Source organism: Ursus maritimus, unplaced genomic scaffold (assembly GCF_017311325.1).
Source record: "Ursus maritimus isolate PB19 unplaced genomic scaffold, ASM1731132v1 scaffold_10, whole genome shotgun sequence".
NCBI classification, from domain to species: Eukaryota; Metazoa; Chordata; class Mammalia; order Carnivora; family Ursidae; genus Ursus; species Ursus maritimus.
Window position 1 is genome coordinate 18,195,801 of NW_024423344.1, and position 72,089 is coordinate 18,267,889.

At 40.5% G+C, this 72,089-nt stretch overlaps 1 long non-coding RNA gene across 1 annotated transcript; it reads right to left on the reverse strand.

Annotated features, from left to right (window-relative positions):
- Positions 1–10,731: 10,731 nt before the first annotated feature.
- LOC103677649 lies at positions 10,732–48,799 on the reverse strand. Its single transcript, XR_572493.2, has 3 exons — positions 47,939–48,799; positions 13,751–13,912; positions 10,732–12,041 (listed from the first exon to the last, which is right to left on the reverse strand). It is a non-coding gene; the product is annotated as an uncharacterized LOC103677649 (long non-coding RNA).
- Positions 48,800–72,089: the final 23,290 nt, after the last annotated feature.

A 72,089-nucleotide genomic window follows, 5' to 3' on the forward strand; every position in this document is an offset into this window, starting at 1 on the left:
ACTTGTTTTAATCTGGAAAAGCTTCATTTTGAAAGTTTTGAGCCTCTTGTATTTCTTTATCTTTTCTTTTTTTAAAGATCTTATTTATTTGAGAGAGAGAGCACCCACAAGTGGGGGGAGGGGCAGAGGGAGAAGGAGAAGCAGACTCCCAGCTGAGCAGAAAGCCCAACGCGGGGCTTGACCCCAGGACTCCAAAATCATGACCTGAACTGAAGGCAGATGCTTACCCAACAGAGTCACCCAGGCTCCCCAAGCTGCTTGTATTTCCTAAGTGATGAATTTACCTTAAAAAAAAAATTCTCCATATGTTCTGAGAGGGGGAGAAAAGGAAAATTAAGTATCGGCTTACCCTTCTAGAGAAACACCTAAATGCAAGAAGGTAAACAATGGTGAATCTCCAAGCTGAGAAGTTAGGAGCTATTTTTAGGAATATAAACTAGGTGTATGCTTTAAGAGAACTAAGTGATTTCTTTAAGTGGGGGGTTGGAATTCCTTAGATTATGTAGAGTTCTATGTGTCCTCCAATGAACATTTGTTTGCAAGAATATGGAGACACAGTAGAGGGAAAGGAATAAAGACATGCAGACATTTTGTTTTTTTTAATGTCATGTTGGAGAAAAAGACTGAAGTCATCCCAAATGAACAGGCTTGTTTGTTTGTTTGTTTTAAGATTTACATAGATTTTGGAAAAGTACATATGTAGGACTTTTATGGTGCTTAAAGAAGTAAACCACGTGTCGACGGGGGGTTTATTCTGAAGTAATAATTTTAACAATCAGTATACCTGAAAATAAATACACCTAACAAACAAACAAAAGATCTTCCTACTGCTAGCATTATAAGAAGAAGTCAATTGTGAAAAGCAGCCTTTATATGACGGTGAGGAGAAACCATGGCCTCTTCTCTCCAGAGCCAGGAAGGGGGAATTTGCTGTGGACTCTGAGACATAGGGATGCTTCAGTCAGTAATGAGATGGGCTGGGCAGAAAGTGGGGAGCAGCTGCGAATAGAGCCCTGCCTCTTCAAGGCAGGCTGGCAGAGATCCTGAAGTCCATTTGGGTCTGTGGGATCTAAAAGGAGACACTTTTAGTAGTAATTGAAAATTGCCTCTTTTTTCCTTGATAGTTTTTCCTCCTTTATCTGAGCACCGACCAAGTAAAATCTAACTAAAAGATATAACTGTGCTTCAGCTGTGCTGGGGACTTAGAAAGGGGTTGGCCTCGTATTTTGGACACTAGGCAAGAGAGAGGTCCCCTTCCTCCCAAGGCCAGGGTTTAACAATATCCTTGCTAGCTGGTGACAACATTGTTAGAAGAAACATGACATCTTGAGTGTCATGGGCATCAAAGCAAGAGTGAGGGGCTTGACCAAAAGTACAGAGAACAGGGTGTGAGACCTGAGCCTGATCACCCCCAAAACAGCTACCTGGGAATGCTCAGAAATGCTGAGGGGACACTTTGAAGGAAGATAATCTCTGGCTATGATAATTTGGGCATTGAAAAGAATTGTGACTTTGTAATGTTCTCACATGGTGCTAAGGCCTGGAATATTTATTGGGTGTTTATCCCAAAGCCTGCATATTGTACATAATTAAATCATCAAATGTCTGAAAAATAGGAATTCAAATCTTGATTTCACTTCTGCACAACAAAGCTTGACTCTTAAGGAATTTAAAAACACGCCTCCCTTACCTCCACGTCCAAATCTAAGAGATTTATGTCAAGTGAGATCTCGTCCTGGATGTAAAGGAATGTTGAGACAAATTTAGGGATTTACATGGGAGAATGGGTGTGACTTCTTAAATCAGTTCAAACTTTAAATATAATGTTTTATTTAATGGGTTCTTCCTGTGTGCCATTGTAACCCCTCCGCCGTAATGCCATACATGGAGTCCGGAAGTTTAATCCCCTAAAACACAGATGCCTCATTAAGGGGTTAGCAAAATGACTACCCCAATGCCCCAGGGGTCCAGATGCAGGTTTAAAATCCTCTGGCTCCAGCCTGGGGCTCTAGGTGGTGGTTTTTAATACAGATGAGAAGTTTCTATGTTCTGAAATGTCTGGGGATCCCAGGACAGTAACCATGATTCCAGGAATGTTTTATTAGTTGACATCCATTTCGTAGGCCCTGTCTGAGGATATTGGACATGAGAGTACAGGGGCCGCCCTTTTTTTCCCCCACTTCCTGAGATGAGGTGGCAGCCATTTCTCCTTCCCACCTTCCACTCCCCCGCACCTCTAGCTGTGTCCAGTCCTCTCACAGGAGAGCTGGGGGAAGCGGAGAGCCAGACTCATGTCTATGAAGTTCGATTTTATTTCAAAGGCTTAGTCCATTATTTTATTCAATATATTTAAATATAATGTAGTACATTGTTGAATGCAGTGTATTTTAAAATGTCTAGTTAGTCTTTTTGTGGTTTTAAATTGCTATAAAATATGTTTCTTTTCTGAGAGTGATGTTTAAAGGCCAGCAAGTCACTTACGTTTTTATTATTTTAATGATATTTTTCCTTAAACCATATGGCTCTGCTTTGTCATTAATTAGACATTAACCAAAGAACCCATCACATTCAAGCAAGAGCTATACTCAGCAAAAATCAATATTTTAAATCCTAGCCTCCAGCTCTTCATGCAGAAGGTCTTGGAATAGAAGCTCTCCATACTGGAAGGAAAATTAAAAAAAAAAAGGCAAAACAGATCAGCTATAAAACTGTTGTTGTACTTGTCAAAATCTAACTTGATAATAATTCCCTAAGCTGTCTCTATAACGCAGACCTCTAGAAAACTTTTAATATCTAGCTTAGACCCAGGTGGGCCTATCTTAGAAACATATTAAGCTTTTGTTGAATCAATGTAAAAAAAAAAATGAATTAACAAGGGGATATAGTCCAGCCTGCTGATTTTATAGATCACAGAAACCAGGTTCAGAGATGTCAAGTGTCTGCCCAAAGTCACACAGCCAGAGAGTGACTAAAATGGTAGTAGAATGTTATTTGGTTATCAAACCAAAATTGTTCCCTCTATTCTAAAACGTCTTGGACTTGGATTTTATTTTATTTATTTATTTATTTATTTATTTATTCAACAGAGATAGAGACAGCCAGCGAGAGAGGGAACACAAGCAGGGGGAGTGGGAGAGGAAGAAGCAGGCTCATAGCAGAGGAGCCTGATGTGGGGCTCGATCCCGTAACGCCGGGATCACGCCCTGAGCCGAAGGCAGACGCTTAACCGCTGTGCCACCCAGGCGCCCCTGGACTTGGATTTTAAAAACCTCAATTCAATTTTAAAACTTTATTTTTTTTTCCTAGAAACATTTTGCCCCGGTGGTGGTTAGTTTTATGTGTCAAATCGGCTAGACTAGGGTACCTAGTTGTTTGGTCAAACAGCAGTCTAGATGTTGTTCTGAAGGTATCTTTTTAGATGTGATTAAAATTTAAATCAGTAGATCTTTGGTAAAGAAAATTTCTCTCCATAGTGTGAATGGGGCTTATCCAATCAGTTGAAAATTTTAAGAGAAAAGACTTAAGGGCTCTCTGGAAGGAAGACATTCTCCCTCCAGACTGCCTTTGAACTCAAGAGTGCAGGATCAAAAGTGAAATAAGTCAGACAAAGAAAGACAAATGCTATCTGATATCACCCATGTGTGGAGCCTAAAAAAGTCAAACTTGGAAAAACAGAGAGTAGAGTGGAGGTTACCAAGAGTTGGGGTGGGAGAAATGAGGAGATATTGGTCAAAGGGTATAGCTTCTAGTTATACGATTAACAAGTTTGGGGATCTAATTTACAGCATAGTGATTATAGCTAATAATACCGTTTCATATACTTAAATAATGCCAAGAAGAGATCTTCATTGTTCTCACCAGAAAAAGGAAATGGTAACCATGTGACATGATGGACGTGTGAACTGCTGTGGCCATAACTGTTTTGCGATATATACATGAGTCGAATTAACACACTGTACACCTTACACAATATCATGTGTCAGTTATATCCCAATCAAGCTGAGGGCAGATTGCCAGCCTGCCAGCCTGCCCTACAAATTTGGGATTTTTTATCCCCAATTCCAATGAACCAATTCCTTAAAATAAATGAACCAGTTCCTTAAAATACTTGCCTATTTTTATCTATCTATCTATCTATCTATCTATCTATTCATCTATCTCCTACGGGCTCCATTTCTGTGGAAAACTCTAATATAGTCCCCAGTAAAAATCTACAGATGACCAGAATTAAAAAGATGTGTGTTGTTTGATAGGTCAAGCAGTATTCTGGGCTCTGGGCAATAAGAGAACTGTAGGGGTCATCTTAAAGAGTTCTGAGATGGAAAAGGGACCATGAAGTTGCCTCATCTTGGGGTAGATTGCTATGAAATTTTGTACATTCTGAAGAATGAGATCATCCATCCAGTTGCCTGGGTCAGCAGCCCCCACTGTTAGACTCATTCTTGTTGGGGGTCCTATAATCCTCATCTCTCAATAGACATTCTTCAGCCATCTTCTTGGAAATCTGGGCTCCCTGTTTCTTGATAGAAAGTTTCTATACTTTTCTCCAGGAACCATCTCAGCTCGAAATTATACCTAAACATTTCCACTGAAATCTTTCAGTGAAAATCATTATATATAATTATATATATCATTACATTAATCATTATATTATATTATGCAGGTAAAACTCAAGCTATATTTATCCACTTTGGTTAATACAAATAAATTCCTATTTAAAGATTTTCACAAGCAAGATTCCATATACATGAACTAAATTTTCACAGCACTCTAAATGAGGGGTAAAGTTATGATATAACACAAGGGCCGTAAAAGAGGAGCCTCTGAAGAATGAGGGGTCCCCTCCAATTCCTCATTATTACAACATAGCAACTTCTCAACATAAGGAGAACCCTACCCATTGGCATAAACTAAGATTGTCCGCATTCAGTTGGTTGTTGGGTTAGAACTCTGTGAGTTCTGTCAAGTCCCTAGCAAAACTAACTTTCCCCAAACCTCAGACTTAAAGACTCTTTTACTCATCTCAAAGACTATCTGCTGTAAATTCTTGAAGAAAATCTATTGTCGTTCTCCACACCATGACTACCCCTATCTCAGGAGACCACCTATGAAAGTGCCCTCAGCCTGGCAAGCCTGGGTTAGGGCTGAATGAGGAAAATGGTAGAAAAAGGATTCCCCTGAGAGAAGTAGCTTCCACTCCTCACTAGTCTGAGGACTGACAGCTGCTCAGTCCTAATCAGCAAGTTCATTTACAGCAATCTTGACGCAGCCAGCAGCTTGGATGACAGGGTTCATTCCCAGAGAGCAATCTTTTCCCTTGATCACACTTCTGCTATGTTCCGCAGACCTGCCACAGCTCACAGAGATCCGAGGTGTGATAGCTCACAGAACTTCACCAGAATGAGAGACAAAGCCTGCGCTCCTGCGCGGAGGAAGGATGACAACGCACCAAGAGCTCCCCATTCCTGCTGGTCTGCAATTCCCGTCCGGTTTGTGCTCTGCTAACTCAGCCCGAGCTCACTCACAGTGCACGCACGGGGCCGCAAGTTGAGGCACATATGTTTTTAGGCGTGTGTGAGTGCCAACTTCTAACACTGACAGCAGATGATTTTACTTCAAGATGAAATTGGTTTTTTAAAAAAATCTGCCTGGACTTTCTTCTGAAACAAGCCAGTATTTATTTATAATTGTTTATGCGGTGTACTGCGCACGCGGCTCAGCAGGGGAAATAGAATGGACTAGAAAGTTTAGCGGTTATGCTGCAGAGAAGCCAGACAGCTTATGTTCTTATAGACACTCAAACAATATTAGGGTCATTTGTTACACAGGGTTGAAAATCGAGTTTTATTATTCTGGTTCATAAAACAGGGTTACTGTCGCAGAAAAATGGTCGATGGGCTGTCGCCAAATAACTGCCTCACCTCTGGTACCAGTCAGGGTTCAACTAGAGAAGCACAGCCATTAGGTGATCTATATTAAACAATTCATTGCAAAGAATTGACTCCTGTTGGCCGTCAGCAAGGCCAGGCTGGAAATCTCATCCACGCGGACGTGATTAAATCTGCTATCCTCAGGCAGAATTTCTTCTTCAGGGAGGCTTCCACTTTGCTCCCAAATCCTTTCAACTGATTGAACGAGGCCCACCCGAACTGTCTAGAATAACCTCCTTATTTTAAGATCACCTGATTAGAACCTTATTCCACCTACAACTTTAATTCTCCCTCGCCATATAACATAACATGTTGACAGACTGTGACATCTTTGGGGGTTATTTTTCTGCCTACACATCTCTCTAGTAATCTTTTTGTAGTTGTTGTTGAGGGAGAGAGAGAATCTTCCCACACAGGTCAAGAAATACTACCTTCTGCCCTAGCACCATTTCTCAAATTGTCCCCTACAAGGTATCTGCACTTGTTTTCTTTCTAAGGTCCCTACTGCAGGTGTCACAGAGAACTCACTACTTTCCTTGGCTGGTGGCACTTGGAGATGAAGGAATTTGTGGGAATTTTCTCCACCCATACTTTCTGTGTCCAGATGATTGCTTCCAATCCCCCAAGGAAGTATCTGAAATTGCCGTTCAATTTTAAAGGAAGACAACATCTAAGAAAAATGAATTGGATGTTGCTACAGGCTGGAGGAATCTATGTTGGGGTAGGAAGATGTTCGTGATATTTGTTTATTTGGACAGTAAGGGTTGTATCCTTCCATTCAGGCCTCAAAATAATAATTTGCCAAAGATAATGATTAAAGATTAGATTATATTTCATGCATAAAAACACTTTTAAAAGGTTACAATACTATCGCTACACCCCCCAAAAAAATAAATAAATAAAAAGAGTCAAATTCTAGAGCTTAAAATCAACTAGAGATCATCTAATTTCATTAAAGATATAATGCACTTGTTTTTTCTCTTCGATACTTTTTTTGATGCCTCTTCTGAAAGTTCAGAGGAAAGTTTTCTCTAGAGGTTTGGACTTCTCATGTTTCATATCGCAAGATATCAACCTCATTTTCAGGGCAGAACAACTTATATATAATTCATCTTTATATTTCTAATCTCATGAAAACAATTTTTGATTTCCAAAGAGTAGTAACACAAAGTAAGCATTGCACATTATTTTAACATGGGTGTCCTTCAATGTTCCTGCAAAAGTTTATCTCTTATCTTTTGGTTTAAGGAAGAGTTGGGGCATCAATGTAGCTTTTCTAGGTCCCGTTTCAGAATTCCCCTTTATACCATCAGTTTTTGTAAGGTATTTACCATTGCTCCTGTTATCTTCCTGATCCTTCAACACTGTGCTTGACAGTGGCCTTCAGATGGCCTTATACATTTCCGCTGAGCGATCTATGGTCATGCCTGTCACCTTTGTGAGCAGAAGCACCCTTTTCAAGGCAGTAAGCCACTTCTTCCTTCTTTGTTTAACTAACTTTTTATGCCTAAAACTGTAAGACATGGAAGAGAAACCCAGGAAAATCAGCATACTGCTTCCTCTCAGCTTTCCTACTCGGTCATGTTATTCCCTAGTAAAAACACTTTGTGACTCCCATTTCCCTCGAGTTAAATCCCAAACTCCTAGACTGCCCTACAAAGACTCAGATGCTCTGGCCCCTGCTGTACATTCCATTGTCATCGTCTTCTTCTTCTTTTTCTATCAGATTTATTTATTTATTTGAGAAAGAGAGAGAGAGCACGAGTAGGAGGAGAAGAGGCAGAGGAAGAGAGAATGTCAAGCAGAGTTCCTGCTGAGTGTGGAGCCTGACACAGGGCTTGATCTCACGACCCCTGAGATCATGACCTGAGCTGAAATCACAAGTGAGACATTTAACTGACTGAGCCACTCAGGCCCCCCACCCGTTGTCTGCTTTTGTGTTTGTTCCTCCCTCAACTCTGCCTTGTGCTATAGTCCCCGAGACCCACAGCCAAGCCTCTCTGTCCTGTTTCTCGGCTGTTGCATATCAGGCTTCAGTGCCTATGGCACCTTCTCTACCGCTTGACCACCTTGGATAATTGCCTCTTGTCTTTCAAACGGCAGCTTAAATATCTCCTCTTTCAGGAAGTCTTCCCTGACCACTCGCCAACTAGGTCAGCTTCATCTCCAATGTGATCCCGCTGCTCTGTACTCAGCCCTTATCCTGCCCTTAGCATAGTGTATGGGTCTTTCTGGATTCGTTCTCTGTCTTCTCCAGAAAGACTGTTGATCTTTCTATTGTCAATGCCCAGCAAAATGAAGGCCCTGAGGACATACTGTGGAATAAATGAGTGAATGAGGAACTGAAAGAAGGAACCATGTGGCCTCTCCCTCACCCAGGCCTGGGCACAGTGTCCACTACATTGTCACACCTCCATCCACCTCTCTCCTCCCTCTGAGGAATGCGTGGGAATCCTATGGTCATTGCAGACTCTCAGGATCCAAGAAGAACAGCGCCTCCGGAGGCCTGAATTGTATGTGCACCTGTTCTTCCAGGGGGACCTTGCCTTGGAATTTTGATATTAACCGTGACTCATAAGAGATGCTGAGCCCATGACGGGCTGAATTAGGCTCCACACACATGGAAGGCTGATCCAAGTCCGGGCAGCAGGTAGGGCACGAGATTTGACTGTCACCATCTATAGTCCTGTGAGAAATCGATTTACATAATGCTTTTAATAAGCTTCTATTGGGAGAGGACAAAACCAGAATTTGGATCATTATTTGAAGAAATGTTCAAGAGCACCTTAGAAATATCTTCTTTTGAGCGAGGTTCTGGCAAGAATTGACATGATTTGACATAGAATTGCAGCTCCGTATAGCATTGCCCTGAAAATCAGCATACTGCTTCCTCTCAGCTTTCCTACTCGGTCATGTTATTCCCTAGTAAAAACACTTTGTGACTCCTACTTTCCCTGAAAGTAGTCTTTTATTCTCTTCCGAGACACTGCTGGTCCTTGGTAGTTTTCCCCATCAATCATGCTCAGCCTGCCTGGTGGTGGGTCTAGTGAGACTCATGGGAAAGACATTCTTCCTTCCCTTTCTTTTCCTTCTTCCCTTGTGGGATAGAAGAGAGGGAAATGGAGGAGGAGGAAATAGATTTGTTTTAGTGATTAACATGAGAAAAAATCAACCACACCCTCACCTAATTTGACAGTTGACTTTTTCATCAGGAGCCCTGATTCCTGTTGTAAATACATGCAATTGTTTACAGCTTTTGTTCTTGATTTTGGCTTGCAGGTGACAGGAGAATCCAAATAACAATCCCAGCAAGGGAACTGGCTTTTTAAAGAAGACTATGGGGGCACCTGGGTGGCTCAGTCATTAAGCATCTGCCTTCGGCTCAGGGCGTGATCCCAGAGTCCTGGGATCGAGCCCCACATCAGGCTCCCTGCTCTGCTGGGAGCCTGCTTCTTCCTCTCCCACTCCCCCTGCCTGTGTTCCCTCTCTCGCTGGCTGTCTCCCTCTGTCGAATAAATAAATAAAATCTTAAAAAAAAAAAAAGATTATGCAAGTTTCGTTGCTTCCCATTCGACCACTTTAAGTTAAGAAATTTAATCTTCCTGTTTTATTTCTTCATTATTCATATATCTGCTCATGGAGGGGCCTCTAGTTCCTCTATGTTTTTTAAAAAAGTATTTATTGAGTGCCTGTTCTATATCAGACTCTGCTGGGGGATAGTGAGGCGATATCTTGGTTACTGTGCATATGCCGTAGTGCTGGGAAGATATGTTAATCATATCATAACCATAATAAATGTAAAATTACAGCTGTTGTAAAGACTCTAAAAGAGAAATTCATAGCCCCATAAGTTAGTAATTTCTGATAACAAGTACCAAAAAATATCTCAGCAACCATGAACAATAACCATTTCTTTAGCCCTATAGCTCAGCGAGGATCGCTGGGTCTGAGATGGGCTGAGGGGTAGCTCTGTTCACAGGGCTTTCATGCTCCCTCTTGGACCCGGCAGGCAGCCCGGGAGGGTTCTTCTCATGGCAAGGGCAGAGGCATGAGAAGACAAAACTAATGGTACATGAGATTTTCAAAATTCTTCCCTGTTGTCTACTTTCATGCCATTGGCCAAAGAAAACCAATAGCAAGCCCAACATCAATGGATGGGGAGCAATATTCCTCCCTTGGAAATGGAGAAGGGTATACTTTTTAAAAAAAAATTTTTTTATTATATTCTGTTAGTCACCATACAGTACATCCCTGGTTTTTGATGTAAAGTTCGATGATTCATTAGTTGCGTATAACACCCAGTGCACCATGCAACACGTGCCCTCCTTACTACCCATCACCAGCCTATCCCATACTTCTGAATAATAATCCAACTTCCTGCCCTGGCTCATGGAGAGTACTTTGTGGATGATTTGAGTAGGAATGAGCTAAGCGAGGCAGAAGAGGAACAATTTGACTGGAAGCTCTATGGCGAGAAGGAACATGGCGGGTTTGAGGTATTGAAAGAAGGTCAGTGAGGTTGGCGCTCAGAGGATGAGGGGCAACATGGAGCAAACTGCATCTAGAGAGATAAAGAGGGGCCAGACCACAGAGGGACTGGCAGACTGTGTGATAAGGACGTTGAATTTTTATCTTAAAGATTCAACTGTCGGTCTTGGAGAAGAATTTGTACATCATGCTATTCTCTTTCCCTCCTTCCTTTTCTTCTTTAGGAATTTGGAACAAAAAATAAAAATATAAAATTAAATAATATAGATATGGTTTTCAATATATACTTTCAAAAGTAATAACAAGCCAGGAATTCCTTTAGTGGTTTTTTTTTTTTCCATTTTGAAAGGTTTCATAAACTTAAGATAAGACACATGGTTAAATTTAAGCAGAAAATTGATGTTACAAAGTATCTTCAAATGGTCTGGCAAAATAAATAAAATAAAATGAAATAGTATGGTAATAGCATCTGAAATTACATCGTGCCTTACATTACCGTGAAAACTTTGTGCATTTTGCTCAAAAAGTAAAGGTTTTGCCTGATAGCATACCGAGTAAATCCGGATACTCTTTTTTTGCTTATCCGTATTTGGTAAGTGGACTGAAGCCTTGGCATAAGCCTTCTCCTGCCTCATTTTCTCTTTATAGAATATTCTAATTTCCACTCAAAGATACATTTTTTAAATTTCTTGGCAAAGAGTATTTTCATAATGTGACTACATCTAGGGTGATCGTATAGTTTTGATCCAGTCCAGCATAATTTTGAGAGTGAAAGCAAGACCCATTAAGAATAACATATAAACCAAGACTGTCCCGGGCACCCTGGAGGTCTGCTCACCCTAAATATATCCAGATAGCATGAAGCCCATTAAGACAAAACGTGGTTCTTCTTCCCCGTATGGTTAGGAACATGATCACCAGTACAGGGTCTTGTGCATGATACCGGGAGGTGTGTTTAACTTGGGAATTACAAAATCTGACACAAGATTGGTTGCTAATGACTGGAAAGATGAAACATGTTTTCTGTGGAGAACTGTGTGTGCAGAGAAGGGTACCGGCTCTTACGTCCAATAGCCCTGTGTTTGCCGTTCAAAGTGCACTGGGGACACACTGTATTACCGTTCCGTGCCTCAGTTTCCTCTTCAGCAATGCATAGACTTGTGAAAAGCTGATGAGATGATACCTAACACATAGCAAACACTCAACAAAGGTTATTATATGCTGGAAACTAAAAAGATATATAATGGATTATGGAACTGATGTCCAGTTCTTCCTTACTAAGAAACTGGTGATAACCCTTAATAAGGTGACTAAGAGACAATTTCCAGTATGGCCCCTTGGGTGCCCCGATTTCCTTGCTCCCTGAGCTCTCTGTTTTGGGATATCTGCTGCTTGTACCAGGGGCCTTATTATTCATTTTGGAAAGTGCCTGTTTTTTGTATTGCAGATGCTACAAGGAGACACTGTTCACTGAATCTTCATGGATTGCCATCTTGAAAGGACTCTTCTCCCCTCCTGCAGCTCTGTAGCATGCTGGCTCTCCATGCCGCCTGTGGATGGACACAGACGCGCTCTCTGCCGAGATCAGAAGTGAACACGGGTGGAAATGTAAAATCTTCAAAGCTATTTTGGAGATAAGAGATTTTAAGCTTAGAGCAACAGCTGAGAGTGGGTCTCTTGCACAGCTCCTCAACACTTCCTAATAACACGGTAAATATGCTCTAGTGACAACAGGTCAGGGATAGTGTTGCTTCATCATTTCCTGCTTCCGTCTTTAGGGCTAGATTTCACCAACACCTCGCGTAGTTAGCTAGTCAGTGTCAAGGTGCTATCCCATACCCAGATGCCTACCAGGATTTCAGCCAGATTTCTGTTGCTCTCTCTGGATCACAATATTCCAAATGTATTCAAGGGAGCACTTGTACAATGTACACACATATCCACTTTCAAGGTCAGATGCAGCTGGGAAATGCTGCGCACCTTGGCTCCTTCTTAGACATTGATAACTCATTAGCATATTAAAGACTGGTATGTCCTACAGACATCCGTTTAATGTTGACTCAGTATAACACAAACGTATTTGACCATGGAGCTCTTCGGTCATTAACAACTATTAACAATCATGGCGCTGGTAAGGAACAGCCATAGAAAATGCTGCTCTATAAAAGCTAATTCTATTCTTATTCATCTCAGATATTCCTTTAAAAACATCTGCTTTTGCAGGCATCATGCCGAGATGATCTGTGTTGGAAGGCACATCTGATCAGTAAATTCAGCTCCTAAGCGGTTTACGTGATTACATGATAAATCTGAAGCACATGCAAATTGTCCTGGAGTCTGTGCAGGATTAGACCTACTGGAGAGGAACTCAAGCTGTGGGTACACAATTAAGTACTCTAATAAAATATGAAAACAGAATGGATAACACAACTCATCTATTATGCCATCACTTCTATGCAACTGACAAGCATGGAATAAATCTGGGGTTAAAAATGATAAATCCAGTGCACTGATTTCTGATTTAAGAGACTGAAACTCTGAGGGGTTTGGGCTAGCCAAGCAGTGGGGTTAAGGTGGTCAAATCCTCTCCTTTGGTCAAATTCTCACCTTTGCATGTTCAGAAACTTAACTTCGTGAATCTCTCCAGGTGTAATTCAATTCTAAGGAACTGATCCAAGTCCATAACTCCTGGAGTCGCAAATCTGAGTATAAATTTAGTTATTCATAATCGGGTGCAGGACTCTATGCATCACTTCATTAAAATCCCTGCGCTCACTCTCATTCTGACTCCCTGGACCTTCGTGAAGACAGCTGCCTCTGGCTCCCCGAGAGTGAATTTCTTTTCCATAAAAGTTTGATGCCTGAGAAGTTCTGTGGTAGCCCCCTGTGCCCTCCTAACTTGAGAATCTTAGCCGTGTGGACAATCCATCAATGAATCCAATCCATCAGTGAATCACTGCCTGTCCCATGAGACTCATCCGTCCTCTCATAGATGGAGCCCCTCTCAACCCTCTGGTGGGTTGACACAGACCCGCCTATACATGTCTGACTTCATAGCACAGAGGCAGCTTAAGTTCTCACACGAGGACCCTGCATAAACTATTACAGAGATTTATATCCGTGAACACTCAGCTAGTGACGACCATTAATTAGGGCACTGATAGCATTGGGAAAAGCACTTGGACGTTACAGTGCTGTAGCTATCGCATACTGTTTCTTCCCCAGAAGCAGTCAATTGTACAGATATTCACATGGGGGATCGTCAATTTTCTAGATACATGCATAATAGCACGTGTGACATAGCTTTGAAAGTAAGTTTTGTGTTCACTTACCGTGCTGCAGGATCGAGATGAATTGAGCCACTTAGACCTGTCTTCGCTAATGGCTTTCAGCTTCGGAGTCTTTTCATCTTATTCTTTTCTCTTCCTTCTACTCCGTACATTTTGAATATGAAATTATGTGTTCCAAAGAAGTTCCTAACATAGACTGTGTGACTATGTGATAGTAAAAAAGCAAATGTCAGTATATGTTCTACTGCAAGACATTACCGAAAGCATGCAAATGCAACACAGGAAGGCAAGGGGGCAAGCCCTTCAGCGCAAAGTTGGAGCTCACACATGTGGATCCACGTGTGAAAGCTGAAGATTGTTATTCCTATCTTTCCAGAAAACGTATAAGGCATCCCCACGCAGGTGTCTTTGTTCATAGAGTAGCAAAGAACAGGACAGCAGAGTGCTGAAATGAGCCTCCAGGTCAGCCCCATACCAAGCCAGCCCCTCTGCTTCCCATTTCCATTTGGAAAAGGAACAGACCTTCTTAAGTATCCTCTTCGCCACGAGCAAGCACTACTACCTGGTGCTACAAGGGCTGATTGGCCACTTGAGGTCAATGATCAAAGGGTTATTTACTCTGTAAACTTTTTTAAAAAAGATTTTATTTATTTATTTGAGAGAGAGAAAGCATGAGAAAGGGGAGGGTTAGAGGGAGAAGCAGACTCTCCATTGATTGGGGAGCCTGATATGGGGCTCAATCCTGGGACTCCAGGATCATGACCTCAGCTGAAGACAGACACTTCACAAACTGAGCCACCCAGGAGCCCCTATTGTAACTTGTCAATAGTTCAGGCATAATTTGGAGAGGTAACCAGAATGAGCAGCCAGATATCATGCATAGGGCACCAGTCAGGAGACAGGGAAATCCAAGTGTCCTTACATTTCCAGTTTGTCAAAATTACTGAGTACCTTTTCCCTGATAGAGGGGGGTAAGCATACACAAGAAAGAAAACACAGATCGCACCTGTGTAGTTTTTCTAATAAAGTGAATTGATTGGTTGGAAAGACTTTAGGATCCTTTCAGCCACTTTTAACTAGACTAAGTACGCTGTTCTTAAAGTATCCAATTACTGTAATTGCAACAGAGGTGTTTTATAAAGCGGAAATGTACATTTCTGATATTCTTTTCCTGGGGGAGAAGGGTTGTGGTTGACTTTTTGAATCCAAAGTAAAATGTATTGACATACTTTTTTCTATTATATTCTATACACTTTACACACATTTACCTTTAGTCATGTTTTGCAAAGGTATGAAGGATAGGGTATTGCAACTGATTTGACAGATGAGTCAGTTAGGCCCACATATAGTAGATGTTGAATAAAATACTCATTTGGTAGAAGACCTCATGCATAGTTTGATGACACCAATTGCTAGTAAGGTTGTGGAGCGGTAGAAACTTGCATTCACTGTTGGCGAAATGCAACAACACAGTCACTTTGGAAGACCATTTGGCAATTTATTGTAAAGCTAAACACAGTCTTACCATATAATCTAACAATCATGCTCCTAGGTATTTATTCAATTGATTTGAAAATTCATGTCCACACAAAAATCTGCATGCAAATGTTTATAGCAGCTGCATTTATAATTGCCAGAACCTGAAGTAACAAGAAAGTCCTTAAATAGGTAAATAGATAAATTGTGGTACATTCATACAAGGTGATATTATTCAGTGATAAAAATATAAGCTATCAAGCCAGAAAACACCTGGTTGAATCTTAGATCCATATTGCCAAGTGAAAGACACTCATCCAAGAAGGCCATATACTATGTGATTCCAAATATGTGACATTCTGGAAAAGGCAAAATTAGAGATAGTATAAAAATCAGTGATTGCCAGGGATGTGGCAGGAGGAAAAGGGGATTGAATGGGTCAAATATAGATGATTTTTAGGGTGGCAGAATGATACAGTATGATACTGTAGAGATGGGTATATGACTCTGTGCATTTGTCAAAACCCACAGAACTTCACAGCAAAAGAATGAATGAATAAACACATAAAATTAAAAAAAATAATTTGGGAGGGCAGGGATTCCAGGATGAAATACAGAAAGTGCCAAAATTATCTAAATGCATTGCATATGTTTGAAACAACCTCACTTAAGGAGTTGGGGTAAAAGACTCTGACAGAGATAACTTTGAAAAAGAATAGAGTCTGTAAGAATAAAGGTAAAAGAGCTATACATAAGTACTAAGCTCCAGTTGATAAGGTTGTTTCCCACAGAGTTATGTTTAACATCATGGTCTGTCTACTATGCATGTGCGTTTGAAATAAACAATTAAGTAAATGGATGGCCGATGGTGGGAATCAGTTTTCTAACCGTTGAAGTAGGAGATCAGAGATCTATGTGCAAGGGGTGAAATGCCTAGAATGATCTGTAATGATCTAGTAATGGATTAGAGGGGAGACATTAACATGAACTCATGTTTACCTTAGTGTAGATACAGATTGTTAGGTATAGAAATGCTCATGGGTATGTGCACACACACACAGGTTAGTATCCACAGAAGCAATGACACTCCAGTAGAAATGAACACAGCAAGCACCCAGCGCTTGGTGTCTAATGCCATTCTCCGATGAAAGGAAGCAGGGTTCTTTGGAGAAATGACTGATTCTAAGACTTGGCAGGAAATATATAAGATGTCAAAGGGACATAGCCATCTAAAAAAGATCCCAAAGGCCTAAGCTGGAATAATTTGAGTAACAAAATAAATAAAATAGCATTAGATGACAATAAGTATCTATGAGCCCACATTGATATAAATAAATGATGGAATAAATAAATGGCTGAAAAGAATAATAAATAAATAAGAGACACATCTCCCGGGCAGAATAATTTCAAATCCTTTATGTAGATATTCTGCCCTCAAGGAGGTGGAACATAACTCCCCACTGCTTAAGTAAGTGACTTTCTTCCAAAGAGTATGGTATGGAAAGGAGAATAAAAATCAACTTTACATTTCAGTAACCTGACAAACACTACCTCAGTCTGGGAATTAAGGTCCACATCAACAGTGTATGTCGGTAGTATGTACGCTTGATATGATGTGATATGAATGGCACTTTACCTCCACGGCCTTCCTCTCCAAAACCCATAGCCCCAGTCTCACCACAAGGAAAGCATCAGAAAAATCCAAGTTCAGAGGCATTCTACAAAATACCTTAGCAGTACTCCTGAAATCTGTCAAGATCACCAACAACAAGGAGAGTATGATGAACTGTCATGGCCACGAGGAGCCGAAGGAAATATGACAACTAATGTAATGTGACATCCTAGATGGGATCCTAGAGAAGAAAAAGGTAATTACATAAAAACTAAAGAAATCTGAATAAAGTATGGACGTTGGTTAATAATAATATGCCCATATAGGCTCACTGTGGCAAATAGACCCTACTAAGATACAAATAGGGGAACCTGGGTGTGGTGTATATGGAAACTCTGTATCAACTTCAGAATTTTTCTGTTAATCTAAAACTGATATAAAATAACAAGTTTGTATTTAAAATACATCTGGATTTGATCTGGTGCTATGTGCAGTGTCAGAAAAAAAGCACCAGGTCCTTGAATATTCTTTAAGTAGGAAACTGAAATGGGGGGGGGGTGTTTCTTTCAAAATGAACATTAGTAGAAATTATGGAAATATTCTCATGGCTGGCAGGAGGAATGATATATACTGAGCGAAACATGCACACATACAGACTTGGAAACCAGATTCAAACATCGTATGAAATGAAGCAACATAGCAGAGGGAAGGGAGGCAGACCGCCGCACATCCCCCAGAGCACCACGTCCACAGCTGCTCCATGGGCTCCAGGACATCGCCAACATTGCCACAGAAGCAAATGACAAATCATCTCAATTACCCTAGAGCACTTTGGCAAAACCCAAAGGGCTCAGAGTAGCGCTATTTTTTTTTTTTTAGTTTATTCACTCAAATTCTTGTCATTAATCTCAGAGAAAAACTTGGATAATATTAATCCTCTCATAAAAATTAGAATATCCAACTCTGATTAGCAGAGATTTGATAAATCTCTCTCTCCCCAATTTCTGTAACTTTAAGAGAAAAAAAAAGCAGAAAAAAACAACTGCCTCAGATTGCTGTAAAAATTACAACCCTAATTAGAGCAGAACCGCATGTCACCACGTGGATGTAGGGTGTATTATTAATGCCTACATCTTTTCAGTGTCAGTGCCACGGAAGTGATGGGTTATCACTGCAAACGGCATCATCAAATTGTCCTGCTCCCTGAGGCGCGCCCTCAGGCCACTGTTCTCAAAACTGGAATCCCAATCAGAGAGAGCATTTCTGCTACATTTAAGTGAGTTTGAAAGAACACTATTTAACCCCACAAGCTCATTAATAAATATGCAGTAATGAAGACTAAGCCATCCATGAATTCAATTTAGTTCAGCAAACAGAAACCATCAAGGTATTTCTTGAGAGGTCTTGCTAAGCCACTGAATACTACTTCCGCCCAGTCTGTGTTGGCAATGTTTCAGGCAACGTCCTCTGTCGGAGGCTGGAAAGACAGTAAAAATTCTGGAGATGAGGTAGCAGAAATCCTGCGATCTGGCCCTGGATCTGCCACTAATTTGGCCTATTTGGACCTCAGAATCTTCAAATGTAAAATGAGGGGGTTGGTCTAGAGTAAATATCATTGTTTTACAAACTTCGCTACCTTAAAGGAACTTAAATCTTAAGCCCCAGGATTCTAGAGCTTGTTGCCAAAGAGACTTCTCAGAAAGAAGGTAAAGTGTTTGAATTCTTGGGTTTTATCTGAAAATTTCATGTGCCCTATATACTCCTCATAACATGTGTTCATATTTTTAGTATAAGAATGTTTTAATTAGTTACTATTAAATCACTGTCATTGTTACTTGCTGTTTTCCTTCTACTGGAAAGAATAAACTTCATGCTCATGGCAGAGCTATGCCACATTTATGCTCTGGCTCTTCAGAATCTCTTAGTATTCCTACTCCAATTTATGAATCAGCAAGACCAAGGTCCTGCCTCTATAAGAAGTTTCGATGCCTTGCTACGTTCTCAAACCATAGTGTATTTAGGCTTGCAAATGACACTGTACTAAAAGACCGATGACGATGTCTCACACTCCATCATCAGAGGAAGTGTTTGGTCTGAGTCTCATGGCCTCTAAGCCCCTCCCCTCTGTGAATGTAAACCAGTGGAACTTTCAATCAGCCCGTGGCCAGACGCATTACCAGTATGATGGTTTAAATGGAGTTGACCAATTTGTTTCAATCAGGTACAGGTTTGAATATTTCATGGTTATTGAAGGGTTGGAAAGCTAAGGAGCTTGATTTATTTGGTCAAAATATTCCATACAATCTTATTTAGACATGACGTGAAAATTTCAGGACTTATTATTCCAATTCAAACAATAGAAAAAGGGTGTCAATAAATAAGTGTTCAGACGTTGTGAGGGTGCTTCCCACAGAGACTAGACTATTGTGCAGACATCTCTTGGTCCTTTGAAGGGGTAGTAATGATAATGATAAAACAATCATAATAGCTTTTTGTAAAAATTTTAATTTGTTTAGCAATTTTATCTCCTCTAAATCTCACAGCAGTCAGAAGTCATAACATAGGTTGTGTTGTCTTTCTTTTTCATATTGATTTGTAGGAAGTCTTTATATATTTAGGATAAGAGTCCTTTGAAGGATATAGGTGTTGCAAGTGTGCTTTTCCGGTTTATAGCTTGCCTACCCATTGTCTTACTGGATCCGTTCTTTTTTTTTTTTTAAAGATTTTATTTATTTATTCGACAGAGAGACAGCCAGCGAGAGAGGGAACACAAGCAGGGGGAGTGGGAGAGGAAGAAGCAGGCTCATAGCGGAGGAGCCTGATGTGGGGCTCGATCCCAGAACGCCGGGATTGCGCCCTGAGCCGAAGGCAGATGCTTAACCGCTGTGCCACCCAGGTGCCCCTGGATCCGTTCTCTTAATGTTCTTTTGGTAAACAGAAGTTCTTAATGTTAATATAGTCTAAATGGCCTGTTCTTTCTTTTAGGATTACTGCCTTTTTCTGTTCTTTTAAAGAAATCCTCGTGTAGCCCAAATTCATAAGACTGTTCTATTTCTAGATTCATCTTCCAAAACCTTGACAGTTTTAACCTTTACATTGATGTCTCTGACCCATGTTGAAGTTTTGTGTATGATGTGAGATGCTGTCAATATTCATGTCTTTCTAGATGGACCTCCAATTGACCCGTCACCCTTTACGGAAGATATTATCTTTTTCCCCGTTAAATTTCAATGAAGCTTTAGTAATAAATCAGGTGACTGTATATGTGTGTGTATATGTATGGATTCCTCTTTCTGTTCTGCTATTTGTCTATCCTTATGTCAATACCATAAGTCTTATAGTAGATAATACAGTATATGAGTTATAGTACATAGATTTACAGTAATTTTTGATGTCTGAAGTTTTCTTTTCCTTTCCTCAACATTGTATTTCTGATTCTAGGTCCCTTGTTTTTCTAGAAACACTTGATAATCAGCTCGTCAGTTCTATAGAAGAGCCTACTGGGTTTGTTACTAGGATTGCATTGAATCTATGGGTCAGTTTGGGAAGAATTGACACCTTTAGCAGTATTGAGACTTTCAGCCACTGATTGTGGTATATTCTCTACATTTATTTATATTTTCTTGAATTTCTTTTGTTATTTTCTTTCTTTCTTTCTTTCTTTCTTTCTTTCTTTCTTTCTTTCTTTCTTTCTCTTTCTTTCATGATACATTCTTACATTTATCTATATTTTCTTGAATTGTAGTTTTCCATACAGAGGTCTTGCGCATCTTTAGTTAGATTTATTCTAGGTATCTGACATTTTCTGATGCTGGATACATAGATTTTTAATTTCTCTTCCATAATTTATTTTACCATCCTCATTATTTTAAAGCATTCAACCTGTTCCAAAATTTTCATTTTGTGGTTAATGCAGTGACGAGCATTTTTTAACTGGGGGGGCTGTAGAGAAGACATTTTTATGTTTCTGCACAGTTAGCGTTTTCTATACAAGTGTTACTAAAACTTGGGATTTCAGCTAAAAGCAAGCCTTGGAGGAATTATGAATGATTGAATAGTGAGAGAATTCTAGAGGTATTTTCCTTCTGGAGTTCTGTCTGTGCATTTCAAGGGAGGCTGAGAGCTGTGACAGTGGAAACATCCCTGGATACTAGCTTATCTTCTCATGGAGAAATTTATTTTCACTCCACAAAATCAGGGTAAGAACCCCAAATCTTTCCCATTGTGTGTCCAAAGAGATTCTCTCAGAAGGGAAGGAGGGACAGCTGCCCCTCCTAATCCAGAGCCAGACTATTTTGTTTAGGGTTTTTCACCTGTAACCCCTTCATGTACAGGTTGTGTCTGGTTCTCATCTCATGACTCTAGAGGCAAGAATGGAGGCGCAGGTGAACCCTGTAGCTGTTATTTGCTGTAAGTAAATAATAATAATCTGCTCTGTTCTCCAAACATTGTTTATGCATTCAGGATGATATTTATACATACGAATATTAAAATGTTAATCATAGTTTCTTTTCCCATGAGAACAATGTGTCTGGTTTTGATTGCCATGGTGTATTCCTTGGCATCTAGAACTGTCCTTAGCATTTAGGAGAAACTCAGTAAATATTGGTTGTATGATGTATTAATTATCTGCTGCTGAACTAAGTACCCCCAAATTCAAGATATTAAAACAACACACACTTAATACCTCATTGTGTCTGTGGGTCTGGAATCCAGGAGCAGCTTAGCTGGGTGGTTCAGGCTCAGATTCTCTCACAAAGAGAAAATGTCTCTTGGGCTGTACTTTGAGGGCTGACTGGCCTGGAGGATCTGTTTCCAAGTTCACTTGTGTGGCCATTGACCAAATGCTTCAGTTCCTTGCCATGTTGGCTTCTCCATAGGGTTACTCATGACAGAGCAGCTGGTTTTTCCAAGAAAAAGTAATGAGAAGGAGAAAGAGAGAGAGAGACAGAGAGAGAGAGAGAGAGAGAGAGAGAGAGAGGCGCTACACTGCCTTTCATGATTTAGTTTCAGAGTGATATTCCATCACTTCTGCTTTATTCTGTTTTTTAGAAGCACTTGACTAAGGCCTGCTCACATTCAACAGAAGGAGATTACATGATCATATAAAGGCTTTCACAGTACATGCATTGTGTGTGTGTGTGTGTGTGTGTGTGTGTGTGTTGGTGTGTGCTGGCACAAGTATGAAAGCATGCCTATAAGGTGACTTCTGCTTTTCACGGATATCATGTGCACAGATCCTGTGTTCAGTACTTCCTGTGAATCACTCTTCACGTTTTAAGCACGAAGGCAATGCCATCAACAAGTTTCATTTCCTATCATGGGATCACAACTCTGCTGGTTCCGTTCTTGAATGGTGAACATTTGCAAAGGCTGTAAGGAATCCAAGCATTTTTCAAAAGGAAAAGAAAAATGGAAAAAGTCGAGCAACACTGTGCCCACACAGAGTACTCTGAAGTCCAGGGCTGGATCACAGTATTTACTAAATGGCTGCTGTGCACTCGGCATGGTGCTAGATGCACGGAAAAGGTAGCATGTAGAACAGACAAGATGTCTTCCCTCAAGGAAAGTAAAGTCTCATAGGTGAGGGTAGCCATGAAAGAAAAAATCCTGCATGTAGATATGGAAAGTCAAATAACTATAAATAGTAAACAGTGTTCTCATTGGAATGCAGAGCTCTAAATGTTACTACAGTCTCTAAAAACACATAGAAATGACGTATGTACGCATAGGCACATGTGAGTGTGCATGCCCATTTCGTGTAATGTTGGGCCAAGAGAGACATATGTGACCCATGGATTCACTAAGAGGGTCTGGGGTCTGGTTTGTCCCTTTGTTACTTCTTTAATTGCTTCTTAGCAGTGTCAATAGGTAGGCTGGAACCCTAAGCTAAATCAGATTTTTTTCTTGGATGGGCCTGGCACAGCTTGGCATGATAGTGAATTTAAGATTAGAAGACATAGAAATATTTTTTTGTACTCCATCAATATAGACTTCCCAGTGCAAAAGCAATCATAAAGTCATTGCGAAGAAAGGTCATAATATAATTACTTTATTTTTAAAGATTTATTTATTTATGAGAGAGAGAGAGAGTGCATAAGCAGGGGGAAGGGCCAGAGGGAGAGGGAGAAGCAGACTTCCCACTGAGCGGGGAGCTGGACCTCTGGCTCAATCCCAGGACCACAGGATCATGATCTGAGCCAAAGGCAGACACTTAAAAAACTGAGCCATCCAGGCGCCCCATAATAAAATTACTTCTCAAAAAAGGTACATTTATAAATCATGGGGATGTAATGTACAGCATGGTATCTATAGTTAATAATACTATATTGCATATTTGAAAGTTGCTGAGAGTAGATCCTAAGAGTTTTCATCAAGAGAAAAAAAGTATCTCTGTAACTATGTATGGTGACAGATGTTAACTAGACATTGTGAGGATCAATTCACAGTGTGTGTATATACATAGATACATATATACATATACATATATGCATCATTATATTGTGTGGGTGAAACTAACATAATCTTGAATGTCGATTATACCTCAATTTGAAAAAAGGCAAAATAAACAAAAGGTACCTTTGCCAGAGTTTTGCCACCGAACCAGTCTTGTTGAATGTAATGTTGTATTGAGTCACGCTCCATATGCAAGACCCCATTCTAAACACTATGAGTAAATGCAGACTTTTATAATACACTCTGTCCTAAAGGAGCAATGATTTGAAACAGAACTGGCATCAGAGCAAATTACTGTAAAGAACAATTCACCTCTGCCAGTTTGTCTTAATAATTATGTTTATCAAGTTTTTAATGGGCCCAGATGGAAAGGGATTGCCTCATGTAGCCTTGTGACATAATGGAAAATACAATTTCATAATGAGTTAATAATAAATGTACGGGCTAAGCAAAAGCCCAGTTAGTTTTTAAGATTCATTAAGTGGAGGACCTGACTGTGCCTTTGAATTCCGAGTGTGCACGCAGTCTTTTTAAATGAAATGGAGATGAAAGCCTATGATTTCATTGTTTGGTCTACTCTTCTTGGGAAAGGCACATAGAGTAATACTTGTGTCACTTTATTGCTTTACTCTTTGGAGAGTGATGAAATTATTAATGCTTAATATACTTTTAATCAAACAGAAACTTGGATTTAGGGTAGAGTCATACCTAGCAATGCTCCGGGGATCAGTTTATGCGTGGGCCTCTATGGCTGTCTCTGGGATGGGCCAACTGGGGTCGTCACCATGGTCTCCATGTGCAGGCTGTAGGATCCTCAAAGAACTGTAACTTATGATTTAAATTTTACTAAGTACATATTTTACAAATTTTAATTAACAAATTAAATGGTATACATTTTTACCCAAACACATACCTATGCGTTTAGTTGTACCAAGACAACGACTTTATAGGGATGTAACCGAACATGTGTATCCCTGCATATTTGAAAAAGGGAGGACTGCAAGGATACAGGCTAAGCAGACGGCCACTCTGGCATGGTGAGCTCTCTGGGGAGCAGAGAGTTAGGTGAGCAGAATTGTTTATTTGGAAATACCCTTGGGAGCGCCTGGATGGCTCAGTCAGTTAAGCGTCTGCCTTTGACTTGGGTCATGATCCCGGAGTCCTCGGATGGAGCCCGGCATCGGGCTCCCTGATCAGTGGGGGTCTGCTTTTCCCTCTTTCTCTCCCTCTCCCTCCACCCTCCTCTCATGCTCATTCTCTCTTTCTTTCAAATAAATAAATAAATAAAGTCTTTAAAAAATAAAAAAAAGGAAGTACCCTTGGCATCCACACCTGCAGAAGTAGGGGGAGGGAACAGTTTGGGCAGAGGGAGATGGCAAGCTGCAGTACATTCCAAATGGGCCTCGGACAACCCCATGGGGAGCTCTGCCATGAAACCATCCATCAGAGTTCTTTTGAGTTAGGCTGAAATGGCCAAGCCTGCATATGCCCACCTTCATTAGTCATTGGCTATGGGCCACCTGGAAAAAAGGTTTGACTTTGTGTTACCAAACCAAAGTGGGCCCACTCCTTGGTGAGTTGCAGATAGAGACTACCCCAGGGGGGCTTTTGCCTCACAAGGTCAACTATATTTTAACTAACAAGGAGATGATGGGGAATAATTTCCAAAGCTATGTCTCCCCAAAGGAGGAAAAGCACTTAGGATGAATATTCAGAAGGGGATTTGAACATTATAATGAGGCCTAGGTAACTGTTGGTCACTTCTGGCACTTTCTGGTTCATCTGTGCCGGCCTCTTCCTCCAATATTTCTTTTTCTGTCCCAAAAGTTCATTAGTTTGCTTCTAAAAGGTAAGACTGATGGTTAAGCAGAAGCTTCTGCTAGAAATTTCCTGAGTTCAGGGGGTCAGGCTCGTGACACTTGTGCAAGGATCCTGTCTGTAGCCGGCCAAGGCAATCCCTGAAGAGCCCACAGGGCAAGACTGTCAGCTGGCAGCGCGGCGAACAGGTGGAGGAAAGGTCCTTCTTTGATCAGGTCCTTCCTCATGATGGCATCTGTCCACTGGTGACCCAGACAGCCCTACAGAGCATATAATCCCATAAGGACCGTCCCCCGCTCCCCCACCAGCCGAGTCAACAGGCCAGAACCCTGCACTTCCAGCTGGTAATGCAAACTCCAAAAACAGTGTCTCATATTCAAGGCCTTTTCTCCTCTTTTCTTGGAAAACAAAATGCAACTTAATGAAACTCCAAACATGTGCAACAAACAAAATTCAGTGGTGTGCCATGTAATTAGCAAATCTGAGGCAAATATGGTGAAACCACTATGTTGTATAAGCAATGACTCATACACTGAAACCAAAACAGAAATGTATTTTTGTCTCCCCCAACTCTTTAAACGGTACTAAATAATCTTCCTGTGCTCCAACCTGCAAGCGTTGGCAGGCGTTTCACTTTTCCTCAGTCTCAAATAAAACAGAGTCCTTTTGCTGCTGCAAGCATCACTTCACAATAGTAATTGAAATATCCGGCCTAAGATTGCGTTAGCCTGAAGTCTTCTCCCTGCTTCTTCATTCCAGAAGCCTGACTGGTGGGCGGAATCATATGCTGGCTCTGTACTTCCTGGTCATGCCAGATGATTAAAGATCATCTCTCGTCTTGTGGGGATCTTTTGAAGGCTTCTAATGCTCCCTGGCAGGTCCCTCTCACTTGAAGTTTCCTTGATCCGTCAGTTTCTGGCTGGTTTTCTTTTGCCGAGGTCTCCTCATAGCTCCAGGAGCAAGATCTAAATACAGTCCACATTGTCTTTTCCCTGCAGGGCTCACAAACTGGGATGGCAGCCTGGTCCCAAGGGAGCCATGCCTCTATCTAGGTCTACCAGCTAAGCACTGAGGACTCCCCCACCCTCTAGGGGCCCAGGTGACAGAGACTAAGCCTAGGTTTATAGTTGGTTTTTTGTTTTCTCAAGCAAGAATCTGGGCTTGGGCCTCTGAGGTCATTACCAAGGAGAATACATTTCAAAGCTCTCTAAGGGATTTTTCCAAAGCTTTCCTCACTAGACTTGGAGCTGGCTGCAGTGCTTGGTGGCCAGCATCACAAGCCTTCAGTTTCCTCCCAAGAATTCTCTCACCAGTCTCTTCACAAGATCCTCTCACAGACCCTCGTGACATCTCTGGTCTGGCTGGGAGAGTTAAGAGCTATGGGAAAAGTTCTTTTTTTTTTTTTTTTTTTAAAGATTTTTTTATTTATTTATTCGACAGAGTTAGAGACAGCCAGCGAGAGAAGGAACACAAGCAGGGGGAGTGGGAGAGGAAGAAGCAGGCTCATAGCAGAGGAGCCTGATGTGGGGCTCGATCCCAGGACTCTGGGATCACGCCCTGAGCCGAAGGCAGACGCTTAACCGCTGTGCCACGCAGGCGCCCCGGGAAGAGTTCTTGAAACTATTTCCTTTGTGTATCTGAGTACGGGGACACATCCAGTTTATGCTGACTTTGGTAATCGGGTATCTACTCTACGATGCCCCAGTGTCCCCTGAAGTGGACAGAGTCCCTGGTAACATTCCTTTCTACACTACAGTGGGCCAAGCTGCCGACGAAGCCTGGTGGTGAGGGGCGGCTGCTGGACGGGCTCAGAGCCCGTGGGCAGATCCTGCCACATACACTTCTTCCTCTACAGTCTTCCATCTGAGTGTAGACAGATCTTGGCTTCCATGGAAGCCAAATATCCTGTAGAGAATAATCCAACTAAATTATCATAAATCATCAGGGGGCGCCTGGATGGCTCACTTGGGTTAAGCGTCTGCCTCTGACTCAGGCCATGATCTCAGGGCTCTGGAATGGAGCCCCAAGTAGGGCGGAGTCTGCTTCTCCCTCTGTCTTTCCCCCTACTCCTTCTCTCTCTCTCAAGTAAGTAATTCAATAAATAAATAAATAAATAAATAAAGTGAATCTACTTTCAGGGCAAAATTAAAAAAAAAAATAAGTTGTCAGAGACACTCAATTTTTTAAAAAATGTAGAATAAGTATTTTATAGAAGATTGATACAGCTCAAAGAGAGCTTATTGACCATCTAATGACACATCTTTATTTTATAAACGAGGATACTGTTCTCCCAAGAGGTTTCGCATTGTCATTTCTTTATTCAACAATATTATTGTTGTCTCTTTTTTGCCAGGTGTTACTAAAATGCTTGTGCTATAATAGCTAATAAGTCAATCCTTGCCCTTTGTGGAATTTATTTCCTGGCGAAGTCACATATATAGGCTATTACAATACATTGCCATGAGAAAGTTCTTGTTCGAAAGTAGCTTCAGAGCGTGTATTGTTTACTAACCCAGGGTCAGCTTGCTGGGATGACTAGGAATGCGTTTTAGAACTCACCATTGGGAGAGGGCTTGGGAACTCAGGGCTCACCGTTCATGAAGAGTTCCAGGTATTAATCTCGACTGTAGTCTGCGTGTCGATTGGCTTTTCAATGTGAATTACATGGAAGAATTTTAATCTTATAGGATGATTTACAATGATTGAAAACCAGCATAATTTAACTTTTAAACTAAAATTAAAGCATCTTTTGACAAACTTTTTTTTTTTTTATCCTAACAGGGTATATCAGCTTGAAAAATTCCTGATGCCTTTTGACCTTTGGAAATATCTACAGCAGAATGTTGAATTTACAGACTGTTATCCACCTTCCCCACTGCAAATAAAAAGAGCTAGGTAAATGTTAGCAGGGACTCATTTCTGAACATTGGGCACTTTGCAAAAAAAATTGCACATGCAAATAGAGGTTACCTCTTTCAAACTTGGAAGAGAGGTCCCCGAGTGGAAGCTAAGTAATTTCTCTTCTAGTCAGCAATTTTGATAACTTTTAGCATCAAGCTGGCACATCTTTCTATGTGTCTTTAATTTCCAGTTGTGAGAAATTCACCTTCTTTCCAGGACCTAAAATCATCTCAGGTGAATGCCATATTCCAGCCAGCATCAGAGAGAAAACTCTAAAAGTCTATAATATTAAAAAAAAAAAAAAAAAGTACTAGTGTAGACGAAGTGGTTACCTGTGATTGTGAAAACATTTTCTATTTAAGATACATATTGAATATTTTGGAAAAAACAAATTAGCAAATATCGATCAAATACCATTACTGATTATGGCATCTGGGAAGGATTTTGTTATAAAGGCTTCTGTTTCCCTCAGTGTTGATAATATTAATTGTAACTCAGTTCAGTAAAGTGCCTGTCATGATCATGTGAGAGACGAACATGTGTAAGTAACACTTTATAAATACACTGTGAAAACGTGCTGTTTTCCAGAGGCAATAATGTCTTACTAAGTCTATTTTTATTTTTGTTGGATGTGTGGGTAAAAAAACATTATCAAAGTCTTTGAAAGATAAAATTTTTAACTTCAGCGGATTCATTAGAGATGGCGCTCTCTCCTCAGGATGAGGTGAGAGTAAGATGAGGCAAAGGAATGAGGGAAGCCATTTTCGACTAATGGTCTCTCTTTGAGGAAATTGGTCATGACACAGCTGACTGTTTTCTATACCACTACTGCCAAATTGTAAAGCCTTGGTGCCCTGTTTCCAGTTTAACTACATCCCCCTTTAAAAAATTCTTAAAGGAATTAGGTAGAATGATGCTGAACCTTGTATGAAACCAAGGGTCGGGGCGCCTGGGTGGCACAGCGGTTAAGCGTCTGCCTTCGGCTCAGGGCGTGATCCCGGCGTTATGGGATCGAGCCCCACATCAGGCTCCTCCGCTATGAGCCTGCTTCTTCCTCTCCCACTCCCCCTGCTTGTGTTCCCTCTCTCGCTGGCTGTCTCTATCTCTGTCAAATAAATAAATAAAATCTTTAAAAAAAAACAAAACAAAACCAAGGGTCAATTTAGTATGAATGGCTGAAGATGAACATAAAAATGCAAAAGAAGTCCATTGTTGTGTAGATAGAGTAATTAAAATGTAGCAGGTGGCATTAATAGAGCCCCTGAGCTTCCAGAAGGTCCCGTGCAGGGGGCTGAGCGGAGCCCACCGGTTCCGGGCTGCAGCGAGGGGCAGCCAGCATGGATCTCATGGCTCCCACACTTCACACATCACCCAAGTCTGGGAGTCGGCAGTTCTGAGACAAAAACCTCAACTTGCCTCTGCTGATCTTCTCGGTAAAAATCCTTACTTATTTATAGCTACACTTTGCACTTTTATTTTCATTGGAGGATTTCAAATAGTTTCTGAGGAAAGAGGACTGGTTCATGCTACTTTACATGATTGGGTCAAGGTCTTACCAAAAGCCATCGTCTTTTCCTGCACATTTCCAAGTTAAATTTTTCGTTTTTTTTTTTTTTAAAGATTTTATTTATTTAGTTGACAGAGATAGAGACAACCAGTGAGAGAGGGAACACAAGCAGGGGGAGTGGGAGAGGAAGAAGCAGGCTCATAGCGGAGGAGCCTGATGTGGGGCTCGATCCCGTAACGCCGGGATCATGCCCTGAGCCGAAGGCAGACGCTTAACCGCTGTGCCACCCAGGCGCCCCCCAAGTTAAATTTTTCTGCACGACAGATATGTCGGCAAGAATTGTTCTTTAATGAGAACACAGAGAGTGAGCACCCAGAATTTGTTCCTTGCTTTTTTCCCTGTGGAAGTTATATTCATTCAAGAAGACAAGTGTAAATACTGTACAGTTATGTCAACTGCACTCTGAATATGCACTTTCTCATTTATTTCCTGAATTGGATGTTTAACAAAGTGGAGTCTTCTGGGCTGGTTCTACACAACATACGCTGAACTCATGAACTTGGTTGGCCCCTCCTCTTTCTTTTTCAAGACCCTTATTTCAGCTAACCACAAGGGAAACACTCCAAGTACATATGCAAAATAATCCATATTTGCTCTTTTAAACACATTGTTTCAGTGACGGTGACAGTCTGAAACACATCCATATATTTGGAGATGTGCTCTAGAATGTGTGACTTTCTTTCTATGCTTTGATCAATAGGAGCTCCTGACCTAAAGGAAATGGTCTAGGTCTGCACAAGCCCAGTGACAGGCACTGGGGGCCAGGGAAGCAGGGGGCAGTGGGTGAGGTTGAACAGAAGTTTCTTGACAATGACAAGAATGTGATATTAAAAACTGGATTTGGAGCCACCAAAATGTCTGGCCTCCTCTATTAATGAAAGATGATTACCACAGATAATAATATTTAGTGATATTTTTGATTTAAAAAATTTATTTAAAACCGATTTAATTATTCATAAGATAGCTGAGAAATGTGATTAAGTATATGAAAATAATATATTGCTATATATTTTATTATTAATAATTTATGAAAATGTCATCTCAAATAAAGATATGTCAGCTGCAGACACAAAGGTTTCATTATCCACCTTTGGGCGATTCAAGGTTAAAAATAAAAGGCTATAGAAACAAAGAGAAAAAAAGACTTTTATCAGCTTCTAAATTTAGGGCTTTGGATGATAAGGGCTCTATGTGTCACAACACAAGGCAATTTCACCTCCAAAGTGCTAAAGTTAAATCACCATTTATTTCAGGTCTCTGAGATACTGTGTTTCATTTTTATTCTGTTTTATTTGATCTATTTCCTGGGAGTAGGCTCGGTCCTACAGGGGAAAATATGAAAGCTGCCTCCGTACTATGATACGAAAACTGTGAACAGCCCTGCCTGGAAAAAGTGATTCGAACCACCAAGTTTATAGCGCAGACAGCTGTACTGATGAGGGAACAGAAGGCAAGCTGAGGGCAAAGCAGAAACTAACACCCCGCGACACCCGCCCCCCACCATGGGAGGTACGTGACATTCCTCAGGCACTCCTGGCTGCCCTAAAGGACAAAGAAATAGTTAACCTATAGATACCACAATCCCTCGGTTTACAAATGTCTTAGCAGTTTACAAGAACGAAGCATTTCTATCAATAACCTAGCTTCCGGAAGGGAATGTAGATACGTAGATATTAAATGTCCTTATAATCTGCAGCCTCCAGGAAGTTCCCAACCATCTTAATGTTAATGCCTTGCTAGAGGGAAAAACAACCTTAACTTGACAATGGCAAGGCCTCTGGTATCTTGTGAGTCTTCTTTAACATATGAAAGTATTTCCTCAACCTCCCTTTTTCCTTACCTCCCCCAACCCCATGGTATATAACAGCCACCCCTCACAACCCCGGGGCAGTAGCTCTTTCTGCCCACCGGTCCTGTCCCTGTGCTTTAATAAACCACCAATTTTGCACCAAAGACGCCTCAAGAATTCTTTCTTGGTCGTCAGCTCCGGACTCCACCCCACTGAACCTCATGAGTATTCCGTGTCCTCATCAGTACCATCGCATCAGCTATGGCGAACCAAGAAAACTCCGCTTTCAAACGTGTAGATAGTATCTGACCAAGGACTTTGTGCCTTCTCTCACTAGCACCTTGGGAGAATTTATTTTTTGGAGTTAAGATACTGATGGTGCATTGGGAACAGGAAGAAAGATGGAGACTAGGAGGCAAGCCCCCCAACCCAAAGGAGAAAAACCACTGAGGCGAACAAGATTTCCATTAATATTTGCTAGAATCAGGCCTGCAGAGAAAAAACTGGGTTTTGAAAGTTTCTTCTGATCCAGGTCCATCCTCAGCTACCCCAGACAAAAGATGAAGGCCAGGAAAAAGAAGGAAAAATAGGAAGGGGAAGATGCATAGACGAACCAGGAATGCTGCATCTTCAAGATGCTGCACACCAGAAATTGTGTGAGAACCTTCTGGAAGCTGCCATTTCTCTCTGATTTTGGAAGGGAAGAGGAGAACAGTTTAAGAATAATCAGAGTACTTTCTCCTGTAAGAATGACGTAGCAGTTGCCAACTCTCAGATATTTCTGAAAATGTAATGATGCTCATGTGCCTTACAACCAGCAAAGCAAGGCTGAATGTTCCAGCACTAAGATCCCACACTGCTTAGGTATATTACAGTTCCTACATTCTTTTAAATTTTATTTCACACGGTTTAAGCGCAAATGCAACTGAACATATTGTTGGTTATTTAGAGCTCTCTATTTTTCAGACTCTTCATCAAATGTCAGGGTTAATGAATTTTTACAAAGAAACTGCATTATATAGCAGAAAGATCTCTGAACTTGGAACCACAAGAGCTAGGCTTGTGGTGATTTTCGCTAATTTGCTTTGTTATTTTTCATAATTCATATAAACTGAGTCATCCAGTTTTCTGGGGAAAATCAGACAATGTATATGCAAGTATTTTATAAACTGTAAAGGACTAAATAATTTTTTTAATCAACACCCAGGTTTTTTTAAAAATCAGCATGAAATTGGACCTGGCCTTGGTTAAACATCTAATAAATTTTTAAATACATGTTATAAAATTTGGGCTCTCCTAGTTACAATGTAGCCTCCAACAGGAAAGGGGAAGTCAGTCACTGATTCTATCTTTACACTGATTCTATCTTTAATCTACACTCCTTCCTGGAGTATAGGACATTGGGAGCATTGCTAATCCAAGACAGTTGTCCAAGATTAATTGCAATCCTCACTTTAAAAAAACTAATACTTTAGAATGGAAAGTTACAACACATAGAATCATTTGTTGTGTTTTTGAGGGGGTGTTTATCCTCCACTCCCTATTCTGAAGAAATAGAGAAAAAAAAAAAAGGTAAGGCAGATGGGAAATCAAAATACCACCTTTACAACTGAAATGAAGTTTGGAGAACATAGTTTAGTTGGAGAGCCTGATATGTCTGCTAGCGAATGTGGAATTAGAAACACTTACCCACCCAGTCAAAAGAGTTCAGTGGGGTAACCATCTTATATATGACCAGCTTAATTCAAACTTTACCAATGGGGCAAACCACTACGCCACTGCCACCTTGGGGTGAAATGAGTAAAAGGCAGAGAGGCTAGGAGTTACACTTAATTGTGGTCCCTTCACAGAAGGGAAACACCAAGAGTAGTGAAAAAACATTCCTTATCACATTTCTCATTTTGATCTCTTAACTCTTTGGGTTTAACTCTCAAGCTCCCATGGGGAGGGGACCATCAATCTTTCAGGAAATTTCTGTTCTCATCTTTAGGCCATCTTTCCAGTAACAACCACTGTTACTCCAATAATAAAATCTATAGGCATACCTCAGCAACAAATCCAATAACATGGGTGTACTAGACTGAACAGAAGTTTGTTTTCTCACAGTCATGGAGGCTGGAAGTCTGAGATCAATTATTAGCAGGGTTGGTCTTTCTCTTTGACTTGCAGATGGTCTCCATCTCTGTATGGCTTTCCTTCTGTACCTGTCTGTGTCTAATCTCTTCTTTTTATAAGGGCACCAGGCAGATTGAATTAGGGACTACCTTAATGACCTCATCAAAGCAATAACTTTTTAAAGACTCTGTCTCCAAATACAGTCACATTTGGAGATACTGGGAGTTAGGGCTTCATCATGTGAATTTTGGGAGAGACACAATTCAACCCTTAACAACTGAGATACTCTGGATTTTAACATAACCCTTCTTTTAATTTTAAATTTCCAAAGAGAATTACATGTTACATCCCACTGCAGATTACAGTCCAAAATTAAATTATCTTGCCCTGTGGACTTAGATGTTTAAAGACCAGAGTTCTTGTGAAAATGAAACCAAGGACTATGCTCTTTCTTGCTTTATTCTGCTCAGTCCCAGCATTTGGAGTTCTTGGTGCCTCAGTAGGTGCAGTCTGAGCTTTCTCCAGATGGAATGTGTGCAGTTTCTTCAGGGCCTTGGAAATCATAACATCAAGATTTGTATATCCTTCATTTTTTTTCACAGAGTCCAAGAGTTAGCAGGATGTGTGATTTTACCAGGTCCTACACCCAACAAATTTAGAAAACAAGCCAAACCACAGCCCCTAAAGCAAGAAAGAATTATGTTTCCAGGCTTAAAACTTAGTATTGTCTAAGGCCATCGCAGAACACTCAATGGTGCCTGAGAGATAGAGAAAGAGCAAATGCATCCTTGGTTTCAGCTTGGTTAGGTTGCCAGTCAGTGCCGGTTTTGTGGAATCCACAAACTGCAAAGCCAATAAATTGGGGAAAATCTCCCAGCAAGAAACTGAACTTGGCTTCATGAGCACAACCTCCACGATGTCTATAACTCAGTCCACCCACAGGCTCAGCCTTTGCCGAGGCTCAGACCCTTTGTTTAAGACCCAGGGAGGACCTCAATAAAAACTTCTACTTGCCCGTAGACAAAGTCATCACTAACTGTAGTTAATAGTCAAACAGCAAAATACTATGAGGCTTAAACTAAGCCGCTTCTGGGTGAAGAAGTTAAGTGCCAGTCCAATATAGACCACTATGTGCCACCAGCTTCTTAACTTCCTGCCCGCACACTATAGACCACAAGCCCAAAGCCACTTATTCTGGCACTACCAAAACCTCAGCATGTATAGACTTTTCCCCACAAACTCTCTTAAAAAATAAACTCCCTCAACATTGATCTGTTCCATACCATTGAACAAAAGTTTGGTAACTTTTATTTAAAACTTATAGAAAAGTTATAAGAATAATACAAGGAACTCTCATTGAGTGTGTGTGTATTAAATATGAAACACATACTATCGGTAAATGCATACATATGTCATTGATATCTATGTGTATATAGCAAACACACGCACATACACATACCAGGTTCACCAGTTGTATTTATTTTGTCCCATTTAGTCCAAAATTCCCTGTGTATGTGTCCGTGGGTGTATGTATTTATTCTTGTCTGAACCAATTTAGAGTAAGGGGAAACATCCTATCTTTTTACTGATAAAATCAGTTGTTAAGCCAAGAAGTCTCACATTGATAAAATTATATTATCTAGTTCAAGTCTATATTCAACTTCTATCAATTACCCCTTTATACTTTTTATTCCCCTGGCTCAGAATTAAATTCCAGGTCATGGGGCGCCTGGGTGGCTCAGTCGTTAAAGCGTCTGCCTTCTGCTCAGGGCGTGATCCTGGCGTTCTGGGATCGAGCCCCGCATCAGGCTCCTCCGCTATGAGCCTGCTTCTTCCTCTCCCACTCCCCCTGCTTGTGTTCCCTCTCTCGCTGGCTGTCTCTATCTCTGTCGAATAAATAAATAAAATCTTTAAAAAAAAATAAAACAAATTCCAGGTCTTAAAATGTCTCTTTAACATCTCTTACTCTGAAAGAGTTCTTTGACTTTTCATTTTCTTTTTGACTTTACTCTTTTGAAGAGTGCCAACCAGTTATTTTGCAGAGTGTCTCTCAGTTGGGATTTGTCTAATGTTTTCTATGATTAGATCCAGATTTTTAACAGGAACACCCTTAAAATGATGTTGTGTCCTTGTCAGGGTATTTTATTAGAAGGCACATGACCATGATATTAGAAGTTATTTCCTCCTAGTATTGATGATATGAAGTTTAATAACTTGCTTAAGATAGCAATCAACAGGTTTATCTTGTAGAATTATTATTTTCTCCTTTGCAATCAATAAGTAAGTTGCAAAATACTCTGTGACATCCTTGACTGGCTCTTGACTTTAGTGCTTGGCCATTCAGAAAAATATCTGTTGTCTTTCAAAAATAGTGTTTATCAATCCCATATAACTTAGAGCTTTGAAATCAAGAATACCTACTCTGTTTCAGTAAATAAACTTTCTGCATCTATTCATCTAATTATAAACCTTTCATTTTAATTAATTGAATTAGGTCGACAGATTTTTTGACCATAAAAATAAGCCTTGCTTTCTTAGATTCTGGTTTACTCAGTCAGAGTATCTCGGTGTTTTCATACAGTGTTGCATTTTATTTGCCAATATTTTATCTATATTTGTTCACCTATATTTAATACAGATGATTGTTTATAGCTTTCTTTTATGTACTATCATTATGAAATTATGATATTAAATCTGAGCTGGATTTATGAAAGAAACTACTGAGTTTTTAATCTTTTTCTGGGGTCGAAAATAGTTTAACAAATGATAGAATCATCTGTTTTTTTAATGGTTAGATAAAATTCAGCTGTGAGCCCATCTGGTGCCAGCACCTTCTTAATGGAAGTTCTTTGATCACCTTTTCAATCTCTTTTATGGTGTTTGGTTTAATCACTTTTTTATTTCTTAATTTAATTTGGATATTTTATATTTTGTCATGAAGTCTTTCATTTCTTCTATGTTTTTCAAATTTGTTGCCTTGGAGTTGCAGGTATTGTTTTATAATTCTTATCCATCCAGTTTATCATATCCTATTTGTTTTTCCATATATTCTCTATTGTTTTATCCTCCTAATACAATCATATTAAGTAGGCATCTAGGCTGAGTCTTTTGGGGAGTAGATTAGGGGAAAAATAAATACACACATACCTAGGTGCCTAAACGCGTTATCAACTGCAATACCTGGGTCCATGGCATCCGATTCTGGGCACTTGGCCCTGGCAATTACGGAATGAATGAATCACCTCATGCCTGTTGCATTAGCCAGCCCAGGCTGCCATGTAGACTGGAGGGCTTAAACAATAGAAATTCATTTCTCATAGTTCTGGAGGCTGGGAAGTTCAAGATCAAAGGGCTGGTTAGTTCCGTTACCTGGTGAGAGCTTTCTTCCTGGCTTGCAGATAGCTATCTTCTGCTGTGTCCTCACGTGGCAGAGACAGGGCAAGCTCTCTGGTGTGGCTTCTTATAAGAGCATTATTCCCATCATGAAGCCTCCACCCTTATGACGTCATGGAAACCTAATTTCTACCCAAAGACCCCAATTCCAAATACCATTACACTGGGGGGGGGGAGTTAGGGCTTCAACGTATGAATTTTAGGGGGACACAATTCTGTCCACAGTGCCTGCTATAGTAATACCAACTACTCATGTTGTGGGTTTAACTGTGTCCTCCAAAAGATGGGTTCAAATCCTGACCCCTGATACCTGTGAGTGTGACTCTGCTTGGAAATAGAATCTTTGCAGTTGTAATTAAGGTAAAATGAGGTCATAGGAAATCGAGGTGGGCTCCAATCCAACGCCTGATGACTTTATAAGAAAAGGGAAATTTGGACACAGACACAGGGAGAGAACACCTTATGATCACAGATACAGAGACTGGAGCGATGCATCCACAAGTCAAAGAATGCCAGGGATTGCTGGTAACTGCCAAGGCTGGGAGAGAGGCATGGAATACATGTTCCTTCAGAGTCTCCGTAAGGAAGCAATGCTGCCAATACCTGGGTCTTGGACTTGTAGCCTCCAGAACTGTGAGACAATAAATTTGTATTGTTTTAAACCACACGGTTTGCGGTACTTTGTTATGGCGGTCCCAGGCAATTAAAACACCTGTTGTCGTTGATTCTGGTTGTTATATTATTATTTATTAACCATTCGGCTTAATCCTGACTGAAAAACCCTCCTTAAATATCACTCACATTACATCACTTCTTTGTTCAAAAAACTGATCAATGAAAGGGCCTCTGGGTGGCTCAGTTGGTTGAGCACCCTACTCTTGGTTCCGGCTCAGGTCGTGATCTCATGGGTCATGGGATGGAGCCCCATGGGGCTCTACGCTCCGCAGGGAGTCTGCTTGGAGATTCTCTCCCTCTGCCCCTCCCCCACTGGCTTTCTCTCACTTCCTCCCTAAAATAAATAAATAAATCTCTTAAAAAAGAACTGATCGATGATACACTATTTCCTCCAGTTATCACTAAACTGTTTATCTTATTCTCAAATTTCAAAACAATTACATATGTTGTTCATATTTTCTCTTTTTCAACCAGTTGAGCTCTTCATTGTCCAGAAACACTCCACATTTCTTCTGCTCTCCTGGTTTGTTCCCTTCATGCATCTCTACCAACCTTCAGTGTCAATCTCACACTTTGTTTAAGGTTGAAATCAAAATGCAAATCAAGCTTTTCATTCATTATGCTAACACTTCTTATCGCCCTCTCCTCTGAGTTTATAGAAAAGTTGGAATCTCTACCACAAAATTCTGCTCCTTATTACAAATCAGTTGCTTTATCTGTGCTTATCGGGATGACTACTCTTAGAGGGGAACATGATTTCATACTTCTGAAACTCCCTCAGGCCCAGAGCAGTGATAAGATATGCAAGAAAGACTTTCTAATTAATTTGCACCCACTACATGCATACTAATTATGCCTACTGCATGCATAATAAACCCCGCATTTAAACATACATGCATAAATCCTGGCCAAAAATTATACTGTTCTGACCTACTCCATTAATAGGACTTCTGACCTAAAGTTTTTCCCACTTCCAAAAAACGAAGAGGAAAGGAAACTTCATTCATTCAAAATGCAAAAAGGATCTAGGGCATGAGGACAATTCAACAAGTCATTTGAAGAAACATAGTGCTTTTCTCCATAACTCAGCACAATAATCCATTATAGTCAGAGAGCATGATAAGGAAACAGAATTTCTCTTTTGTCATCCACAAGAGTCATTTATTGGTCACTTTTGTCCTGAAAGCCACCTCACGGGAGATTCGAACTATCTGCCTGTCTCAGCCTTGGTCTTTGACAATAGTTACTCATTATCTAGAAGAGTGATTCAGTGTCTAGACTTTCCCTTTGCCTCTCCCATTGACAGTCCAATTACTGGCAGCCTCAAGTGATTCCCAAGTGCCCGCTTATCTTAGTCTGTTCTAGTTGCTCTAACAGAAATACATAGACGGTTTAGCTTCAACAACAAAAATTTATTTCCCACAGTTCTAGAGGTTGGGGAATCCAAGATCAAGGTGCAGACAGCTTTGAGTCTCGGGGAGGGCCCTATTTCTGGTTTACAGATAGAGGCCTTCTCCCGGTACCCTCACATAACAGAGAGAGAGATCACTTCTCTCATGTCTCGTCTTTTAAGGGCACCAATCCCATATGAGGGCTCCACTCTCATGACTTAATTACCTCCAGGAGGCCCCACCTCCTATCATCCCATTGGGATTAAGACTTCACTCTATGAATTTGGGGAAGGGGAGACACAAACATTCAGTCCCTAGCACTGCTCTCATTTAAGGTAACTGCATACGCTACCACCACCTTCCTACTGATCTGTCTCCTAATGTTCTCCCCTTTGTCCACGCTGCCCTGGCCACACGGCCAGCTTGCTGCTCCTCAGACATGCCCAGTGCACGCAGTTCTCTCTGCATGGAATGTTCTCTCTCCAGATATCCCTATGTTACTTCATCCAGCAGGTCTCTCCTCTGATGTCACACCCTCTGTTTAAAATACGTACATTGGTAGAAAGTTTGAGGTAGGTAAGGCCAACAGACCAGAGACAACTGCCATTGAAAGGGTAGTTTGCCGCTCGCAGTACCAAGAGGAGGCAGCATGCCAAATCATGTGGGGCCACAGGGGGAACACCGGAGTCTGTCAGGAGGCAAGGCGGGGCGGTGGGGTGGGCAGTGGGCAAGAGGTTACATTGTTTCCATGAGAAGGAACTGAAGAGACAGGATAAGTAGATTTAGGATTGACTAGTTTAAATAACCTCAGTAGATTGTGCAGCAAAGGGTCTGGCCCTAGTTGTCTGATATCTGGCCCTGGAGAGATTAGAACAGGTGGATAGTGGCCCGGAGCATGAGGGCCAACAAAGGAAGTGGTTGAGGGGTGGACTCTGGATTGGTTGGTTTTAGTTTGAAAAACATGTTCATGGGAGAGCTGTTCACTACCCATAAGAACTGGTCAACCCTGAGAGGGGTGATCGCTACAGGGTCAGGAAGACCCCAGATGTCAAAGAATACAGAAAATAAAAGAAATGGTTAATATAGTCCTCAAGAGGCCTTCACTGATATCTTAAGAAAGCACCTCGCCATCTGTCTCCATTTTCTTACCCTCTGTATGTCTTCATAACACTTCACAGAATGTTCCTGAGAGATATTTGTTGTATGCCTTCCCCATGCTAGAATATAAACTCCATCAGAACGCATTTGCCATGAGGATACTACCGTAACCCCAGCACATGAAATGTGCTTAGATCTGTTCTCTGCCCACAGCACATGCTCAATGAGTACTTGCTGAATAAATGCATAAATATTATATAAATGGTTACATGTAGCTTGGGATATAATTTTCAGTGACCGCGTCATATGTGGATTCTGCATCACCAACAATTACATGGACATAAAGAAAAAATGTGCTTGATGATGGCTCAATAATGGCAGTGTATGTGAAAAAGTATGTGTAAAACATTTGAATAAATTTTTTCAGGAAATATTAAAATGAAAAAACAGTATTTCTAAATTAAACAAAATTATGATACATTATACAATTGTCTGTGTTTATAATATGCGTTAATTAAGCATTATTTAATATGTAATTGATATGCATGTAATTAACACATTAAAATTTGCAAGCTGAAATTTAACAATTTCATCTACATCTCTCAAAATGTGTATATTAAAGTTGGTCAAAAACATTATCCTTGGGAGAATTACCTTGTATCGGGGTTGCTTTACATTCAGGGATATAAAATACTCTTTAAGTCCACTTATTTCAGAATTCTGTTCATGTCAAGGCATTGTTTAAAAAAAAATTGCTAGAAAGACATTAAAAAGCTAAGAAGAGAGTAAATTAGTGTCCAGAGTAAGTTAATGTCAATCATGTAAACACAATAGGTATATAACCAAGCCATATCTTACCCTGGACAAGGAAAAGATCAGTTCCCTTCATGCAAGGAAGACACGGCAGAGGACGACAGAAGCAGAAATCACTACAGGAATAACCTGGAGCCCGTAAGAAGGGAATTAACTTCCCTTCACTAACAACTATGCTTTGTCTTGAAGGCCCTAGGGAAAAAAAATAAGAAACCAGAATTTTGAGGCTTGGTGAAGCCTGAAAGAGTGATGGTGCCATTGGGGAAACTGAGGAAAGGAGAAAGAGTCAGGAGGTGGGCTGTGTGAGATCTGGTTTGTAGATTTTGAGTTGGAAGTCATTGCAGAACATCCGAGAGGTCCTGAGAAAGAAGTGAGTTGAGCTAAACCGGAGATTCTCAGGCATGGGTGCAAATTAGAATCACCTGCAGAACTTCTAGTGCTTGAGCTCTCTTCTTCTCCAGAGATTCTGATTTGGTTCCTCTAGGGTGAGGCCAGGGCATTTTTTTTTTAAGTGGCCCAGAACGTTGCAAATCTCCTGGATGGAGAGAGAGGTCATTTTCAGGCTATTTATGTGGAGTAATCTTTCCTAGCTTAAGGCACTGCGGTTGATGGCACAGTGAGAGAAGCTCACGTGTGGGTTTTTGTCTCTGCTCTGCCACCTCCTGGATGTCGGAACCTTCAACAAGGTCATCAACCTTACTGAGACTCTTAGCTTTTTCATATAATCTAGATAACATCGTCTATCTGTAAGACTCGTGAGAAGATAGAAGTCTGCTGACTTACTGTATCTACTCAAACGATTTTTGTTCTCCCTTCCTTCTCTTTTTATGTATGGAAGTCTTGAAAATGATATATATATTTTTAAAGATTTTATTTATTTATTTGACAGAGAGACAGCCAGCGAGAGAGGGAACACAAGCAGGGGGAGTGGGAGAGGAAGAAGCAGGCTCCCAGCAGAGGAGCCTGATGTGGGGCTCGATCCCAGAACGCCGGGATCACGCCCTGAGCTGAAGGCAGACGCTTAACGACTGTGTTACTCAGGCGCCCCTTGAAAATGATATTTTTTAAAGCCATTTGGATAGTTGCTGATTTGTAGTATGTACTTTGCTTTAAAAACAGTTATTGACTAAGTAAGTTCTGTGCTGATTGAGTCGCATATCCTATTTACTGGGTGCTGTAGAGGTAGTAATTGTGCTGATTAATAGAGCTTGTGATAGATGACGTACATTTAAACTTCTAAGATGGACAGTAATTGCTTGCATAAAACAGTGGAAAATGCTTCCTGTCCATGCCTACAAATCCAGACGGACCGTGGAACTTATTTTTAAAACGTGCATGTATAATCTACACTTATATTAAACATGCAGCACATACATAGCTCTGTGGTCTTCATCTGTATCTGTGAAGACTCATGTGTCCTTCATTTCCTTAACAAATCTTCATTTCCTTTTATATACCATGGAACTCAAAATCCTCCATCTTCTAAGTTATGCAGACTCTTTGACAGGAGGGATAATGTCTAAACCAAGAAATAGAGTCTGTGAGCCTCGGTAATAATAATAATAAAAAAGCAACACCCAATGAACTGAACTAGAAAGAAAAATCTAGGGAGACCTTTAAGGTAATTTGTGCTAATGATGTAGTTTGCAAAGCTAGCTGAATTAAACATTTAATCGGCATGCTCTCATTTGGAAATGTTTCTATTGACATTGCTCCCTTGGCAAACACCCATTTTCTCTCAATAGTTAGAATTTATCAACTACAGCACCAGGAAAGAGAGCCAAACACATGTGATCATCCAAAATGCCTTCTTACTGTTATTCAACTTTAAATAATCTACAAAATTATAGGAAAGCGTCCAAATGTTTGCTATGGTCCGAATGTTTGTATCCTCCCAAAATTCATATGTTGAAATCCTCACGCCCAACATGGTGGTGTTGGGAGGGAGGTCTTTGGGAGGTGTTAGGTCATAAAGGTGGAGCCCTCCTGAACACGATTAGTGCCCTTATAAAGGAGACTTGACAGAGCTCCCTCACCTCTTCTACCACGTTGAGGACACAGCAAGAAGACGGCCATTTATTTATGAACCGGGAAGCAGGCCCTCACCAGACACACACCAGACTATCCAGGCACCCTGGCTTTGGACTTCCAGCCTCCAGAATTGTGAACAATAATTTTCTCTTGTTTTTAAGCTGCCTGGTCTATGGCATTTTGTCATAGCAACCCAAACAGGCTGAGACATGATAGTCATTATCATTATTATTATGGTTTTCAAACTTGACCTCCAACTCTTCATTTTCCCCCACTGTCTTGAGTTCCAAAGAAGCAGAACTAGAGATAAAGGTTCATATAAAATTGATTTATTAAGAGAATGAATATTGGGAGGCACTTCTTCATGGGTCTCTCATATTTCAACTTGTTTTATCAGCACTAGCTTGTTCTGAACTATCTTTTCACGGTTATTTAGTTAATAAAGGGCCTTAGAAGTTAGAGATAATGCCTCCTTCCTAAGTAAAAGATCAGTTTGTTTATTGTATAACATAATAAAGATAACATTTGCTCCTGGGACAAAGGTCAGATACGTTTGCTTATTTGCCAGCATAAAAGATTGAAGTTCCCTAAGCTCAAGGTTTCTCTCCTATAATGTGACCTACTGTGTGAGTGCCAATGGCTCTCTGGGCTTCATTCTATGGGAATTAGGGCGTAGGGAACCAATGTTAAAATGGAGATACTCTGGCTACTGCTATTGCTCTGTATCATAAGCTGTCCTTTGTCGCTGACACAGCAGTCTCCTATCTTCCAGGACCCATGAACAGTAGCAGGTGGCCTGGCTAGCTTGCAAGGAGGGTAAAATCTCGGACCCCTCACAGTTGTTGACAGTTTTAGCAGGAAGGATGGGGTGCTGATAGGGACGTGATTTTTGAAAGAGGAAGAACGAGAATTTCTTGAGTCACTTAACAAAATTTGAAGGAAGTCCATGGAAACCTGTAGTGAATATTTTAGCCAAATTTTGTGCTCAACCAGGCAATAGGTGGTCCTCAATTGTAGTGTCTATTAATGAGGATGAATGGGGAAGGTGGTTGTAGGTCAACTATTAGGAAGTAATTTCAACACAGCTGTCAGAATGGTACCTCGAATGTTGCAAACATCCCTCTGGGTAGAGGGGCTTCCTTACCAATCTGGAGATCAGCCTCACATCCACACCTTTGTAACAACCAGTATAAAGGAGGGTGGCAGGAATTTCTACACTCTACAGACAACAGTTACAAAGATGTAGATGGTGAAAAGAGAAAAAATTTCAAGGGCAGAAACAAGTGAATTGTTAAAATTTGGGCTGCTAAGCTTGACCCATGAGAATGGGACATGTAGCGTGGCCAAATGGAAACAGGGCAGCCATCTTGTGACTCAGCCCTTCCTGCTGTTCCTGTCAACATTAGAGCTATTCAGAGATAAGAAGTCGTAAATTCTTTTGCAGTAGGTCGTGGCTTCAATGAGGGAACACTGACCCTCTTGGGGAGATTGATCTCATAAAAAAAAAAATAAATAAAAACTCTCACAGGAAACTACAGACGTGGCATCGGCTAGTAATTGAGCTCCTACCACTCGGGAATGGGTCTACACTGCTGATGAACATGACTCTCTGGTGTATGAGAGACTGACACGAAGAATTCTAGGTAAATTTTGTCATCAGCCCTCCTTCCAGAAAAACTTCCTTAGCCTTATGTTAAAAACAGGTGAAAAATTAAGAGATGTTACAGAGGCAACAAGCAGTAAATACCTTGAATTAAGGTTGAGCCCTTTCAAAAGTTGTCACTGCAGGAGTCAAGCCCAAGCCAGCAAGCACGTGTGAACTCTACAGCCCCAACTGGGAAACAACATGGCTGTGGCTGTGCAATCCAGGGGCCCCCACAGCCGAAACTGATGGCATTGGTAGTGATGAGCTTGCTGATTGATACAGGGCTTTATGTGGACTGAAAATATTGGGGCTTCCTCTGGTTGAGACTTGCTCCTCTCCTGTGCTGGCTGAAACCGAAAGTGAACCCACCTTGCTTACACAGCTGCTCTGATCCCATCCTCCCCTGTATTCCAACCTCAGCTGCCCTAAGGATGTCTTAAGGTGACCAAAGGCCATATGCATATGTATGCGTATGTAGGAAGGGAGGAGAAGATCTGAAAGTTTTATGGCTCTGTAGGATGCAGGTACCCAAGTCACCATGCATCTCTTGGTGAGGGAGGACTCCTGGATTCAGCTAATGAGTGGGGTTTAGGCAGAGCTCACAGTGGGGAGCCTTGTGGGAAGAGTCCTTTGGGCTGATTGGCTGCACTGTTGTCGTGGCTGAATGTATTCTCAGCGTTGGTGCTTGTTGTGCTTGTTTTGTGAATGCTCACAAGTGCCAAGCAGATTCTTCTGAGTGAGAAGAACCGCATGTGGAGAAGTTCTCGTGCCTTCGGGACCTCACAGCTTTAGTGAGTCCTTTGAGCTACAAATCTTCGACTAGTCATTTTGATGATTTGAGTCTCTGGTAAAGGAAGGTGGTCTCCACTTGGAGATGCCCTGTACGGTTTTGGACTTGTTACCTCCCTGATATAACTGCTGGGTGCACCTCTTTTGAGGAGCCATCAGCTTGCTGGTGGCATCTTGTCAAAGCTGCGTGCCTAACCCACAGAGGTCTTGTGATTCTCAGCCTCATGTTCTTATTTTGGGTAGGACAACATGGAGCTCAATGACTGACAAGGCAGGAAGGGTTAAACAAGTCCCACTTTCAAATGAAAATGAAGCGTGAAGCCAGCTTGACACCAGGCAGTCCCTTCAAAGTAAGAACTTGGCTCAATTATTCCACCTGAGCTAGGAACCCTAAGGGCTACCAGCCTGCCGGGAGGCCACCTTGGAGACACTGTCACCAGCAATCTGAACACCTTTTTCCCCAGGCTGCCATCTGTGCCCTCAGGACTACACTTACCTGGAAGGCAGATACGAACTTCCCTCCCCCTCCCAAAACCTGGTGATTTAAGAATTCTTTAAGTGTGTAAGACAACATAACAAATGGATCATATAGTCCTCAGAAAACTAAAGATGTCTTTCTACAATGAGACTCCTTTGTTACGGGGCCCGGGTGGGGGGAGATCAATGGGAAAACTGAGTCATTATTTTTGTGTACCCTGAAGGAGTTATCCCTGCAATAGGAACCATCCAGTTAGAAAAGGCAATAAAAATCTGTCCCTGACTGCTGCTGAAGTGATCAAGGACAATATGTTGGTTTTTGAAGGCATTCAAATGGGTCTCAACTAACTGGCCAGAGCTGTCAGGGGTAGTAGAACTGCCCTAGACCTCCTCCTGGGGGCCAGTGCAGAGTCCATGCAATTGCTAATGTATCCTGTGTATCAGAATGAATGCCTCAGGCAAAGTGGAAGGGTCACTATGGAAATGAAGGAGAGAACTCTTGACTTTCTAGGTTGGAAGCCTATAGTTTATGAGATTTATTCAGCTGCTTGAGTCTGAGACTCGGGCTGCGGTTGGGATCAATATTGCAGGTTGGCCTTACCCTGGAGTACTATTAGCCTTAGCCCATATGAAGCAAGGTGAACAGTTTGGTGCCCACGTCTGTAAGTCAGGCCAATCAAAGTCATTGACGTAGTATAATGGTGGATAACTTCTTTCAGACACCAAGAAGATGTAGAAATAAGAGTAGAATACCGCTGAATGACAACATTCTCAGGTCTGTCGTGTTTCTGTATGCTCTGTGGTCAGAGGAATTGGTTGCCTGTGTTCTGGATCACCTTGTCAAGGATGTCTGCATGGCGATCCACTTGGGAAGATAGAGATAGTAGAGCCTGTGCGCTAAGGACAGGTTTGCTCACTTCCTGCTATCAAAGGTTCAACATCCCTAAGTTCAGTGAGTTTCTCCTGCAATGAGACTCCTGGCCAAGTCATCATTTGGTCCTCTGGGTGCAGGGACTGGGGAACCAATGCCATAAAGATGCCTCTGGCTACTAGCTTGCTGTGTGTGAGAAATTGTCCCTTGTCTCTGATCCAGGCACTCCTCTTCCAATATCCATGAAACTGTGGCAGGCTACCTTGTTGACTCTGGCACATCTCCAGCCCTCCCCAGTTCTTTACAGCGCTCTCAGGAGAAACCTGCTGGGGAAAGAGAGCAGCCAGATGGGGAAGAAGGAGTAGCTAAGCAATGCAGTGGCTTCAAAGGAAGTCAGTGCTTACTCTCATCAAATAGGGAAACACCGGAGTTTAAATTAAACCTCAAGTCTATCCTACTAGAGGTGAGAGGGGGTGTTTCGTAATCCCCCCCCCACCTCAGGCTGTCATTGACCCTGGGCCCCCCTGGGGTGATAGTGGGGGAGGGCATACCACCCAGACACGTCCTAACAAAGAAGCTCTGAACGCAGAGAAACCATCCTCCAGAGCCTGCTGGAGTCTGGATTAGCAGCACCCACTGCAGCCTGCAAAGAAGACCCCTGGGGCACACACCGCATATGCCACACCCGTATTCGTTAAATGCCTCCATTGTGGAAGGTAGTGTTCTATGGAGGGTCTAGGTTGAACCAAAGCTGTGCTCAGAAGCACTTCTGGATGAGTATCATGGCCAGAGACAAAAACAAGCCAAGGAAAACAGCGCTGGCTCCGCGGCTGGACAGCAGCCCGCACAGACAGTCAGGTTGGCCGAAGGGGAGAACTAGAGAAATGTGAGGATTTCTTTTCCTGCCTGTACTTTGTTATCTTACTTCTTTCCCCCTTTAAAACTTAGTCCCTGCAAACCGCCAAGGGGGAAATATGGCCTTTCTAGACATTTGGAAAAAGGCCAAGAAATAACTTTAAAAAATCTTTTCTAACTACATCAAATACTAATAAATTGCTTGGGTGAACTGGAGTGTCATTTCTGCAGGGGTGTTTTGTTGTGTTAGACAGAAGTTAAAAAAAGAAAAAAAAAGACATAAAATGAAAGGTAGAAAGGGATAAATAGATGTTCAGAGAAACAGGGTTGTTGTTTTTTTTAAATATCTTCAGAGCTATTCTGGGCTACTCCTCCCCTAAATTAATAAATCATCCCCCTCCCCGAATACAAATAGCATCACTGGAGAACAGCCGACACACACGCCCAGTACTACATACCTTTGTCCAAATAACTCTTGTCGAGCAGGAAGCTGCTCTCCCATCACACTGGCACCTCGGAATTCAACTTCAGCGATTGCAGGGCAGAATAATGACCGTGTCCATTGCACACAGCCTGTGGCAGGTGCCTTCACAGTTGAACGGCTTGATACAGCAAGAGCCACTCGGTACTTTGGATCTGTTTTGATGCAGCTTTATAATCTTTGTCCACACCGGTCCAGCAAAATACAATCTAGACAAGACTAGCGACTGTGGACGAAATGAAGAGGAGCGTGGGCAGTTAGAGCCACATCCAGGAATGTAAATCCGGAATTAGATCGGATGGACATCACTGAGGAAAAGTCTAGAGAGACACCTCGGAGAATTGCTCACCCTTAAAAAGAACAGCCCGAGTTGCAGAACACTAGGGAACATTCTGAGCAACGACAAAGCTGATGGTCTTATTTATTGACTCACCTCCTTGCAAGGTCGGCTTTGGCATTTTTTATTTGTCTGCACTATTCTTTTTCTTCATCATTTCTTGGCAGAAATGAGGAAAGATGGTAATAGCTTGAGAGAAGGAAGGCACATTATCGGAAATATTAAGCAGATTGATAGGGCTGGTATGTGGTGGTGTGTTACAAATAGAGCACCCCGAATTGGACGGTGTGTTATAGGAGAACCTGGCCGATGCCATGTTTTTTTGAATGGATTTAAAATATTTGCTTGCTCTCCTTTCTGGATACATTTTATTTGGGTGTTTGTTGGCCCTACAGTGGTTCTCAGCAGTTATTAAAGATGTTTCCATGAGAGCTTGCTCGTGATGTATTACCACAGACCTTCTTTATGCATTTCTTTTATTTCCTTTTTTTTTAAAAGATTTTATTTATTAATTTGACAGAGATAGAGACAGCCAGCGAGAGAGGGAACACAAACAGGGGGAGTGGGAGAGGAAGAAGCAGGCTCTTAGCACAGAAGCCTGATGTGGGGCTCGATCCCAGAACGCTGGGATCATGCCCTGAGCTGATATATACACTCTTCAGCAAGCATTTTTACCATTTCTTTGTTTTGCAATATTACGTAGAGATGGAAAAGTACCTCTATTTTTAGTTTTACAAATATTCATAAATTGAAAATTCATGGAAACCCATTGAGGTCATGAGAAAGAACACTGGCACTATATCCCCAGAAAATCAAGCCTCTGCACTCCCTGCAGTCAGTCACTCCCTGCCCCACCCCCTATGCGTCATCACCCTTCGGAAGTTTGTGATAATAATATCCTTACCTTTCTTTATGATTTTACTTAATTTGTAATTTTAATGGCATTCATAAAACAATAGTTTTACATGTTTCCGAACCTTATATTAACAAAATCACACTACATGCATGCTTTTGCGTCTTGTTTCCTTAGCGTAGCCTCAAGTTTGCAGAATTCATCCTCGTTCACGATTGTAGGGGTAGTTCACTCATTTGCCTGGTTACAGTCATGTTATGGCTACCCGACGATTTAGATACGCATATGTCCATAGACTCGTGGGTGGCGTTCAGGGTGGTAACAATGCCGCAGGTATTCTAGCGCGTAGTTACGTGAGATTCTTCGGGTATACACCTTGGAATGGATTTGCGAGATCACAGCATGATTCTTCTAATGTGTTAGTTAACACCAATCTGTTTTCCAACACCGTTGTACGAATCGACCTTCCCACCAGCTCTAAGTGAGAACTGTTGCCGTTCTACATCCTCACCAATACAGAACTATGTCAATTTTTAAGCTATTTATTGAGAAAAACATATATATACAAAAATATACGAATCATAAGTATATAGCTCATGAATGATCAATAGTAAACACAACTAGGTAACTAGCACACAGGTCAAGAAATAGGACATTACCAACACCTCAGAAAATCTCCTTCCTGCCCTCCTTCCCAAATACTAGCCCTCCCTTCCCTTCTTCCCAATGGTAATTATTAACTGGACTTCTGACACTATAGGTTTGCCTGATTTTGACCTTCATATAAATGGAATCTTGTAGTATGTATGTGTGTTGTCTCTGACGTTATTCACTCAAAAGTATGTAAATGAGAATCTTCCATGTCACTGAATGTGACATTCATTTGGTCTATTTACTCTATAGTATTCTGATATTTGAATAAACCACTATTTATTTATCCAATCTGCTTTTTTTTTTTTTTGCTTTACTTCCTTTTTTACTTTTTTTTTTTATTAACAGTTGTGAGTGTGTGTTTTTTTTATTTGAGTGTAGTTGACACACAGTGTTACATTAGTTTCAGGTGTACAATGGAGAGACTCAACTTCTCTACATGTTATACCAATGGATAAGAAAGACATGGTGTGGAATATCGAATAGTGGACTATTATAGAATATTACACAACCGTAGAAAAGGATGAGATTGTGCCATTTGCGACAACATGGGTGGACCTAGAGGGCCTTATATTAAGTGAAATAAGTCAGACTGAAAAAGAAAAATATCATACAATTTTACTCTTATGTGGTATCCAATCTGCTTTTGATAGATATTTGGATTATTTCCCCCTTTTGTCTATTGCAAAGCATGTCGCTATAAACATTTCTGTACATGTCTTTGGGAATATATTTGCATCTGTTTCTATTGGGCATATTCATACTTAGTGGGTAGAAATGCTGGGCCATAGGCTATGCATATGATTAAACTCAATGGTTAATTCCATAGAGATTTTCAAAGTAGTTTCACCAACTTACATTTTCATCAGCGGAGTATGGGGGGTTCCCGTTGCTCAACAGCTCATGTCTTAGTGTCAGTCTTTTAATTACAGTCAGTCTGATAGACACGATATCTTTAATTTTCATTTCCCTGCTTGCTACTTAGGTTTCATATCTTTTCTTTTTTTTTTTTCTTAAAGATTTTATTTATTTATTCGACAGAGATAGAGACAGCCAGCGAGAGAGGGAACACAAGCAGGGGGAGTGGGAGAGGAAGAAGCAGGCTCATAGCAGAGGAGCCTGATGTGGGGCTCGATCCCATAACGCCAGGATCACGCCCTGAGCCGAAGGCAGACGCTTAACCTCTGTGCCACCCAGGCGTCCCTCATATCTTTTCATACATTTATTAGCCATTCAAATATTTCTTATATGAAAGGTCTGTTCAACTTTCTTGACCACTTTTCTATTGGGTTGCCTGCCTTTCACAGATCTCTAAGAGTTTTTAATGTATTCAGAATATGATCCTCTTTTATATATGGCTACCTTCATTTTGCTAATATTTTATTTAGGATTGTTTCATTTATGTTAATAAAATTAGCCTGTAATTTTTCTTTCTTTTATAGTTCTTTCCAAGTTTTAGTATCAAAGTTATGCTGGACTCATAAAGTAAGTTGGGGTGTATTTCTTCTTTTTTCTTCACTCTGGAAAACTTTGTATAAAATTGGTAATATTTCTTCCTTACATTGTTTGAAAAAATTCACCCATGAAGACAAATGTAAATGTGCCTAGAGTGCGTTTGTGAGAAGTTCTAAGTTTTGCACCCAACTTCTTCAATAGATACAGGACTATGCAGATTTTCTATTAATTCTTATGTTCACTTTAATAAGCTGTATTTTCTAAGAACTTTACATTTTATCTTAATTTCAAATTTTTGAGATATGTTTGTTTGTAATAAGCTGTTTAAAATTTTTGATGCTTTTCAAAACATGAAAAGATACTCTTTTTTTAAATTCCTGATATTAGTTATTTGTGGCTTTTTCATTTTCATTCGAATTGTTATATCTTCCTGGTGAGCTGATCATCATAAACGATCTTTCTTTTTATACAGGAGTGATTTCCCCATAAAGACTACTTTGACATTAATATACTTGCTTTTTTTCCGTTAGTGTTTGCATGGGACATCTTTTTTTCATCCTCGTACCACCAAACTTCCTGTATCTTCAATTTTAAATGTCAAATTGTAAAGAGGAAATAATTGGATTTAGTTCTTTAATCCACATGGCAAACTTTGTCTTTTACTAGAAGACTGTATCAATTTAAAATTAATGTTATTACTGATATTTGGGGGTTTAAAGATAGCTCCTTACAATCACTGAATTTATTATCCTTACTCTCCTCTCTACATTTGCAGTTCATAATGCTCCTCAAAACTTATTTTTATTTGATCCGTGAGCTGTAAGACAATAATCATTAGAAAGAAATAAAGAGTAGAAGTTGAAGCCTCAGATGAGCAAAAAATAGTATGGTCTGGGCAAATTATGTCTCAGAACACTGAAATTACTTTTAAAAAGATACATGAGACATTGCCAATGTTTTCTGAAAACCTATGAAGAAAAGAGGAAGTGCTAACGGTATGTGACTACATATGGTTTTGATTCTTCGAAAGAAGAAAGTAGATTATTTTGCATCTGACAGCCATCTTAAGGAAAATCCTAAAATTAATGTCTTAGAAAGAATAGTTTGTGAGGCAATCTTTAGAAAAAGGAATGGTGATTACCAACCTACAATGTGTTGATTTAAAATTCACATATGATTATCTACATTTTCTTTTTCTGAAAGGATTACTAGACCGTTGGAGCAGAAGGTGATAGATATAATGGCTCTGGAACTCAACAAGCCATTTGACATAATATACAGTGGACATGCTGGGGAAATTTGGGTTGGATAAGATTACAACTGAGCCCATTTGAACTGATGAATCAATGGTTGCTAAAAGCACTGATTGATTTTCTTGGCCGCATCTGGTTCATGATTTTAAGCAATAGGATGCTTATAAAATTTGTGAGTGACATGAAGCTATGAGAGGGGAAATATGCATTGAGTGACGGAATATGGTCTCAGAAGGATCCTTTAGGCTACCCTTCCATATTTAGGGTGGATAAATAGAAGGTCAGGAACTTGAATCCAAATATAAAATTGTTTTGAGACCAGGCTTAACAGTGGTATGTGTGAAAAGGGTTTTAAACCCTTTAGATTAAAGTTGAGAGCAAGTTCAGTACGAGGCAACAGTGCAATGGAGCTTCCAGAAAGTCTATGTGGCTACTATCATAAAAGTATTATATATCAAAGAGAGAATGGCATTGGTCAGAGATACTTGAGATATCAAGTCCCCCCCCACCCCAGTAATTTTACAACACCTACTGAAATGTGGTATCTCATCAGAAATTCTAGAAACCAGATTCTTCACAAAGCAATGGAAAACTCCAAAGACAACAGAAATTCCAAAGTGAAAGAATGTAACTTGGCAATTTTCCTTGATGAATGGTGATGGTTTGGGTATTTGGAATACTGTCATCAAAGACCAGTTGTTGGTATGCGAGGGCAAGATCAAATTTTACAAAGGCCTCCCTACTCCCCCCGGGTGAAATCCATAGAAAGTTGCTGAGCCAACAGTAAGCTGTGGGAAACTGCATAAAAAGGGTAGGGACTATGTAAGTGCTTCATGGACAGTGCACTTGAACTCTACGTGACTTCCGTTTCCATTAGGCACTATTGGCACCTATGTAAAAGGCTCAAGAGCACAGTTACGAGTTTAGTCCTTAGCAAAGTTTTTCTTTGTTGTTTTCCCCTCCCTCAGAGAAGTTTTTCTCAAAAGGAGATTCATAGACCATTTGTTCCCCAAGAACCAGGACAGTAGTGATTATGGTCAAATAAGCAGGCATGCTTAGTTAACAGCATTTTAAAAAGAATTTTTTTATATTGAAATGTTGTTATCAAGTAACAAAAGAACACAATGTTTCAAAATCAGATGCTTCCACAAACTTAAATAAAAATCGTGGTACCTCATCCCCTTCTTTTCATACCCCATTCTCTTTATGTGAGACCCAACTTTTGTTATTTTTTAACCTCTCTAGAAACTTTTAGGAAGTTCTTTTTGTTCCCTGAATTTTGAAACTTCATATCGTTCTGTTATATTGTGTTTTTTCTCCCAACGAATGCACATTCTGCTTTACGACTTGCAAAATTTTGATGCCTTTAACTAACATTTTAACAGCAATTAAGGATGGAGCAGATATAAGTGTACGTGTGTTGGATCCACTTGGTTTTCTAAACATTTTCTTCACTGCAGGACTTCTCAGAACCTAAAAAATGTGAAAATCTTTGTGGATATCTGAGGAGGGATATACTTTGCAGTATTTTTATATTGGTTCGCTTTGCTGCAGTACCAAGCCACTGCTCAATTTCAGCAGCTTACAACACAGCAAAGGCCTCTTTTACAGACATGTGAGTAGATGCACCGTAACGCAGCTCTGATCCACACGTCTACTCATCCCAGGACTTGCGCTGAAAGAATAGACATGGCCTAGAACATGCTATTTTTGTAGCAGATATGAGAGCAAGGAGGCTAGCGGAAACTTCCAAGGCATCTTGGAGCTCTCTGCTTGGATGCTTACATTCCATTGGCCAAAGAATGTCACAGCCCAAGCCAAAGGCTATGGGGCAAGAAATGTCTCCCCCAGAAAACACTATGAATCACACAGAGATTAGCAGGGTGCATGCTTCTCTTAGAAGGAAGAAGAGAGTAGATAATTGAGAATAAAAGTATCTATCAACATATCACAAACATGCTTGACCATGGAACACCCCCCCTCTTTTATAACAACTACTAACATTTCATAGGATAAATGTTTCGGGGAACACAATTTGGAAGAATGAAGTTCTATTGATCAGGAAATAGAGTGATGTCAAGGGAAAAACCTCAGTTTGAAAGCCAAACTACATTTTGACAAATAGTCTATCACTTGCTTATGTGTGTGGCTTTGGGAAAGTTGATCTCTGAAGCTCTTTCCTCATTTGTAAAATGGATATAATAATATGAACTCCTCAGCTTTGATGAGAAGATTAGATATGAGATTTCCTTGATGTGAAGGGTCTGGTGTGTCACCGTATGTCATTGGTAAATATTTATTGAATAAATGAATGAGTGGCTGAATGAATGTGTGAATGAATAAAAGCTCTTAAGCGAAGTGGTATAAAGGCTCGGTTCAGTTGAATTGGGGCTGGCTTTCTCATTTTAAGCTTCTAATGTCTTGGAAAATTTTTTGAGTAACTTGTACCTGAATCATAGTAATTACACCATTTTAATAGTGTGAGTGAGTGCTTTTTAACACAATTTCTTCCCTAGAAACTTTTGCATTGTTCTTCTTGCCAAATTTATATTTTAAGCCTGAGTCTGCAGGCACAGTGTTAGTATACACTGTTCCCTACATGATCAGAAGGACCCGGGAGGCAGGAATTTCCTGTGTTCCCATGTTACACTGATGGCACATGTTCTCAGCTATATGTTATGGACATTTAGAAGCTCTTTCTTCCATTCTGAGCCATGTTGTGAATATACTATTGCTAGTATGGGTTCATTTTATTAGATGGTTGTAAATAATAAATTTCCTCCACCAAGACATGGCTTTGAAGAAATTCACCATGAACTCCAGATACAAAGATACATCCCATAATATATCACCTAAAAAGTGCTTTTACCTCCATAAAAAGAAGTTGAATGAGAAAGATAATCGTGTAAATAATTAAATGACATACAAGTCAGAACAAAATAAGAACTAGAACAAAGCCAAAAACAAACAAGTCATCAGAATATCAGTATGAAAACAGATCTTTTGGCTATATATAATCTAACTGGAATTGCCTTTACAAAATTGTCATTTCTTTTTATCAGATGTTTGGCTCTGAATCATTTTCAATCATGTTGTTGAAAAATGTACCTTTAATTATTTCAGAAGTCTTTCCAATGCCCTAGTTTTAGATGATGGACCCATGGTGAGACATTGTGTCATGGGAAATATTTGCACTTCGTGAATTGTCACCAGTACATTGCATCTGGCTGAGAACACTCTATTGTGTTTTCTTCCAGACAGAGTGAGAGCCACTGCTTTACATGGCTTTCAGGAGGCTGACTGACTAACCCCATGTTCATCTAGATACCCATGTCGTTTACAGTACATGGTCTTTGGGGGTTCTCTGGAAGAAATCACATTAATAGTTAATTACTAGTACTGGTAATTTTTTTTTTAAACTTATTATTATTGTAAGTCAAGATTTCCTTGAGTGGGGGGAGGGGAGGGAAAGGCAAAGAGACTGTAAAGGCTTAATAAAAATTTTCTTTCGTTGTGACATAATTATTCTAGTGTAATTCTGTAGATCACTGAAGCACGCCACCCAGAAACTCAAAAGGATTGAGAAACGCTAACGTTAAATCACACATTTCTTTGTGTATGTGCATAATAGATCCTCCCACCTTAAATGAAATGGGAAAAAATCTGAATGGGGTTTGTCTTTCTGAAAGAATTTTGAGGTGCTCTTTATCACTTTATAGGGAAAAATTAACAGTGAAATGAAAATATCCACAGGATCTAATACCAAGGGAATCTGTCCTCCCATGGATTGCCTCTGAAACTTTTGTAAGGAAGAAAATGATGCAGAGTGACTCACTAAATTAATAGGTGGAAGAACTGGCTTTCTGGAAAAGAATGAGTAAGGAAGACTTAACAGACTGTAAGAACACAAGAAGGTATTTTTCAGGTCAAGCTATCTGGTATCCTAAAATAGATGTTCCACTGTTAAATCAGGAAGAAATGGACCAATTTTTAAAGCTTTAAGGGTCTAGTCAATGGAATTCATTAGAATATTCTTTGGTGTCCATTTGGAGACTCCGCCTTCCTGTCATCAGCTGCCTGGCTCATGCTTCATAGCACCTTTCATCAAATGGAGAACATAATCTGGGTTTTCATCAAAGCAAAGGGCCTGGAAGAACTAAGTAGGAAATAATAGTTTGTAGCTTATCTTTCATCAGAGGACCTCAAACACTTTCTGTACATGATCTTTTTTCATCTTTTCCTAAGTTCTTGCCAGGTTTAAGATAATAAATACTTAATAGTTATGGAACTTGTGGTCTATGCTTGATTTCCTTGACCCCGAGATCTGACGACTAGGAAACAGTTAACATACAGTGGAACAAATGTAGAATTATAAAGTCATGTGTGAGAGTAGAAACAGACTTTGTTTGATGATGAACCTGTTTCCTTTGCAATACTTGATCTTCCACTACTTTCATGAAAGTGATTTTGGGCTACAAATTACAAGTGTACGTGTTCAGTGTCCATCTCAGAGGATCCTCAATACCCATTTATGCTCAAGGTCTTTAAGAGAAATTGTCATGTGCTTCTTCAGATGCCCATCTAAATGTCTCAAAGAAAATTTCATGGAAATTGTAAACTCCGAGTCTCTCTTTTATAAAGGAACTCTTTGAATCAGAGGTGATTTTTCCATCAGAATTTAGGCTTATGTACTACTTGTTTTTAATATCTCAAGCTTCATATCTTTCCTTACATCCATGTCCAAAATGTTAACAAAGGAAACTTCTTTGGAAGTGTGCTTTGGACTTGAGCTTACTGCAGAGTGCAGAACCAGGAGTGTTTCTCAAAAGCAGAGATACATTTGAAAAACAATATAAAAATGGACAATGACTGGTCCGTATGTAAAAATAGAACTCTGACCCACAAACTGCAGCTACCTGCCTAGGAAGCCAAGTCCCTTCACTACAAGGCATACCCCAGGAGGCCAGCCTGCCATGCATAATACAGGAAGCCAGATTGCCACCTCTAGGGACAATCCAGGAAGTTGCACAACTTTTGTAATACTCAGCCTCAAATGACCATGATCTAATTAATAATTGACAGCTTCTCTCGTTTTTGTCCCCTCTCCCAGCTTAGGACCAACCAGAGAAAGCCAGATGTGCACCTTAACCAATCACACAGAATGCTCTGCTTCTCTTTCACCTTCCCTTTGCCAACAACCTCCAAGCAGGGCACACCGGCTCCCTTCCTGCTTCCTTCCCTTTTGCTGCCATACAGCTCTCTCACTCCTCTCTCTGCCTTTGAATCTCTGCCAAATACAAGTGATGGAGGCTGACTCCTTTGCGTAGCAAGCCCTGAATAAATAGCCTTCGCTTTTCTCATTTAATTGGCCTTTGTTTACTTGCACACGTTTAACTTCTAAGAGAAGTATGACAACTTGTTCAAGCTCTCTGGGGCTAGTGAATGTAGTGAGAATGAAAAAGTCAGGGGAATATTGAAGTGTTCTATTACCAAAATTAGCAAATATTTAGAGCTGATATTGCAAAAATAACACTGACAACTAAAGAACTGGCCTGTCTTTTCAAATGATTTGCTCTTCCCAAATAGGCCTGATTGAATGAGGTCAGGATAACACGGCATTGTCCAGAAGAGACAAAGTTGTTACAGCTTAAAACAGCGAGGCATGCATACTATGACAGACAGGCAGTTGTGGTGCACCGTTTCCTGCAGGAATGCATAATTACAACAAAATCTGTTGCCAAAACAGAACGGCTGGAATATGAACACAAGAGGTTTAAGTTTCACGCTTAGGCCTATAATGTTAGTAAACCGGGAAAGAGGCTGCCTTGTCTGTAATACTTCTCTGTAATTTTATATTGAACCCTCCAAGCAAGGATTAAAGGGCTAAGGTTGCAATAATAGAGATGAAATAAATAAAAAAAAAACCAAAGGATGTTTAAAATAATGACGATAGAGGTCTAATAATATGAATGTATGTCTCTCACCAAGAAGCCTGTGATTAGCTATGACACTTTAGAAACGGAGGTCACAGGGGAACCAGAAAAGGTAGAAAGGCCATTGTTGTACAATATTTCAGGGAAGAAAACACGAGAGTACTTCACTTTGGGTCAAAACGATCATACTCACTCCTAGTTATTAGTTAGGATGAATGAATTATTGGAATTAATTATTGCTTGTCAGCTCTCAGTATGTATTTGCTAAATGACTGAATGGCTCCACAATCAAGTCTTGCCTGAAAGGATGAGAGGAGACTTTTCCAACGGTACTGGGTCAAGGAGTCATTGTCAGTGAAGTGCCAAGAACCTACATTTATACTGCTACCTTTTTTTAAAAAACATTTATTTTTGTTTATTGATTCATTGATTGATTGATTTGGACACACAGAGAAAGAAAACACGAGTGTGGGGAAGGGGTAGAAGGAGAGGGAGAAACAGACACCACCTGAGTAGGGAGCCCAATGTGGGGTTCGATCCCAGGACTCTGAGATCATGACCTAACCGAAGGCAGATGCTTAACCAACTGAGCTACCCAGGCACCCCACACTGCTACCTTTTAATGAAAGTGGCCCCGACCCACTATTTTGGGGGGGTCGGCATATGTTGCTTTGATTTCTGATCCCCGCTTTGTTACAACTGATAGCACCAGGTACGTGTGTGTGAGCGGAAGCATCTATATGCAGGGTTGGTACCAGGTAAATGAACACTTCTGGGAAGTCCTCCGTACTCATCGGCTATCGCTGCCATCGTAAACTACCACAGCTTTAGGCAACACCCACTTATTAGCTCAGCATTTCTGTAGCAGGAATCCCTGAACAGTGGGGCTCAGCCGGCTTACTGCACAGGTCTCACGGTGTCGACAGGACGGCATTCAAGGTCCCTGTTTCCTTATTGGCTGTGGGCTGGAGCGTTCCCAGCACGTGGGCTGCCTGCATTCCAAGGTTCACGGTTCCCTTCGTCCATAGGCAGAGCCAGCAAACACAGGTCAAATCTTTTCCCTGCTAATGCATCTTTTCTGTATCCTCTTCCTGCATCTCTCACTGCCATTTCTATGCCCCCCACACGTTCCACTTTTTTTTTTTTAAGATTTATTTATTTATTTATTTGACAGAGATAGAGACAGCCAGCGAGAGAGGGAACACAAGCAGGGGGAGTGGGAGAGGAAGAAGCAGGCTCATAGCGGAGGAGCCCGATGCGGGGCTCGATCCCATAATGCTGGGATCACGCCCTGAGCAGAAGGCAGACGCTTAACCGCTGTACCACCCAGGCGCCCCACCCGTTCCACTTTTAACGGCCCATGTAATTACACTGGGCTCACCTGCTAATCTAGGACAATCTATTTTCAGGTCTGTAATCTTCATCTCATCTGCAAAGTCCCTTTTACCATGGAGGGTAGTGTATCTGAAGTTTCCAGCGACTGGGGCATGGACCTCCCTGGAGGGCCATTATTCTGCCTACCACAACCTTCTCTGAGACCGCCACAGTATAGATATTCTGTACCTGTATCGAGGGGCAGCGCGCCCCTGCCATTGAACTTAGATGAACCAAGGTAAAGCATGTCTCTGGAGCTCTGGTTCTTGTCCCTACAAATGCAGAGCTATTTTTCCAGTGCACTGTGAAAGGTCCCTTTATATGTTCTGGTCAGGAAAGAAATGAAATCCTGGATGCTTAGCTCCTGTTTACGTTCTTGTGTGTCTTTGCAAAACATTTCTGACAATCCTATCTGTAATCTGAACCTGTGTCTATTTCTAGCAGGCCCACTGGATCGTCTGCTATAATATAGAAGGTCACATTGGTGCTGGGTCTTTAAAAATTAGAATATTTGGGGAGAAAATAACATTATTGAGGCCCTTTATGTGTTCAAAACTCTGCGAGGTGCTTCACATGAGTGATCTCACTTAATCCACACAACAGCCTTGTAGGGTGGGTATACTGTGTGTGCATTTTGCAAGTGAGAAAAGGGAGGCTGTGAAAGACCACGTGACAACTACTAAGTGGTGGTGTCAAGGCACAAGCTCCTACTCTAAAGCCAGTGCCCTGTCCTCTTCAAGTTGGAAGAAAATGGGGGAAAGAGGAGAAATCATTATTCCAGAAGATAGCACGGCTAGGTCCAACAACATGTCACTGATGGGGTTCATTTTACTTTTAGCCAGGGAAGGAAGGAGAAACGATGGACCCCAGAGAGCTGGGCCTGACAACGACAGAAGGGACAGAAATAGGAAAATGAGCAGGGACCTGAAGTCTAGATGCACCATGTGTGTCTAAGACTTTTCAATAAATACAAGACTTAGAAAGTCCAAGGATAAGATTTCTTGCAAAACTTGTAAACTCCCAGAACTGCAGCCAGACCAGAAATTCCACAGGCCCAGATCACTGCTTGTTTTCCTCTGATATTTCTACTTTCATTCTCTAGCGTACTCGGGAATGTCTGAAGTTTGGGAGGGGACCTCATTCTCCTATCATCCTTGTCTCCGTCTAGTCAACAAAAGTAAATCTAACATCTCAGAATTTGTTCCAAAAGTAGTAAAATAATGAAGAAAATTCTTCTTGTTCCCTGTCACAATTTGGCAGAAAAGAAATATGTTAGTTAGGATTCTCCAGATAAACAGGGTGTGTCTAGAGAGAGAGAGAGGAGGGAGAGATTAGAAGGAACAGAATCATATGATTGTGGAGACCAGCAAGTTTAAAATCTGAAGGGTGGCCCAATAGGCTAGAGACCCAGGGAAAAATCAGTGTTGCGGTAACGTCTGAAGTCTTGCTCAGGGTGGGATTCTATTCAGGCCCTCAACTGGTTGGTCAAACTCATCCACATTATGGAGGACAATCTGTTTTACTCAAGTCTACCAACTTACATTTAAATCTCATCCAAAAACACTCTCACAGAAACATACAGAGTAATGTTTGACCATATATCTGGGCCCCATGGCCCAGCCAAGTTGACACATAAAATTCACCACCACAGATAGGCAAGTTAGCAGCAATTCATCAACGTCAAGGGCCACACCGTATTTGTGCTTTAAGATCTCTTTTTGTTGGGTGCTTGGTGAAGTAGGTGGAGCTCACAGTATCCACTTGAACTTCTTGAAATGCCTTGTAGAGGAGAAATATTGTGGCCTCTTTCTAAATGGCTGATTCAACATGTCAGAGAATTCTATAACCCTGGGGTTAAGTTAGGAAAAGCTCTGGAGCCTGTACGATTCAATTTGTATTTAGCCATAGTCAATACACCTGCTCCAGAGAATAAAGGATGAGCTATATGAGACAAAAAGCTGAGGAAACTCACATGTTTTCTGAGGCACAGAGGAATGTAGAGGCAAAAAAATACTAAATCACTTGAACACATTTAAGCATTTTCCTATACACATTTCCTGTGCACACATACAAAATCACCTAAAAAATTTCAAGTATTCCTTAGATAAATATACACATTTATTTATGTGTGTGTGTGTGTGTGTGTGTGTGTATACACACACCTCACCTGGAACATTTCTGTATTTAAATAAATATGTATTTACATCTATACATTGAAATATCTTCTTATCATATATTTTAAGTAAAACCCAGCCTCATACTTAATATTGAAAATGCCAGAGGCATTCTCATTGAACTCAAAAGCAAGATAAGGATGTCTACTCTTCGTTAACATGGTTATTTAGCTCTTTTGTAATGGCAGTAACAGATGAGGCAAGAGAAAAAACTTAAGAGATAAAACATTTTAATAGGGAGTACAAATCATCTTTTAGATGATATGACTGTAGGTCTAGAAAGAACTCAAACCAATCAACTGAAAAATTATTCATATACAATAAGGGATTTCGGTAAATGGGTTCAAAATGAGTATATAAAAATCAATAGCCTTGCTAGATATAAGCAGCTATCAACTAGAAAAACTAAAATGGAAGAAAAGAAACTATTTATAAGAGCAACCACAAAGAAACAAATAAACAAGCAAACACTAGGAATAAACCTAACAAGTGATCTGTTCGATCCATAAGAAAAATATTTTAATAGTTCAAAGAGGAGTTGACTATAAAGCAAGGTATACTCTGTTCTTAAGAAGAAGACTAATAATATAAACATATCAATTCCTTCTAAATTAATCTATAAATTATATTTTATCCCACTATAAAATACAAATAGAAAAAATTTAAACTTAACTAATTTTAAAGTTCATGTGAAAAAGTAAACATTCAAGCATATCTAGAACAATCCTAGAAAAGAAAAAAATAAGCAAACTGGGATGTTAAAACATTTTAAAGAAAAAATAAATTAAATATTGTGGTACATAGAAAAAGACTTATCAAGGGAAAAAATGCAGACACAAAAGAATACAAAAAAACATGTTATAAAGTTATAACACGATGAAGGAGGCATTGCATGGAGGTGGGAATAAGAGGAATTCTTCAATAAATAGAGTTCTGACAACTTTATTCTGTGAAAACAGAAGTCCATCTTTTACTACAAATTTTCCAGGTGAATCTAACATTAAATTAAAAAAAGAATAAATTATAAAAGTACTAGAAGAAAACATGGGTGAACTTTTTTATACAATGTAACAATGTTATGTACTATTTTCCAAACCCAAAAAGATTGATAACATTGACTATATTAAGGAAAAAATTGAAAAAAACCTTTCAATATGTATGCTTAACAGAGGTCTCATTTCCTTAATATCCAAGAACTATAAATCAAGAAGAAAAAGGTCCATAATTACATAGAAAATTAGGCAAAAATCTTGACTGGTCCTCAGCAAACTAACAAAACTAAAACTTAAAACTCTAAGGAAAGAACATTATTCTCTTATGAAATTAACAAAAGTCAAAGTTTGCTGAGGCGCTGTGGAGGGAATGGTAACTGGAAGGAATGTGTTGCTGCCCTGCGGGTTTATCATTGGACGTTACGGAGGTCAATTTGAAGACATCTAATAAAATACAAAATGCGTATTGCTTTGACTCAGCAGTTCTATTTCTTGGAAGTTATCCCACACATAGTCTTTCACATGCGCACAAAGACGTACGTTGAAGGATATTTAGTACAACACTGCCTACAAGAGCAAAATGCTTAAGAACAACATAAATATACACCGATAAATATTTTTCAGTCAACTACGGTCACCCACACAATAAAGAACTAGCGCATGTTTTTATTTATTTGTTTACTTGGGGCAGAAGAAGAGAGAGAGAGAATCTCAAGCAGACTCCGAGCTGAGTGCAGAGCCCAAGGGCGTAAGGCTCCATCTCATGACCCTGAGATCAGGACCTGAGCTGAAACCAAGAGTCAGACGGTCAACCGACTGAGCCACCTAAGCATCCCTAACAGATATTTTTTAAAAGTCATTTCTATATGTACTAAAATGGGATGATTTCCAAAATATAAGTGAAAAAAGCAAGACATAGAAAACTGTGTACAACATGCTGCTGTATGTAAAGTAACGGGAATGATAATCTGTATGATTGTCCGGTGTAGGCCTGATGTATCTATAGAAGGATGCTTAGAAAACTGGGTGTAGTGATGAGAAACCAAGGGCTGTGGAACAACATGGGAAGAAATGACTTTCTACTACTGTATATTATTTTGTACCTTTTAAAGTTGTTTACCATGTGTATACATTATCTTTTCTAAATGAATAAAAAATTCAGTGTTATTGGAAATTTTATGGGTAGCCAATTCACAAGATCGAATTGTAAAATAAATGCTATTATAGCAATAGGAGCTACTGGTGATAATATTATGTATTCTGTACACAGCATTTTTGGATAACTAAAGCCTCGATGTAGGAAGCCTTCATATGCATATATGTATATATATATATATTTGATATTTAAAAACTTGAGGGAAAAGGGTCAAGCCAGACATTGCAATTTTTAGACTACGAAGTGTGGGAATGACTTATGACTCATTTATTTCAAAATGAATTGAACCAATTATATGTCAGGAGGTAGAAATGAAAATATAAAGGGACAAAGAAAACCCTTGTTTCCTGCCCTCGAGTCACTTTAAACTTACTAGACAAATGGGTCCAAGATAACAAGAAAGACAACAAAAATTCATAAGCAGGATAGATTAAAATGCCTAGGGGTGCTTCCACTAACACTAAAAGATTAAAGACTAAGAGATGTTTTGTGGAAGTTAAAGTCTTGACTTTCAAGACCTTACTCACTCCCTTATGAAAAACAAACTCTTCCAGCTCCAAGAGCAGTTTTCTGCTACAACCAGTAGTCCTCCCCTACCCCCAAGTGCTCACGTAGTTTCGGGAATATTCGGTTCCAACCTTGCACATAACAAGGATGTACAGCTGTCAAACAGCTAGCAACTTGGCCATGAGACCCAGAAGTTCTCATCAGGCTGTAGAACGTAGGAGGAGTTCCATGAATAGTGTAGAAATGCTTCCTGAAACACTTTCTTTTTTTTTTTTTTAGATTTTATTTATTTATTCGGCAGAGATAGAGACAGCCATCGAGAGAGGGAACACAAGCAGGGGGAGTGGGAGAGGAAGAAGCAGGCTCATAGCGGAGGAGCCTGATGTGGGGCTCGATCCCATAACGCCGGGATCACGCCCTGAGCCGAAGGCAGACGCTTAACCACTGTGCCACCCAGGCGCCCCTGAAACACTTTGTAATCATTACCGAGAACATCTCTTTCGGACTCCAGTTGACTAACGATATTCTGATATGTAATGCAAGTGTGGAGAAAGTTCCAAACCACTGTAGTTTATTTTTATGTATAATCCATCCTTATGGGGGTATTTGTAACTTAGCAGAGCTAAAAGAATTGCTAAAGTAATATTTCCAAAAGTACAATTTTTTGCTACCTTCTACACTGATTTACACTTTCCATTGACTTACACGTATTCTGTTTAGACTTGACAACTAAAAAAACCTACAACTTTGGTTTGAAATTTGGCTTGGAAGGAAGTGCCATCAGCAGCTCATTTAGAATTTGAGGTTATTTTCCAAACATTCGAAAAGATTCAAATATAATCACCTCAGATGTGTGGATCAGGGGTCAGCAACCTATGGCCTGTGAATCAAATCTGGCCCACCAGCCGATTTTGTAAATAAAATTTTTTGGAGCACAGCCGTATCTTTTGCTTACATGTTGCCTGCGGTGGCTTTCACAGTGTAACAGCCAAGTGGAGCAGTTGCCATGGAGACCATAAGACCCACAGCCTAAAATATTTACTGTCTCGTCCTTTAAAAAAAGTTTGCTGACCCGTAATTGAAATTCATGCAGTTAGAGCCCAAAACATCCAGAAAATCTTTATTCTTAATGGTGTGACCATATCAACAGTAACAAAGATTCTCCGTCCCATAGTAGCTAAGGATTTAAAGCTGGACAGGCTTGGGTTTCCATCCTGCCTATAATGTTCTTGCGTATTTTAGTCGAGTTACTCATTCTCCTGGTGCCTATTTTCTTATCTGTAATACAAGGACAATAATACACATAGTGCAAGATTGTTGTGAGAACCATATAACTCATACCATTTATAATAGTCAGGAGGTAAGGCAAAGAGGCCAATGGTAAGAACCCAATTACTATCTCAAAGAACATACCTTTTTGAGCATTTGATGATTTACTGGGCTTAAGACAACACCGATTTTATTATATCACAGTTCTGTGGCTAAGGGATTCAGGCAGGGCTCAGGGGAGTGACTCCATCGTTCCGTATGGTACTGACCAGGTGGGCTGGTCTGGAGGTTTCTGGTACTTTCACTCCCATGTGACTTCATAAGCTGGGCTCTGCTTGGTTGGTCAACTAGAGCACCCATATGTGACCTCTCAAGCCTGGCCTTTCCAGGGTAAGTAGACTTACCAGAGGGCAGCTCAGGACTCCAGAAAGTATTCCAGAAACACAGGCAAAAGCAGGAAGACTTCTTGTGACCTAGCCTGAGAGCCACACAAATGTCATTTCCACCACACTCAAGCGAGCCTCTGAGGCCAGCCTTTACCTCTCAATGGGAGGAGTCACAGAGACTTTGTGGCCATCATTAATCTACCATGCCCTATTTTATATTCATAAAACAGTTTCACTAAAACCACCCACCAAAGCAACAAGAATTGGATTCAACCAAAGAATTGGAGAATTTCGGGTTGCGTGATGCTTGTTTACTTTACTTTCCAACTTGTCTTCAATTTGTCTTGGCAGCAGTTAACACAGCTTGTCCCTTCTAACAACCAAAGGGGCTGGAATTCTCAACACCCCCATTTTTATTTTCCAGAATTTACCAGATTAGCTGAGTCATCCTTCTTATTACACTTAAACATGAATGAAAGAAAGGCATTCTCCTCTTCCAAGGGAAATAAATACAGTGTACCCTAAAACATAAAGGATTTTAGCCATATTTGAGAAGTATTTGGATAGAAAGTGGTAGCCACCTACTGTCTTTGCCCTTTCCTCAAATGTGGAAGTGTAATTTTTCAAATCCATTTTTATTCCAGATGTGTTGGAGGGGAAAAAGCCCCGTGATGGTGAGGGATTCAGTCATATGTCATTGAGCAGATCCAAGTGGGTGGTTCTACCAAGAAATGCAGTAAAATTAAATTGGAAAAGTGAAGTGAGATCAGTCCTCATGTACCGAACAGATGTTGGATCTGAAATAGACACAAGGGGCCCGGAGCTCAGCTGAGGCTGAAGTTCTGAGGAACCAGCCAATGGTGTCACTTTCAGGGTCTTCTTGCAAGCATAAAGACTTCAGAACTGTGTTGGGGGGAAGATCTGAAGTTTTCTGTCTGAGAAAGAACATCATTCTCTGAATGAGAAACATACCCAAAACCTCTTTTGGAAACTCTTTTTGTGGGAAGTTAGGAAATTGTCTTTGTAAAATGCATTTTTCTTTTTTTAAATATCGATCTCTGATGTGTAAAATCAATAATCTTTTGATAATGTGTAATGTACTTCTGTCACTTTCACAGACATAGCTGGGGGGCTGGATGGGAAGGTGGCCAGTAGTAACTTTGTAGTCCGCTAGACCTAGAAACGCACTCAGTTATTTTAACCACCAGTGTTTCTTTGATGAGAAAATCAGGTCATCGGTGGATACTTTAAGATTAGCAGCATTGTTTTCATTTCAAAGCAAAGCTTCCAAAAAGTACAGCCATTAATCAGCAAGTAATACTTTTTTTAGTTTAAATAAAGCAAGTTCTTCCTTTTTTTTTTTTTTAACTCTAGGAATGTGACCTACTTAAGAAAACTCACACACATTATAATCACCCAAATGTTAACAATTAATGATTTAATATTGCTATTGTAAAATTCAAATTGTAAAAATCGTTGAGTCTATTATTTAAGATCTAATAAAAGAAACTGGAAACCAAATTTTGCTTTTAAAATTTGCATTTTTTAAAAAATTTAACATAAGCTCTTTAAAATGCTTTGGTTCTGAGGTTGGTTCGCAGTGGGAAGATCTCAATTTGGCACCCCACTCGTATCCTCGAGCTGAAGAATGCCATTCCTGAAAGCCTAAGCATCCAGGCACGGGGCCGTGGCTTCTTAGAAAGGATTCATTGTTCAAGAACCCCCTTCGATGAGAATCACCCATATTTACAGTACGTAGCAGTTTACAAAATACTTTCGCAGCAGTTGCTTTATTGGTTCTTCATAAGCCTCTGAGTTAATTCTGCTTGGCCCATTCGATAGTTCAAGAAACTAAGGATCTGAAAAGATAAAAGGTTTTTTTTCCTTTGCTCCCAAATCCCTGACCAGTCCCAGGCTGAGCCAGGACCCTGAGTTAGGTGCTTCCCACCACGCCGTCCCCCAAACTCCTCATGGCTCAGAAGTATTACCTCTTCTGGGCACGCTGATGTCCTTCGTGCCTCCCACACAGCATGTTCTCTCTCACCTGTGCGTGCTCGGTGGTTTTGTGTTGTTTGTTTAAATGCTTCTCTTGTCCAAAAACATTTAACCCGGGTCGATTCCCCTAAACATGTCAGCTCACATCTCTCTCACAGTTTTACAACGCTCTGCACCACATCTATGGGTAACGTGTCATGGCATTTTCGTGTGTGGTTTTCCTGTTCCTTCTCTAATATTTGCGCATCTTAGGCATCCAAATGGCACATCGATGCCTTGAGTGCAGGGGCCGGGCCCTTCGTTCCCTCTCCTTCCCCTGAGAGCCAAGCACAGCTCTGTGTATGGAGTAGGAGAGTACTTAGTTATTCAAATGAGCAATCTGGAAATGTCGGTTGTTCGGCTGGATGCCCGGGCTTCATTCCTCTGCCTCCAATGCCCTCTATGCTCTTACCTTTCCAACTATCCTGAAGGCCCAGCTCCTGAACCATCAGGGAGACTTTAGTCACTGTCTTTCAGCATTTGCCATTTGTCGTTTACACGTCCATCTCTCCCACCAAACTACCTAGCACATTCACACACGGTCAATACCCACCGCAGTTTCAAATACCTCCCATATTTTTTCTTTAATTGTGAATAGAAGGAATTCTTAACCTAGTGAATTCCTTTAGAGGAGAGAATTTGCCTTGGGAGATATTCGTGGGGTGAATGCCGTCTTTGGAAAAAATCATCACCAAAGCGGAGACATCATCCCCGATGAAAAGTGTTCATACCTGAATACAAATGACCTAACTCCACAAAGCTTTTTTTGAAAATCACCCAAACATTTTTCAGAGGAAGTTGGTATGTTTATCTGAAATTTCTTGTCGTAAATAAATCATTATATGCACAACGCACTTGGCACAATCCTGTTGGAAGAATATTGATGGCGAACAAGGATAGCTGTCGTGTGAGTCATTTTTTTACAATGAAAATGTCTGATGCAAATACTTCTCATAACCCTAGGATGAGCGTATTTATGAGCTCCATAAAGATTTCATCTAATTTCTAAAATATATGGATTTTGGATTTCCATAGCATATTTTACATTCAGGATAATGAAAAGTAATGAGCTGAATATAGACTATTATATCAAAGTGAATAGGATAGCCATTATTCATTCCAAATATTAGAATCTATTTTCATTACCTCTTAGGGAACTTAGCCTACATATAATAACGCATACTAATCTTAGTAAATTTCATGGTATGAAAATGCATGTAGACTTCTTGATCTGGAAGGCAGCACCACATATACAAGACCAGCCTTGTGTAGGAATGAGTATAGGCGCCAGAGCTCAAGCTGCACTATAAGGATCACCTGGGAGCTTGTTAAATATATAGATAGTCAGGTCTCAGTTGTAGGGATCTGAATCAACCTCTATACTTTTAGTAATAGCAATAGTGATTCATACCAAAATTTGGGAACCAATATACTAGGGGGATAAACTCAAGGTTCTATAGGCTTTCAAGGGCTAATTGCGCCCATCCCTCTTCCCAGTCCTGCATTCACTGATGACCCGTTGCTAACTCAGTCAGCCGTGGCAGCAGGAGGTACACCATGGAAAGGGGCCACTACTGTGTTGCTAGACCTTTCCCAGCCCTCCACCAGATAACAAAATTTGTTGGACAAACTTTGGTCCTACTGAAATTCTCTGATAAACATTCTGTTATAGGTAGAGTAAGAAACTCAAAGTTCCCAAGGTGTCAAAGTCAGTACTTTCCCTCAATGAAATGAAAATTACAAGGCTCAAGGAAGTGAGTTAATGGTCATTTACAAAGCAAGGGAAACTAAAATTTCTTGTGCTGGTGAAACTGTTAAGGATTTATGGCCAAGGTTCTACCCTGGGTAAGGTGATCCGGGGATAGATGTGGGGGGAGGGGAGAAACTATAGATCTGCTTTGCCAACTTTCTCATATCTAATCAGGTCCAACTGTCTTCCAATCACAAGCCAACTTTGACTCATATATGGGGACCTGGGGGGGGTATTCAATAGTACATGTTCTGCCATCCCCCCGGACACGTGTAGGCATGTATGCTCACCTAAGGACAAACCAGAACTAGATAGCGGTGACTCTCATTTAACACTTTATTAAATACCACAGGAAACTCAAAGATTGGACTTTAAGATTTGGATTCTTTCTCCACTCCAGCATTACATGTGACTTTCGGTAGGACTGGGTCAGCAACGAGTCCCATGCCTCTGAGTCAGATTCGTGCTCTAAAGACCTTGTGCAGTGTCCCAGGGTGGGAAAACTACAGTGTTGTTTTTGTTTTGTTCTGTTTTAGCGATTTTATCCATTTATTTGACAGAGAAAGAGAGAGAGAGAGAGCACAAGTGGGGGGGGGGGAAGGAAGAAGCAGACTCCCCACTGAGCAGGGAGCCTGATGCTGGGCTCAATCCCAGGACCCTAAAATCATGGCCTGAGCTGAAGGCAGACACTTAACCACCTGAGCCACTCAGGCACCCTGTGAAAACTGCAGTGTTGAAAGAAAAAGAAACTATCTTGCAGTTTCAATCACTGAAAGAAACTGAATGATAAAAGCCTTCTTTGAAAATAACTGTGGCAGAGTGGACCAGGTCTTGATTCGCAAGGAATTACAAAGGATCGGTCCCTTAAAAGAGTAATGAAATATACAAAAAATATTCTTAGGGATAGTCTGCAATCTAAGCAGCACGTGGGATCACATATATTGATTATCCATGCCAGCTTTCCTGGTACAGTTATGATTTTATAATACTCTATTTTCTCCAATAAAAGATTTCCATTACTAACCAAATGGAATTAATGCATATCTTACAAAAATTAACTAACTTCACAAATTAAACACACAAACAAAAACAAAGAAAGAACCTTTAGCCAGATGATGTGTCCCAATTTGAGATGTGGAGAATATGATGATGCCATGTTTATAGAATTCATGAGAGGTGCCTTAGAGGTAGGAATATGTCCAAAGGCGGGCTCTGGATTTTAAAGGTAAGAGCATGCGCACGAACTCTCTCCGCGTCCTAGCGCTCGTGCAAGGCTTATTTCTCGGCCCCTGCCTTCCTCTGGATCACACCTTCTACTGCTCTAAAGCTGAAATCTGTTGAGTTAGACAAAGGCGAGCAGCCTGCAAGGTCACAAGAAAGGTTAATCAATGTTTCTGGGGCTACAGGCTGCCCTACGGAAGGAAGTAAAGAAAGGAAAAGTAAGGGGTACAAAATAAAAGCTTGTGGGAGAACTAGCGTATTTTCCTAAATGCTTAACTTTCCACTGTTTTCCCTCAAATTCTGGCTCCTCCTTAATAAGAGTCATTAAGTGTAGGAGAGGGGTCTGTTAGGGGGGAGGTCTGAGAACTTAGGAAGCATGCGTGGGAACAAACGTATTCCACGACATGGAGATGGGACTCTGGGTGGTCCTCGCCTGGACCGTGCTGTTCATGGTGCCAAAGGACACAGAAGCCAAGAAATAGCCCACGCAGAAATTGCTCCCCTACCTCTTATTTTCCATGAGAAACTTTCCATAATGTTTTCCAGTTTTCCTCCTCACATGGGCAACTTGTGATGATAATAGGGCCCAAAATTCATGAATCTCCACCTTGCCCACCCCCATGGAACGTTGTGAATTATCCTGTTTTAAAAGAAATAACATTCTTAAAGTAAATATTTAAAAGATTTTCTCTGGAAAGGCGATAGGAAGAAGATCAAGGAATAAAAAACAGTCCACATTAGTAGTTTCTAAAGTCTATCTTATTTTGGGAAAGCGTGTTTTAT